The following is a 60,948-nucleotide window of genomic DNA, read 5'->3' on the forward strand; positions in this document are numbered from 1 at the left end:
AAGGAAATCTGCTTTTTACAATTACATTCTAATACTGCCGTGTGTACTGTTATCGTCCTTGACCTTGGTGGTGTTCTGGTTGCCCCCGGAATCTCCCGCTAAAATGGTACTGGGTACGTATTTTTTTATTTCTTTTTTTCTAGATTACAATAACAACCTTTTTCAAATTCTGCATTACTATTAGGACTTTCAATATGTTTGAGATTTATTGCTATATTCGTCGTATACGTGACTGTTCTTGAACTTTAACCATCCCATATAAAGGCTAATATGTCAAGAAATTAAGTATAGAAGTTCCTGGACCCAGTTCTGCAGTTGGTAGATAAAAAAAAATTATATTATGCTTTGGAGTCGATAAGGACTAGATCCTGTAAGTCAAATCAAAATAAGAATATAGGTAAAGACTGTTCATGAATTTTCGTTTTGATTTTAGCTTTCAAAGCGGTCTATGCTAATAGAGCACTTGCTTACGCTGACTCAAGAACAAACATGTTTATCCAAGATTCAATTCATCGACTTTAAGTTGATAATAAAGAATGCATTATCACATTTCGTGGTAACCACTACATATGATTATAAAGGATCTATGGACATGTCGATAATTTTCGATCATGGATATTTGTCGACTTTTCTGACATTTGGATTGATATTTTTGAATTTACATGGAAAACTGTTTTTGATGAATATGAGTTGCGAATGACCATTAGAAGTAAATATTTCTGATACGTCACCATGACCCCCCGTGGGGTGCTGCAAATAGGTGATAAAAATAGAACGCTAATTTAACCTGAGTTAACAGTAATTATCACTATATACATCCAGGTTGTTTATGGGACAGAGCAAAAATTCTTTAAGGCTGTGGACTATGAGATTAGATTGAATCTTGATGGATTTTTGGTTTAGTATTCATATCGATATTGTATTGTAAATTTTTGTGATTCGATTTTCAATGTTTCACCTCGCCCGCAGCCAAAACTTCGACGTGAAAACTTGATCGCAACCGTCCTTTTCGAATCGTCGCATCATCCAACTTTGTCCCACTAAATCACTAAATCGGAAAGGATTTCTTTGGATGATAGGAAAAATATTCCATTTTCAACTATCAAAAAAATTCTACAGAATTCAATTCATTTAACTATTAGATTCATTTTCATGCTCCTGAATTAACCATATAATCCTATTTGGCTATTTCAACCTAGTGTTGTTATCGACGATTCCACTTGTGGCAAGTAGGGTCCACCAGTCGGCAATAGCGTGCAGTAGGACAGCAACGCTGTATTCCATCTCAGATTCAATCAAGATATATAATATGTATAATGCTCGTTTCATCGAGTAATGTCCTACTGTAACCCACGCCATCTGGTGGTATAGCTAGCTAGTATGGCTTAAGTAAGCCACGCCATCTGGCGGCCTTGAAAGAAATTTATCTTACTGTTAGCCACGCAATCTGGTGGCTTTAAGAGAAGTAGGTCCTACTAATAGCAACGCCATCAGCTTACTAGAATATCCTACTGTGAAGGACGCCATCTGGTGGAATAGTTGGTGGCATCGGCCGGGATTGACACAAGCTTTCGTTTGTTATCTAATAGGATATGTATCATTTTAGGCTTTCAGAGTGTTTGCGAGTATATATGATATTGTGTAATTTTCAGGTATGAACATATTTGTGGCATTTTTCGTGCTGTTGCTTCTTTTAGCAGACACGACCCCGCCGGCAGCCAGGAAAATCCCGTTGATAGGTAGGGGACCAGCCGGCCAACATAAACAAATTCTTCGACCCAGTGTACCCATCTATCTATCTCTCCTGGAAATCACTCCGTGGCATGTTTTACCACTGTAGCTTCCGTGATCTGTACGTGACTTCCGGAGAGGTCGCATACAGTCGCGCCATCTATATCTGACCTATATTTATATTATTATATGTATCTGAACTGAGACGACGGACGTTGTTTTTATACATTTCAGGAATGAATATTTTTGTGGCCTTCTTTTTGTTACTACTTTTGTTGGCAGATGTAACTCCGCCCGCTGCGAGTAACGTACCCCGTATAGGTAAAATCCGGCACTTTGCATGGCTCATATCGTCCTGCAATTTTTCAACAGTCTTATATATCATTAGATCGCACCCAACGTACATATACACATTTTCTAAAACGTGATCATTGGACGAACAATTTTGATCAATTTTTCTCAGCTACGATTGCAATTATTCCACCGACGCTTGCAAGGAATTTCGAGCCTTTACACGCTTGAAAACTAACAATGATTAATTCCACGTTTTGTGTTCATTTAAAAAACTAACCTTTTTCAAGACAAAACCCCCCATCAGAACACCACAGGAACCGAACAACAAATGTTAATCAGATCTTCATTCTATTATACAAATTACAAATTATCATGTACGGTAGTATCACCTTTCACAATTTCCTAAACAAACATTAATCCTAAAACAACCCGGCCAAAATTCCTTGCTCGCTTATTTTCATCACATCGCTGTATAAAGAGCTTGCTTCGGGCAGCTGGCAAAGGTATAGACATCTCGAGGTTTAGATATAAGGGGCCGGATGCTGCCAACAAGATCGATGGTTATTTATGTGCAAATCTTTGCTTTTTTCAGTTTCACGATGTAAAAACTATGTATTCACGCAGCCAATATACAGTGTAGTTCGATACGACACTAAATCATCACTATACCTTTGCCTACTTAACACGAGCCCCTGATTATTTCGGGGCTTTGTCGTCATTTCAAAATTTTTCAATGTTGTTCCCTTTGTGATTTAAATTCTCGCATCTCAGTTGGTTAGACACATTGTTTGATAAATAGTAAAATGTAGTTCATCTCAGTCAAGCATCAAAAACATAGCATAGATATTCGATTCATTGTGCGATGCATTGTACCAATTCCTGAAAATGAACCACCTTTCTGCTTTTATTTTCATGAATTGCTATTAATATGATTTCTTGTAATAAATATGTTACCGCAAAATGTCTACGTATCTCATTTCAAATGAACGGTCGTCGGATGCAAGCACACTGTCAATTAGGAAGTAAATGCCTGGAATAGGTCTGAACGCACGGACAGTTCAACAAAACAACCATCGATTTCCAATCACATTTTACACTGTTTTGATGAAATTGGCGAAAAGAAATCTTGTTGTTTTACGTGGGTTCACAGATAATTTCTAGCACTTTGAAACTTTGCCTTCAAACGGGACCAAAACATCGAAATGATCAAGGTTTTTAGGCAGGATCGTTAACGTGTTTGAAAAAAATCCGAAGAAATTTTACAAAATGCTGGGGATTTTCTGTGATACCATCCAATGCAATAAGGTATTTATCGATTTCTTATCAGTTAAACACCTATTAGGTATATATCCCCGTTATAAAAAGAGAAATGGCACTAAACCGACCGTGCATTTGAAATGAAATGTAAATTAGTTAGAGCTTGATCAGTTGATCCAATGAAATACGTCATCGCGTCCTTTCCCAGGACGATACACATTGATCTGTTTACATTGATCTGTTCGCACATAATCTCCCTTCATTTTGCGCACACAATTTTTAGTGTAGTATTTCATTCTAATGTGGAGTGGTTGTTGTCATCAGTTTGTTTTAGTGATACCGCGTGACTCGTAGAAGCACGTGACGTCACAATGAGTTGTAGAACTTCGTGGCTGCGAATGAGACGTAAGAATCGGAAATGAGCTCATCACGTATGACGCGATTCACCTGAGGCCGGTTATATAGACTAGCCAGTTAACTGCCATTTTGCCCGGTTTTAAGTTAATACTGGTCTATATAACTGGCCCGGAAGACGGTCAGTATTCGAGCAATTACAACATAAATACTGACCGCCAGAATGTAATGATAAACTAAAGTTCGTAATCTTTAAAATTCTATCCGTCCGCTTTCAGCTCTCTTACTAAATGCACGTGTGATTTCACTTTGAATTTAATATTATATTTATTAAAATTCAATCATATCAAATCATCATCCTGGGACCAGTTTCATTATTTCTCAGTTAGAACTTGACTCCAGATGTCAAAGCGTTGGAAGTGAACTGATTTGAATCGGCGATGGATTTGATTCAGTAAATCGCCCACTTAGAAAAGAAAATGTTTACAGTAGTCAGGAAATGTTTCCTTTAGTAAATGCCTTATTTTCGACTCCTGGAGATGACTATCAATATAGTCAACTTTATCCCAATAGTCATCTTCAGTAGTATAACCGCAGACCAATCAGATTAGTTCCATTGGTCTGCCGTACGAGAACCGGGTTCGAACCCCGGTGAGTGCCCGTAATTTGAACACTGTTTATTCCCCGATCGTTACGAAACACCAAAATTAGGAAACCTTTTCGGAATCGTTTTACTTTTTCAAAGTTTGGCATTTGCTGTATCATCTTCACAACACTTGCGGCGGGTTTATCAAATGGTTATCCTATGGAGTCAAAACTAACCATGGAAACTGTGTGGAACTGGAACCTTCGCTATTTATTATTCAATTGTTATTGCGTTCGTCACACGCAGCGGTCGCAGTGAGACCTTTATTGGTTCAATCGGGCCACAAACGATTTGTCAACAAATCATCCGAAATAATCCTTTCGGCCGAAACAATGATGATCATTCCTTAAAAGAGGGGAATTACTTATTACAAATATATAAATGATTATTAAGATATATCAACTAAGAAATTATAATCCTCTAATACATATCAATTTCAATTTATAATCTATCACTGATATTAATTCTATCTGTTTTATTACATCATTCACATTATATTGTAGTATTTTTACAGTAGATTCCATTAGAAAGTCGGATCTGCCAAACACCGGAGAAATGCACATAACCACTTAACTGAAATTGTATTTTATGGCTTTCCACGTGAAGTAGATATTCAATCAACTGAGGATATAATCGCTCAAATCGGACACATTTCCACGGTCCAAAAAGATCCGACTTCAGTAGAATTTACTGTATCGATCATGACGAATTTCACGATTGAATATCTCACAGTTTCCCTCATGTTTCCTTGCAGGTGCGTACTATTGCTTAAACATGATTCTCATTACACTGTCAACGTTCTTGTCCGTTATAGTCATAAACCTATACTTCCGTGGTGATAGAAAAAACCGTGTACCAAGATGGCTAAAACTGGTACGTACCGTATTACAACAATGTATTACAAAGTATTACAGGTCATTGGGGCACCGACATCCTCCCCCGGCAGGGATTCGAACCTGATGGCATCGAGATTGCCACGGCACGAAACCCTGCCATTATCGACCGTGTGCGCAGATACATGCGCAGTTCAGATGATGTGATTTTTAGCCAATCAGAAATCCCGTTTTATTTTAGCCCGGGGTTTCCCATTTATAGTTCTTCCTTGAAATTTGCCTCAACGATTATACAACGAGCAATCTGATTGGTGCCGCCAGTTTTCGTTCGGAAAGCTGCGCATGTACCTGCGCACCCGGTCTACTGATGCAGGGGTTCGTGCCGTGGCTGAGTGTAGAGATGCCATCAGGTTCGAGTCCCTGCAGAGGGAGGATGGGGCACCGACGGCACGCACTAGATGGCGCACCATGTTTTATATCGTTAATATATATTGACTTACCATACGATACGCGCGCCATCTAGTGGGATAAGCACGTGGTTGTTATTATTATTGATCGGTTTTAATTGTCGTTTCGAACTCATTATCTTCAACCTCTCATTTTGTGTCGTAGGTGATGGTGGATTTCCTCGCGTGTTTGATGTGTTTGCGCGGAGAAATCATTCCCGAAGAACAAAAACGTTTAGAAACTGTCAAAACCGACGGTAAAACGAAAGACAAGAAGAAAATCAAATGCCCAGAGTTAAAATATAACAAATTCCAAATGTCAGACGTCTACCGAGACGGGAATCACGCCCGCAACCACGCCGAGTCGACCTCACCGGACAAATCTCCGATTCATCTAAGTCATTCTCTTGAATCAGACGTCAGAGAAATAAGGCGCCAAATACGAACTATTATGCACCGAATAACGGACAAAGAGGCGCAGGCCAAAGTGAATCTGGAATGGCGAATTGTGGCGCTCGTTTTAGACCGGTTGTTTTTCTTCATTTATCTAACTACGATCATTGTGTCGCTAGCGACCATATTCCCCAGAACGCAAAACATATCCGACGTCACAGAGACGACCACGCCCGGCACGTCCTGAGATGAGAATCGGTCGTATACAGAGGGATACTTCGTCGACGATAAAATGCTGTTATTCCAACTAGACAATGAAAGTACAGTAGTTCTTACTACAACATAAACTCGAACTAACGCGTTCAAAACGAATATGACGAATGATAAGGTTTCTCTTGCATCAACAACGTTAGAAATACAGTCAACACCCGATATACCGCCTACATCGGTGCAGAACGATTTCGGCGGTATAGAGAGTATGGCGGTATATCGGGAGTGTTTTACTATCTATTTGTATAGAGATAAATTGAGAAAACCTGGCGGTAGGCGGGGTGGCGATATATAGGAGGGCGGTATATCAGGGGTTGACTGTATAGCAATTTGAGAAAGAGGTATAGAGCGAGGGTTTTTTCATCAGAGATAACCTTACATTACCTCTGCGAAAATCAATCCCTAGCCATCTTTGCTTCCATTTTCAATTGGAATTCTTCCTAATTTTAATTGAACGAGAGCCACGATCTTGCCAGGTTAAAATGATGTCAGTTTTGTTTTTTTGTTAGCACGAATGTTCATAGTTTACTGGCGCCAGTTTTTATAGACAATATTCAACTCAATCGCTTATCCTGCGGAGTTAAGCCCAACGCCCACGGCACCGAAAAAACGTTTTTTCCTCGTGAAAAATACGTTTTCGATGGTTTTTTGTAATGCCGTGTGCGAGGGAGGCAAAACACAAAACGCCGAACTGAAAAACGTTTTTCACGAGCAAAAACGTTTTCTGAAAAACATGTTTTCTGTTTCGGCGAAACAAATATTTTGCCGTGTGCGTTGGTCACGAGAACGTTGTGTTAATAAGTATTCAATGAAAAAGCCAATGTGTTAAGAGATTTAAACCAATGCGCTAACACTCGCCACGTGTAGTTTTTCCAATGTGACCCATTCGAATCCTGGCGTATTTCGTAATAATTTGCTAAGGATAAACTGATTTTTTACGATGAACCTATATGAACAGTATGCGTATGATTCTTCATTGGCTACTTTAATGTACTAATCGGTATCTGGCATGAGTACACGGACACAAACACACAAGACTTAAGTCATTTTTCTACACGAGTGCTTCCATTTGAATTATCATTATTTCTTATTGCGACGAGCAATAATTGCTAGAAAGTCAACGCAAAAATCCTCAGGCTGCGTGTGTTTCGTCACCGTTGAAAATGTAGATTTCGCGAGGCCTCTTCTTGTCCTGGATCTGACAAACTGAAAATGCGCAAATTTGATAATTCTCAAATGCCAAGATAATTCTCGTTTGTTAATCAAGTTTGATTTTTCTAGGTTTATTTTGATAAAAAGCGACAATGCTGATGATACATCTTGTTTCCACATTCTTCGGGCGGCTGGCGGCGTTTTGAAAAAAAATGCATTTTTTATAACTTGTTATCGATGAAACTTGATGGTTCTAATCAAACGAACGTCGTGATGATTCTGCTGGCATTGATATCGAACCAAGCGGCTCGCACACGCTATACAGATCCAGCGAGGCACACCGATTTCGGCGTGCGCGCGACCGGTTACGATCGCTATTTTCTCATCTTGATTTCAAAATACGATGCAAGATGTGAAATCTGACTTTTGTAAGACTGTATTATTTAATTCTTCTCGGAGTACTCATAATGCCGTTTGATAATTCAATCCGCGGATAACACACATTATATATAATGATATGAATTCGAACATGTTAATATATACATATGGATTATCTATATTATGACACAGTGGTTGAAAACACTGCTTTATAAAAGAGCTGTAGATATCAACTCTGCAGACGACTTCAGACAGCGGCCGATGATAAAATCAGAAAAAGAATGATATTTAAAGTTGAAATCAAAGATCTTATATAGACACTAGACCTTCCAGAATATGATAGCCGCTCCCCGAATTCACCCATGACAATATTTTAGTATAGTGTCGTACGGTAAAACAGTATGTTTTTATGTGGCCCTACATCAGTCAGACGCCAATATATCACTACCGTTGTTGCATTCCTTTAAAGCTTTTGTTTTTTTTTCTTAACTAGCGAAAGCTGATTTGACCGGTTTTAATTCCGAAGCCTAAGATTTTGTTAGTCAGTTGAGTTGGTTTAAAGAAGAACTGACAAGACAAACCACCGGTGCCAGTTTTGACCTCGGATGTTAGATAATTCGAAATGAAAGAATTTCAACTTGAACTGTCACAGAAACCAGTTCCGCGGTTCTCTGGTCTCCGGACTCAAGAGTCAGATTATGACCGAGAGCTCAAAAACCGGGTCTGCGTTTTAAGTAGTTACGTAGTCAGATCACGAGGCAGTTGTCCTTTCTGGAAGCGTCGTGAAACGTGAATAATAAAATTCGAAAAAAGCATCGATTTAATTCTTCTGAAGGCTGCTGTCTGTAGTAGGTTATGAGAGGGTTATAGTAGCCCACTGAATTAGCTGCTACAAGGTGAAAATATATCCTACTATATTATCACGAATAAAATACCAAATTGTTCGTCTATTTAGATGTGTTGTATCACATTTCATGACGTTGTTTAATATTTAAAATGAAGAAAAACGCTTTAAAGTACTCTAGATGTGATGTGCGCGCGACGCTCACAAACCTGCTTTTTATGGACAAAAATATAGATTAGAAACGAAGGCACCGACTGTATCTACGTTTTTACCACTTTCACTCACACAATATACGCACTGTGCAATCAAGGCATGACAAAATAAAGGGCAAGAGTTTTGGCCGTTATTTTATTGCAGAAATCTATATGAATTCCCCTTTGCGCCAAATAGAACGATAATCGCGTCGCAGATTTCCGGGCAGACCTCGCACGGAGACGATTTGGCGCCGGCCAAACTGGCCCGAAACCAGACCCCAGTCACATTTGGCGCGTGCATAATTAGAGAGCGATTTCACACTAAAAATCACTAACAATGTCCTGTGATCGCGGCTTAACGATTTATTCTTCAAAATTCTAAAAAATTCTTAATGTTCGTAGTCAAACAGAATTCGGATTAATTGTGGTATAGAACCTGGTACACGTGCTTGTCGTCGGTGAGTTTTATATAGCTCTGAATCCAATGCGACGGATCTATCATTTCATACGAGGTGCATTATCTATAAGTAATTCGTATCTGATATTCCCCTCGAGGTTTCTTCTTTTCATAAATTGTTTGCTGTTATGTTTTGTGTTGATTTTTGTGTTTTGGTTTGAAATTTTAGTCTCGTGCGTGCAGAGTTATCTAATGACAAGTTTTGTATCGTAATCGCGTTACTTGAATCTAAAGAAATTCTTGAATCGGATTTAAATCATTTCATCTTTTGTTATGTAGTTTTTTCTTTTTTACTATGGAAAGTTAAGACTGCGATACGTGACCGGGTACAAAAATATGACGACGTCTTTATACATGTATTGCGGTTTTGATCAATAAACAAGTGTGTCAAACCTTCCCTTATTTCCTGATTGGTGTGTGGGATTTTTGAGTCAAAATGTGTTTCACTTACTGTAAAGATTCCAGGCTGAAAACTGAATTACTTTCAATTTTGTATAACATTTAGCACCCTTGATTGACCAGTTATTGTTCCTTGGATACTGTACTGTTTATGATGGCGTTACCAAGATTTAACAAATTCCAGTTTAATTCAATGATTGTGTGAATCTCATGGATGCATTTAATTGTATATTATATAGAGTATAGACTTAAGGGAGAGAGAGAGAGAGAGAGAGAGAGAGAGAGAGAGAGAGAGAGAGAGAGAGAGGAGGGGGTGAGGAAGAAAAGGGGATGGGATGGGGTATAAAAGATAGTAAGACAGTGAGTTAAAGTGGGTGAGATAAGGAGAGAGTGAGGCGGAGAGAGGATAGGGATATTCGATATATAGTAGCACTTTTGCAATATGTCTAATTATGATTAAGGGACATCAGTTGCACGGAGTGTGCGATGTTTCTGAGAATGGATGAAAGAGTATTAGATTGCTATGATGTCGACATCTCAACAGGAAATATTCGAGAAAAGAATTTGATGAAAAACATCGATACTATGTAACGTTCATCCTGAAGTAACGAAGTTAAGTCATTCACTAATAGCAAGTACGCAAAACCTGAGTACGCGCCGAGTTGGTTATTGGATTATGACAAAGCTTGTAAATTTTGAGTAAAAGTGTTTGAATGATAGAGAGAGAGAGAGAGAGAGAGAGAGAGAGAGAGAGAGAGAGAGAGGGAGAGAGAGGGAGAGAGAGGGAGAAAGAGAGAGAGAGAGAGAGAGAGAGAGAGAGAGAGAGAGAGAGAGAGAGAGAGAGAGAGAGAGAGAGAGAGAGAGAGAGAGAGAGAGAGAGAGAGAGAGAGAGAGAGAGAGAGATGGGTGAGAAGGTGTGTGAGAGAGATGGGTGAGAGGTGAGGGAGGTGGGTGAGAGGGAGAAGGGAGAGAGGGAGGTGGTAGGGGACAGGGCAGATGCAGTGTGTGTTGGTATCTTTCAGATTACATTCTGTACGTCGTGAATCTTCTTTTTTTAGAAATAAACACGCAACATATACATATGTTTTATGTTGCTACCAAGTGGGAATTGTACGGGTAATTTTGATTACGCTACTATTGTGTGTAAATTTGAATGTGGTCGTGATGTGATGATGGCGGTTTTATTTTCGAAAAAAAAGAGAAAAAATAAAAGAACGTATATAGAAACATCAATTGAATTTTTGTACTTGTTAGATTAATAGTTAATAGATTGTTGAGATATATTTTTATTAGTTGGCTATCGAATGTATGTTGTACACCGTCTTCATTGTTTTAATCGTTTCTGTCTTAAGGTGAAGAATGCTTTTTTAGAATGATTGTTGATGGTGTTGATTGGAAGAGTGTTAGTGAGTTTGAACCTGAGTCATTGAGACGTTTCGAGTGTTTATAAGTACGTTTCTGGAGAATCAACTTTTCCGATCGAACTAATTACAGTTTTAACCTATTTTAATGATGTGTCTGGTTTAAGTTTTCACCCAAAATTGTCTAAAATAGAACTAATTTCAACTTGAGCTGAGTCAAATTCAACCAAAAACTTTTATGGAATTGGATCTGGATCTCGGATTCTATAAGCATGTCAGATTTCATCCTGGAATCTTCGGTAGAGCGTTCAAATGGTTGAATAACCATTAAAGAAAACAAACAGTTTTATGCCTTTATCCTTTTGTTTACATCTTTTGTATACACCCAAGACAAATCTATAAACTGGTACTTGAATACGGTACTAATGGATCGTATTATCTTTAGTCAAATTTTATAATTCATTTTACTGTAAAATAGTAAAAAGAATGGTTTTTTTTTCTTCCTGGGATATCAAGACGGGCTTATGTCGACTCACGACCTGAGGTGGTCGGTCACAAACGGTCACAGCGACTCATCGCAGGCCGACCTGAGTCCGCCTTTAGGATATCAAAAATAGACAGTGTCTACTCAGGGTCATTTTCTTTCTTTTGTTAATCGTTTATTATCAAAATTTGTTTGGAAACTCTCTCTCTCCCTCGCTTACTATTTCGATAGATTACATATGATGGATGTTACCGTGTTTCTGTTCATGTTTTAAGGCGCGCCGCTATCCTCACCCCTGAATTTAAGTGTTGTTAAAACTAACTTGTGCGCCTCAATGAATGTCACACACACGCCGCAATCTATACACACGTCGCATGTCATAACTCTAAATAATACACGTTGACATTGTACAGTGTATTGAACAATAACATTGTATTATAATCATTCAATAAAAAACGGTTTCAAATTTTGAAAATATATTCGTCGAATTGGTTTTCTTTTTAATCGTAATCGACGTCGGATACGTCATCGGAAATTTGGGTTCGAATCCTGGTGGTGAACGATTCTGAACGAGTCCGGGCGCGCTTTTTCAATTCTCGGTTGTGTTTTGTGTCTGTAAGGTTCTACGTTTCAGGAACTAATTGTAACTCTTAGTCAAACTAGACCGACAAAAAGAAATGAAAAGAGGAAAAACTACATATACGAATAGACTGAGTAGTGAAAACCGGTTCATTTTCCATGACATTTGAAATAGATTATTAGGCTGCCAAATCCAAATTATCAAACAAGTCATCGGATAGATATAAGATTTCACCGGCAGGCTACGCATTTAACCGAAAATTGATTTACTTATGAGAAAAGTTGATTCTAATTTATTTGAAATGTAGAAGGAAATTGAAGCGCGGTTACTCAGTGCCACTAACGATCCCAGCGCGCGTACTATCGTTAAATCATCGCTTTGCCGGTATCCAATTAGAGTTTAAAGTGTTTTCTCGAAAACAAACATATACACTTGTTCAGTTTTTGACATCTTTATCTAACTTATTTTGGACCGTAGGATTTTGGTTGAACTTTTTCTTTGAATTGTGTTTTGAAAATGTGGAATATCAATATCGATTTCGTAGAGGAAAGTTCTGCTACCGTTCGCTGCCAATGGAGGTAAATTGTGATAATTTGAGACCTTCTTCCCTCTCTTCTTCGCCTCCTAGAAGCTTAATCAGATTTCGGGAAATAGATGGCCATAACACTTTTCGTGAAATATACTCGAAATATACTCGAAGTTTAGGTGAAGCGCAGTTAGTATCGACGGTTCATTGGTTCAAGTCATGGTGATAGCTGAGTTAATCGATCGACTCTCATCTGACCTATCCGTCATAAAAGATTCCAAACCTATAACCTAACAAGACCTAAATCTTAAAAGAGTTCACATTTCGCCTGAAAAGAGCCGTTACACAGAGCATCGATATTTGCGGGCAAGATCCAATTCCACAGGTTGCGGTTAAAAGATGGCTAAAATCTGATGTTGAAAATAACGAATTTTAAGATTCGTCAAACGAAACCGAAAACTGCCTGGCCCCGCCGCTTCTACCCCCAAATTGGATAGAATTTTGGAAGACTGCAAACAAAATAATTAAATCAACTCGAAATTACACTACGAAACATATATTTTTGAAACTATTAAACTCAATCTTAACAACATCGGTCGAGAGCATTGTACACATTTTGAAAAGTTGGATCAGTTTTTTTTTCACGGAACAGACACAAAACCGTCGTTTTTCGCATAAAAACACAAAACATGAAGAGGACAATTCATAAATAAGTACAAAATCTCTGCGAGGGATTCTTCCTCATTCTTCTGGCTTTCATCTTTTGTAAATAGCTCATTCCAAGCTCGGACTGCATCGCTTCTTTGCGGCGATGGCCGGAGACTATCAACTCTCCGGACGGTATCACACGCATAAATGAGTTCATTATTCCGATGTTCAGTCGGGCCGATGTTCTGATGAATTCATAGCCCCAGTCTTTCACTACGATTGACTCCTCGGCGTAGGCGTTTTCCAATGAACTGTCCACTTTATTACAGAGTACAAATATGCGGATTGACTTTTCATCCCGCATCGACAGAATTTCTTGCCTCACGCGACAAACGTGCTCGAACGACGATGGATCGGTGATCGAATAGACGAGAAAAAAAACGTTCCCTTTCTCGATCGCCAACGTCTTCATAGCCGGTAAAACGTACGCGCCGCTTGTGTCCAAAATATCGAGTTTATAAGCATTGCCGTTCTTAGAGTTGAACCGGTAGAAATAGTTGAGGAAATACTCGTCTTCGACTTGCATCAGCTTGTGGAGTTTTTCGGGCACCTCTCTCTCGGTGAACCGTCGGATAATGCACGTCTTGCCCACACCAGCCGCGCCGAATACCACGACTCGAACTTTCTGAGTTTTCATCGTGGCCGAATGGAAAAGAGCAATGATGCCGACAAACAAGCCTCGGTCACTTTTATACGTACACTATAGGCGTCACTTGTCAATCTTAATTTACAACTTTAGAAACCGTTGCGGAGAGATCTTAGCGAATCGGTTTCATCGCCTTTTACGTATGTAATTAGTTTTAACATGTTATCACTGCAGGGGTAAGAAAATGAATCCACCAATGAACGCGGAGATTTCACCGGTGAACACCTACGGTTTTTTCTAAAAAAAACCTCCTTAAACAACACATGCGGGTGTAACGACAGGATCCAGTTCCACACTTATGAGTTGGAGTTAACTCAGAGTTTAAAACAGTTCATTCTCAATGTTTTAACTCCAGGGTCAAATCTTAAGTCACAACTGTGGAACTGGATCCCGATGTCTCATAATGCAACATAAATAATGAATATTCTGAAGAGGCAGAATCGATTCTGGGTCTTTGCGCGTTGAAATTTCGACTGAATATTTATTTTGCAAAATAGATTGTTACTTTTACTTACCAGATTAAGATTGCTATTAGTCTTGGTACTATATTGCCATTACGATACCTCTCTTTTGGTTGTAAACCGTTACAAAATGTTTAATATTGCTAATAGTTGTGCACTACGTCATCGGGATTGGGGCTATACTGGGTTGCCGGTCTCTATTTTCAGTTTTTGCCAGCATTCGAGAACACCGGCCCGCGTAATAGACACTGGGGTATTATTTCAGTTCAATTAAGATTTTCCTAGCGAAATGATAATGCTTTTCTTTCGATTCTATTTCAATCAATGAACGTTATCTATTTAAGTGTGACGGGTCAGAGTTTGATAAAGAACCGGTCCTGTAAACCAGCGCTGATATACGTATGTACGCCTGATCACAAGCCGACGCATACGAGTGTATACTAATCATACGCGGAGTTTTATTTAAAAAATTCGCTGATGAACTGTGTAAATTGTCGGTGGCTATGTGCGTAGTTGTTTCATTTGCGTTAAGTTTTGATAATTAGAGAAATATGTCGAATAACTTGGTGTATTTTGAAGCGTTGTGTGGTAAGGATTCGATCGAATGGGCGTATTGGGTATGTATATTTCAACGTTTCATTTTGTTACTATTCGCCAATCCGCTGGTTTCTTATTCAGAACAAAATCCGGGTCAACGAATTTGGCAAACACTATTTTTACTCGGAAATCAGTTATTTTTGTCGCAGGAGCATTAACAAAGTAAATAGATCATACGCGTTCAAATAAGGACTCGACGATCGATTGTGAAATCGAGGATTCCGCTTATGGCAAGCGTCGATCCATTGGGTTCGCTAGTGCGGATTCGGACAGCGATGCCGTATTTCTTATCAGATTCAATAAAAATCTTTCAATAATTTCTCAGATTCTACTAATTATGCTTTAACCAATGTGCTTTGTTAGACGGGAGGGTAAAAATCTAGATGAAAGTTTATTGAATAACTGAATTCACTAAATTCCTTCGTTGTCCTAGTGTTGGTAGCCGATGGAGACCGGTTCATTACTCTTGTGCTAGAAATACCAAATTGAGGATGAATATCATACGCTACAACTGTAATGTATGCGACAAGAAATGTTCCCCCCCCCCCAAACAGAATCCCTTCCTATTCAAATTCATAGATTTACTGAGCACTAGCCCCCACTACCTCATTTGGATGTTTAGCGCAAGGAGAGGTAGTTTCTCGTTCACGAGCAACCGATACATTTAATTTTAACACTGTATCATCTAATGATCTACCTTATTAACACCATAAAAGGTATACGAATGATTGTAATATTTTGATGAATAATGCAATAACATAATATTTATTTCATCATCAATCGTAAGGAATACAAAATTACAGAAGGAATACAAGGAGCGTGACAGAATTAGTAGAATTATGATAAGGGCCTGAAAACTGAGCAGTTTACAAAACATCAAATGGATTTATCATAAAATACATATATCATATCGTTACGCACGCTATCTAGTAAGCTGGTGGTACGGGGTCCTTACTGAATAAGCTTTTTTCTAAATGAAATTGATTATTGCCGATATCAACATTGTGTGTTTCGTTTCAGAATGACAATTTGACGATATACACCGAAAATCCGGATCTCACAAAATGTTTCCAACGAACGGCTCTTCCTCTGATACCGTGTGGATTTCTGATATTGGCCCTCGCGCCTTACACTTATTATCTCATCAAAAACCACATCACGTTGCACAGATGCGGAGACGCCGGAAAACTCAATTTCTTCAAATTGGTACGATTAAAAAACGCTGGTTTAGAGACCATCAATTGTTTCTAAGGGAACGCGTATAATCTAAGACCTGGGCCCAGTTTCACAAGAGTTTAACTCAAATTTTTGGTGTAATTGCTATTGGTTACTTCATGTTTTCAATGAGGACAACAATTCAAACTTAACCGGTTTAGGCTTAAACTTTTTCGTGAAACTGGGCCCTGGTTACAATAAACACATGAATGATTTATTTTCTTACGATACGTATGCACAATATTATAAACATAATTTCTTCTAGATATAATTTCATTAATTAAAGGTACATAGATCGATAGATTCATAGGTTTTGACCACGTTATACAGTCACCTTAAAGTCGACCCGTAGCAGCCTTAAGGATCCGCGCGAACCCCTAGAATTTTCAACGTGCCTTTTTCAAAAGGGACAGACAAAAGAGAGCGGCCTAGCGTCTTATCGACAGAGCACAAAATATGCAGTTCTCAGATCAAGAAGGGCGGCGCTCATGCATTGAAAACTTTTTTGCCTTGTCTTGTTCTTATTCGGAACGTGTGGAATACCTTTTTGACTACAGGGTCAAACCGTAAACAACAAACAGGTTCAAACAAATTTGCTAGATCCTGGCTTCCGGGTCGATATGACTCTGTGATTCGATTTTCTCATTATTAAGATATATAAGTGTTTGCCATATGAAACACGCTCAAGTCCTATGTACCTATACAAACTTACAGAGTCTGCATAACAAATAACGTAAAAAAAATTGCATTTTACAACAAGAAATATAAACGGACTCAGATTTCTGGATATCTTTTTTGTATTAGATTTTAGGGGTGTTCTTGATATTTACGGCGTTGTTGGATCTATTTCGCTCAGTTGGTGAAGAAAGCAACGGCGTAAAAGTAAGACTGGTCTATTTCGTTTTACCGGCGCTTTATTCTCTCACTTTTGTAAGTATAGATAGTTTCGTTATCTTTAAATCGATCGATAATCAGTACTGCAAAACCAGTTTAAGATATAGCTCCATTCGATATGTACTATAGTTCAATTTCTAGGTCGGTACCTTCATTGTATTGAGGTCCCGTGATTAACCCAATCTAAACTCGGTGAAATCAAGTATTCGAGCTGAATGCTGTATATTAATCATAATGTAAAGCTTCAAACTGCTTCAATTGAATTTTTTTTGAGTGTTCTGGCTGATAAGAACTAAGCAGGAAGAAGGACGTTCACAGCCTAACGTGAATCATGGCTGCAAACTACTCGAATTGACATTTTTTAGATTAACTTATAAAAATATTGAGTTCAACTTCTTATTTACTGAAACCAAAGGCGTATTGCAAATTGAAGCTCGAGACTACTAGATATATACAATATATAACAAATTGAGAAATTAAGCCAAAGGTTCATAGACGATAGCTGAGTTCTATCTCCAACCTCACAATTTAAGAACAGTCTAAAGCCATTGGTACTATAGCTAATCCAACAGATCGCGACCCCATTTTGGTCCTCAATGTTCGTGCCGGTCTAAACGTATCTGGTTCTTTATAGCCAGTCTTACAACTAAAGACCCGTCTAAGCTTGTGTTGATTAACCTACTTGGTCACAAGACTGTTGACCGTTTTTGTACCTTAATTGCGCAACTGGATCCAGTTATTACGCGTGATCGTATATTATGATCTGAAGGTTTCACTGAAGAACCCTCGCATTTTTCAAAATATTAAATATTTTCAGGCGATCGCAACTCATTTAATACATTACGAATATAGAAAAGGAATTCATTCGTCCGGCGTTTTATTCATATTCTGGTTATTATTCATGTTGATCGATATCATCACAGCGCGATCTCTCATCATCGAAGCGCAACAAAAGGTAAAAATCCCTAGAATCGAAATCTCGAGCAAGACAAAAAATACCAAACGCCAGTTTCGGGTGCGCGGCAACAACATCCAGTTCCACAGTTCTCGGTAACGATTTGACTCTTGATAATCAAAGACTCTTTCACCGAGAATCTCGTGGAACCGCATTTCATATCATTATATCATTTATGGTCGACAATTTTCAAGGCATCAGTAAATGTTCAAAAGTTAGTTTTCTTGTTTATTTCAGGGAGAGATAGTCGATGTGTACAGGTTCTCGATATTCTTCGTGCATTTCGGTTTAGTTATACTACAATTCGTGCTCGTATTGGTCGTCGATCCGGGCGCCAATCGAGCTCAGATGGGATACTACACAAACCGAACCGGCGAAAGGCAACCCCTTCTCAGTCAGACTACCGATAGAAAGATCACAGTAAGCACATTGGAAGTACGGCCTCGCTTGCCAGGGTTTGATTGCCTCTCGCCGAAGCTCACACCAACACAACCCCTAGCTGCGGACCCTTCATTAGTCTGTTACATTGACCAAGATTTCTTGAGCAGACAGGTTGCCACTCACCGGTCACCAGTATATATATCTAGCCAATTTGGTGCGTTGTATCAAAAATTCATATTTTTGGTTGTATTGATAGAGCGAATCTGTCGCTGAAAAACAACGCATCTGATTGGCTTAATACGTAGACTGGTAGCCGTTGAGACCAATGAAGGGTGTGCGGCCAGGGGTTGTGTTTGTGTGAGCTTCGGCGGGAGGCAATCAAACCCTGGCAAGCAAGGATGATAGAAGTACCGCGACGTTTCGACAATATCCTTCGATTGGCGTCATCTTCAGGAATATTGAATTCGAAGTCCTTTAGTATTTCTGATGATGACTACTTAAGATATAATCGAAAATTCGAATGAATAGCTTAGGGGAACTTTCGGACCCGGGGGATGTGTAACATGTCACCGTCCCAGCTGCTTCGGTTATACATGTACTGAACATCAATTAACGCGTCGATTATTGTGATAATGGTTCCACTATAAGTAAACCCCGATGTATCCTGTGTGAAAATCTATACATTTCAGAAACCGTGCCCAGAATTGACGGCGTCTTTCCTATCCAAAATTACATTCACTTGGATAACTGGGTAGGTAAAAACGAAGGAACTAAACTCTATCCAGGTCTCTGTGACTTGAAAAGGGAAATGACGCGTGTTAAGCAAATCTTTCGAATTCACTGAATTCGAATATTGCATCGAATATCGGAAACCTTTGGTTTAGCATTAACCATTAACGAGTGCTTAGTTTCCTGACACTGACGATTAATTTCGCGCCTCGATGCAAAGAGAGTCGAACAATGATAACGAAAAAACAATCTGAAAATGTCACTGGAGCAAGTAGTTAATTCGACGTTCTATGTTCTAATAGCAGGGACGGATCCATTGCTATATTCCACTGTTCCAGAATATAGTCAGAAAAATGTGAATGACATACTTTTTAGAGGAACCTAATCTGACAGGTCCAGAATGCCTTTAGATACAGGGAAAATGAGTGATTTTTCAAATAATGAGCTTCGTCACCGGCAGATAATATTGAGCAGTAATTTTCAGGGATATAGTCAAATCTACCGGCTGGATCTGCCCCTGAATAATCATTCATCTTCAGGAATACTGGAATCTCCCGAACTGTTTTTCGTTATTATTGCCGGATTCTCTCTACATTATCGTCCACAACACGGATCCATTGTGTTTTATCAATCGTGATCACATTACATATCTTAGGTTGATGATTAAAGGCTATCGAAAATCTTTAATGTTCGCTGATCTATGGGCGCTGCGGCCGTCTGACCAGACGAAAAACATTTACCGCAGATTCGAACAGGACTGGAATAGAGAAAAACAAAAATATTCGAAAGTGTAAGATTCCATTCAGTTCAGCTTAGCGTAGCTTAGTTTAGCCTAGTTTAGTTTAGTTTAGTTTTGTTTAGGGAAACTATGTACATTTTTTCTCGTTTTTTTTTACAAAGGGCTCCGACGTACAGATTCAAGCCTACGCAGGTAATGGCAAATGGATCGGAACAGTATACATCGTACAGCAAAATGGAAACGGCCGGGACCAGAATTTACAAAACCGGAACTCCGTCATTATTCAAGACGTATTCACGCGTTTTCGGCGCGAAGTTTTACACTGCTGGCATTTTCAAACTCGTTTTTGACGCCATCAATTTGATTCAACCTCAGGTTCTTAGGTAAATATAAAGAAGAACAAATTATTTCAGCAAATTTCTATTAGTCTGAAGTAGCGTAATTTCTTATTCTATAAAAACAGAGCCTCCGGTTGATAAAACAATCGATTGGGCTTCTGCATTATGATAGCTTCACAAAGACACATTTTGGAAGAAAATATAAAATGCGAATGAACCATCATAGAAACAATCGACACGATATGTCAATGCAATGTAACCTGGGAACATGAGGATTGTTCTATAAATGTGATTTATTTCTCATATTCAGTGCCGTGATAACCTTCGTCGACAAAGACGATAACTCGTATATGTGGCAGGGTTATGTTCTTGCTGTTGCGATGTTTCTTCTGGCGTGCGTGAAAACTATATTCGGCCAATTACATTTCGATGGTTGTTACGTAACCGGAATGCGTCTACGCGGATCCATCATCGCGGCTGTCTATAGAAAAGTACGTTTCTCGTAGACCTATCCCCCCAGGACGCACCCTCATTGGTCCAGTAACTGATCGATATTCTTTGCGTGCGGTTTTTCTAGGCGTTGATATTGAGTAATTCTGCCAAAAAGACCTCGACTCAAGGTGAAATCGTGAATCTTATGGCTGTTGATTCACAAAAGCTGCAGGATATACCGAACTATCTCCACTTGGTTTGGTCGGCACCTTTAACAGTCGTCGTAGCGCTTGTTTTACTATACCAGGAATTGGGAGCGTCGGCTTTCGCCGGTTTGGGTGTTATAGTTCTTCTGATTCCAATCAACGCGTACATTGCGTCTAAAGCCAGAAAGCTTCAAGTAAGAAACTCATCTAGAAAGTTACAGTTTGCTCTCCATTATTTCTAGAAAAGAAGATGCGTCGCGAATTGAAAACTCAATTGAAAATGAATTGATTTAGTCCCCAGGTTAAAGTTGATGCCAGTCGATGAAACTGAGCCCAGAGTATTTTGGATTCTCTCAAGTTGGCAATGTTGAATCTGAGGCGCATTATGAAAGCACTTACATAAAAAAGATTTATCTAGAACTTTCTAACGCAGGATGTATGATTAGCAACGCGATAATCAGGGAAGGTTTTGAATTAAGTGAACTTGATATCTTCTAGGTCGGCCAAATGATTCATAAAGATTCAAGATTAAAAACGATGAACGAAGTTCTGAACGGCATGAAGGTAATTCGATGATAATGACTCCCCATGCAGTTTTCATAATTCAACTGGACAATTTTCAAACGGTTTGAATCTTTGTAGATATTGAAGTTGTACGCCTGGGAACCGTCGTTCGATGAGAAAATCAGCGGAATTCGAGACCGGGAAATCAAAATGTTGCGAGCGGCCGCCTACCTCAACGCATTCAGCTCCATCACTTGGTTCATCGCACCGTATTTGGTAAATTAGATTTTCAGCCATTGATAAATCAAAGAAAAAAATTAAATCTTGAAACTCAGGGTACCATAAGTCCAGGGTGGATACAAGGTTAGGGGTACCACAAGGCCGGGGATTATCGAAAGATAAATCGATAGCGCTTCGCTTCAACGAGGACGCTCCCAGTTCGAAGATCCTAGCCAAAGCGAACCGCAGAGGTGTGAAGCCAAAGAGGGTCGACATTTTTTTGAATCACATGACCATACTAGAGTTCATTGAGGCTATCTGAGTTACTCTGAAAGAATCACTGTATCCGCACCAAGCTAGCGGTGAAGCTAATAATTTCTGTGATTATATATACTTGCAATTCATTTGCGAGCCAACTCGATATTCTTAGATACGCCAAGACCCTTTCTTGTACCCATTGCCATCTGCTGAATAAGATATAATGAATGTTGAATACTAAGCTTCTTGTCCGTCCTGAAGCGGTAAAACTTGTTGTAAATGTGTAAATTGCCTTCTACTTGTTACCACCTTTGTAAGGAATGTTGAATTCTAAGCCTCTTTAATTTGATATTTTGTGGTTTGTGATGGAGGCTACATGATAATGGTTATCGCTCTATTTGCTAAAAATCTGCTGTGAATATCATTAATTCGTGGTATATTGATTTAAATACATTATGAAATGAAGATTGATTACTGTTGCAGGTGGCTTTGGCGTCGTTTGCGGTGTTTACTATGTCGAGTCCTGAAAATATACTGACGCCCAACAAAGCGTTTGTGTCGCTATCGTATTTCAACGTGATGAACTATCCGATGACTCTGTTACCGATGTCGATAGCTATGCTCGTTCAGGTAAACCATCGTTGTTGGGGGATCTTCAATCCTTCAAAATCCGGCCCCCGCAGCCAGGATTCTTCAAGGGTGGGCCTAAACTTGGCTCAAAGCGCATGGATAAGAAAAAAAAGGCAAAATTTAAATTCTATAGTGAATTTCGTAGCTTGGTTCAGGTTAGCGCACGTTTTTAGGCCTACCCTTTTCAAAAAGAAGCGAGAGGTCATTTTCTGAAGTTTTCCCCATTCCTGCCTCAGAGAGAGAGAGAGAGAGAGAGAGAGAGAGAGAGAGAGAGAGAGAGAGAGAGAGAGAGAGAGAGAGAGAGAGAGAGAGAGAGAGAGAGAGAGAGAGAGAGAGAGAGAGAGAGAGAGAGAGCGAGGTCTATTCATAGAAAATTGTACGGCCGAATTTTACACATATAAATATCATCATGAAATTCTAACTGTTTCCTGTTTCCTGAGTGGTCAACATATTGTTTTGTAATTTTGTTTTTGTTTTTTCAGGCTAACGTATCAATAAATCGTGTACATAAATTCCTGACTGCAGACGAACTCGACGAGAATACCGTTTGCCATGATAAATCCGCCAGTAAGAGAACCCTCTCGAAGCGAGAGCGAAATTTGAAAACTATCAAATAAATCGTTTTCCTCAGAATATAATCTGGCAACTTGTTTCATTGCCCCCATTGTTAATGATCGTTTTTTTTTTTACTTGACTACATTGCCGTATTTCAAATTCCAGAGCACCCGATTTCAGTAAAAGACGGATATTTCAGTTGGGATAAAGATGAACCGGACAATCTTCGCAAGTAAGTTAACTTCAAGGACGGATTTAGATAATGTCCAAATGGGGCCAGGCTCCCTTGATCTGTACAAAATGTCAACCTGGAGCATTCCTCATCTGCCTTTTCCGATGAAAATACTGTATTTGAGAATGTATTTGAAGTTTTGATAAACTTTCGGAATTGTAGCTTGAATTATATCTTAAACGATTTTTAGTGTGGCACGTCTTATCTACACACTAGGTGAATTACAACACGAACACAAAATGCGATAATGGGATATTTCTTTAAACTTTATTTTTCAGTATCAATATCGATATAGAAGATGGCAGTTTAGTAGCGGTTGTTGGTACGGTTGGTTGCGGAAAATCTTCGTTGATATCCGCATTCTTAGGAGACATGTATAAAACCGCCGGTTCAGTTAATGTTCGGGTGAGTAATTTTTATTTCATAGTTTTGATATTTTTTTGAGATTGCTTTAAAACGTCCTCGTATACATAAGAGAGGCACGGCACGGCACGGCACGGCACGGCACGGCACGGTTCGGTACGGTACGGCACGGTACGGTACGGATAGACCCATTTTTCTGATCATTAAACTGATACTGATCTATCTATTTGTTCGTTATTATAGGGATCCATTGCCTACGTACCGCAACAGGCCTGGTTACTAAACGCCACCCTCGAAAACAACATCCTATTCAGCAAAGACATGAACCGGACTAAATACGAAAACGTAATACACGCGTGCGCATTGACGCCCGATCTGAAAATCTTGCCCGGGGGAGACCAGACTGAGATTGGGGATAAGGTAACAGAAAACAGTTAATTTTGATATTTCACATTTCATCTTCAACGATTTCAATGTCACATTCAATGTCACAATCTTTTGGAGCGGGAATGATCATGCGCCTTTTGACTATTTAAAGTCGAACAGGATTTTTTAGAAATATATATCGTTTTTTAGGGTATAAATTTAAGCGGAGGTCAAAAACAACGAGTTAGTTTAGCTCGAGCAGTTTATCAGTCGTCAGAGATCTATCTACTAGACGATCCATTGAGCGCTGTCGATTCGCACGTTGGTAAACATATATTCGAAAAGGTCATTTCAAACGATGGACTCCTAGCCGGCAAAGTAGGTCAATCAAGAAATCATATTTTTTACGATCTATTCGTTGTATTTGAAATGATAAAGAAAATAAGAAGATATACAAATATACAAAACTAAAATATATGAACGACTTATATCAAAAAAGACCCTCAGAGAATGTTCCATAGCTCCGTTCGAAGTCGGTGTAGGGAGCTAATTTTCTAGGAGATTGCAGACGGGGATGTTGGGTAGCTACCCACAGAAAATAATACATGTGCAGCCATTAGAGAGAAACAGAGCATGGCTGAATTCTAACAAATTTCTGCTTGCGCAAAACTGACCACAAAATTATAAAAGAAGAATTTACAGAATTCCTTGTCAATTTTTACCTTACAAAAGTGCTTACTTTTGTCTCAGTCTTATTCTATAAGACCGGATCATTACTATATGAACCCCGCCGAGACCATTGTTGAACTTGAAGATATAACTGAAACTGAGAATGAATTCAATATCTTTTCATTTGTCAGACTCGAATATTAGTGACGCACGGTTTGAGCTATCTGCCACGGGTTGATCAGATTATCGTTTTGAAAGACGGAGAAGTGTCCGAATACGGAACATACCAAGAGTTACTCGGTCATGATGGCGCGTTCGCCGAATTCGTTAAAACGTTTCTTCAACAGCAGGACGAGGAAGGAGAAAGCGATTCCGATCCGGAGGGTAACTGATTCTTAGGATCTTAATCATTAATCACTCGTGCGTTATGGTGGCTGATTGGGCACACCATGCATTATTTTTTCTAGCCAATTCTTGACCAAAAATTGAATGTTTAAAATACGATTGTTTTAAGCTACGTATAAACTGAAAAGTGAAAAGTAAAGATCCTTTTTTTCATTTTTTCATAGGTTTTTTACACATTGTTTATCTTTTTTTAATCTACGTAATTTTACGCTACTTAAAACCATCCGATTGTTTTAACGTAGAATTCACGCGGCGTAAAAACAATCGTATTTTGAGAATACAATTTTTGTCAAGATTCAGCGACGAGAAAAATAATGCAGCCGATGTCGCTAATCAGCCGGCGTATAGGTACAGCGTGTTAAACGAAGAACAAAACAACTTTGAATTGCGAAATAGGTCAAGTTTTACTTTATTACATTTTTTTCATGAAGATGTGGAGATCAAGCGGGATTTACGTCGTCGAATTTCTCACATATCCGGAGGGGAAAGTGGATTGGAAAGCGCCAGTGATATAGGAGCGGCAAGCGCCTCTAACATTTCTGGCACCGAGGACGGTAGAGTGCGACGCAGGTAACTTACAACCGGTATAAGTCATAACATTAGGACTAAGATCCGTGATTAGTTTAGGGACTGATATTAATCCCAGTATTACAGAGTTCATGAGCAAAGCCTACAGTTCATGATGGAACAGATCAAGTTTTGACGAAAAGAGAAAATGAAAAATGAAACCAAAAAACATGATAATCAAAACTTCGAAACTGTAAAGAGTATCAACTGTGGGCTTTGCTCAGCTTTGCTCATCAGACTATTGATCCATTTCTCAATGGATGCGACCATGGTCCTTATGGTCTCGATGGATGAGGCTTGATTTTCTGAGATTAGTTCTGCGTCCCCAAAAATCGCACCATGCTTTTGTTGTTGAGACTCCTCGTGAGGCCGGCATGTTGATAATGTTTTCTTAGTCGAGAATAAGCATCTGACGAAAGATTGAAAATGTTAACCACGAATCTTATAGCTTATATGATAAATGAGCAATGCAAAATATGTGTTAATTGATTTCGGAGATATTACATGAATCATACTTGATAAGTACGTTAACCCACGATTCGGGGAATTTTATTTACACGTCGAGCTCACACGTTTTCTCATCACGTTCAGAACATTAAGAACCGAAAATTTGTGTATGCAAAATATGTGTAAATTGATTTCGCAGATAACATGAATCATACTATATAAGTACATTAACCCACGATTCGGGGAATATTTAATTTACACGTCGAGCTCACACGTTTTCTCATCACGTTCAGAACATATATTTGAAGAACCGAAAATATGTTTGAGAGAAGAAACGTATTGAGGTTACATGTTTGTGTTATTCAGGCGTCGACGCACGAAGAAAGATCGAGATGCGGCAAGTGAAGATACCGTTAAACCGATCAAAAACACCAGGTTGACGGTTGATGAAACTGAGGAAACTGGACAGGTGAACATAGCGAATAAGTATCCCTAAAGCCCGACGCACACGATGCACAGAAACACGTAAACAAGAACAGAAACATGTTTACGAGCGTTTCCCTGGGTCAGGGTTCTTACGAAGTTTGGAAAGTATTGGAAAGTTATTGAAAATTGTAATTGTTTTCGAGGCCCTTGAAAAAAGCTATGGAAATTTTGTTTTTTCTGTATGGCTGTGGAAAACGTATGGGAAATCAGAAAATAATCTCAATATGAAACTTCTATTTTGAGGCTATTTGGGGCTATATGCCTAAATGTCTTACTACGGTGGCGATAACACACTTTATGAGAACACTATGTCGATGGAATTGATAATCCGCACTTTTTTACTTAGTGGGCCTACGTACATAACCTGTTCCAGGTTGGCGATATGTAACTTGGGGTACGGATATAATCTGGGTATGTAAAAGGTATGGAAAAGCGATACGGTTTCGAGAACTTCTGTGTTTCTGTGTTTCCTTGCGTCCTGTGCGTTAGGCTTGATCGAGGTCCTGCAGCGATGTGCTCTTCCGACTTGACTGCGCTTTATTTTTCAGGTGAAGGGAGCTATATATTTAGCTTACATCCGATCAATGGGAATGATGGTGTTCGTATGTTTGATAATCACGTATTTGCTGTATATCGCCGGTAACATCGGTACAAACATCTGGCTAGCTTACTGGAGTAACGATGCTTTGGATAAGAATTCCACCGACGAAGAACGCGATCAGTTGTTGGACCTGAGATTAGGGGTTTACGGCGCATTCGGAGTAGCAAACGGTAACGAGCATCCACGGCGCCCCATATAGTTTGTCTTTCGTGATAAAGGGCGTTTCCGGAATGTCTTAAAGCGAGTCGTTATATATAACTATCTAGTTGGGAAAAGGTGACTTTGAGTGACCTCCCCCTAAAAACTTTCTTAAATAGGGATGCCTTTCTGGACGCAAAATGAGCGCACTGGACAAGAGTTTTTTCTTATCAAATGCGCAGTGATATTGAACACGAGCGCTTCTTATTTTCAAAATGGGGCGATAAGCCCCCAGCAAACCCCTAGTACCGAAAACTAGTACTGCAAAGTATAAATTTTCTATTTTATGCCAAATCTTCTGAGGCCGAGTGACTTCATTCAGCAATTATGTTGAAATCATCCCCCAGGCATAACTCCACAGTTCTTTAGGAGGCAGTCGAAAAAGATGATTGTATTCATCGATGATTATTCTATGGTCTAATTAAGGATGTTGATATGCTAATGTCTGAACCTTCTTTGAAAAAAAAAACTCATCGGAACTTTTCAGAAAGTTCTGTTGCGTGTTCTCTAAAAGTTGCATATTTCCGTCCAACGTTCAACATCTCTCTAACTTCATCGTTCTCTCGTTTTTCGTTTCAGCTCTGTTCATTTTCATGCAGTCGTTATCGATCGCTGTAGGAAGCATCAGCGCGTCTGTGTATTTGCATAAACGTATTCTGCAACGATTGTTAAAAGCCCCGATGTCGTTTTACGACACTACTCCGCTCGGTCGAATTCTCAATCGCGTCTCGAAAGATATCGATATCGTCGATATAAACATTCCGTTGATGTTTCGTATATTCCTGGCCACTCTAGCGCAGGTTATAAGCACGCTGGTCATCATTATGATATCTACCTGGCAGTTCGTTATCGCGTTAGTGCCTTTGATTATCCTCTACTATTTTGCACAGGTGAGATACGATCACCACTGGAGATCCAGGACCCACTTTCCCCACAAGATGGCGGGATTTCCCTTTTTTCTATGAAAGAGAGAATATCGGGACGGCTGCCTTCCATGGGAGTCGGGATTACCTTGTTGCAAAAACCGCAAATCAAATCAATCATTAGAATAAAGTTTTAGGTCGGAAAATTGATATTTTTAATATCTAATTCTTCAGAGATTTTATATTCGAACTTCGCGTCAGTTGAAGAGAATTGATTCGGTGAGAAGGTCGCCTATCTATAGCCACTTCGGTACGACATTAGCCGGTGTAAGCAGTATCAGAGCTTATAACCAGGATGAAAGATTCATCAAAATGTCAGATGAACTGGTCGACGAAAACCAGATGGCCTGGTATCCGAATATCGTATCAAACAGGTGAAATACCATCCTCCCTCTGCAGGGACTCGAACCTGATGGCATCGCTACACTCAGCCACGGCACGAAACCCTGCATCAGTAGACCGGGTGCGCAGGTACATGCGCAGCTTTCCGAACGAAAACTGGCGGCACCAATCAGATTGCTCGTTGTATAATCGTTGAGGCAAATTTCAAGGAAGAACTATAAATGGGAAAACCCGGGCTAAAATAAAACTGGATTTCTGATTGGCTAAAAATCACATCATCTGAACTGCGCATGTATCTGCGCACACGGTCGATAATGGCAGGGTTTCGTGCCGTGGCAATCTCGATGCCATCAGGTTCGAATCCCTGCCGGGGGAGGATGGTGAAATACCAAATAATCTCGATTAGACATGTCCCGATGAAGGGCATGCGAGCTGTGTGGACGATCAGTCCTTGTAAATGTGATGAAATGTATAATAGTGTTTGTGTAGATCATTATACAAATTTCGGGCAATAAGAAATTTGAAGTATAGCGATAAAATAGAGAATATCTTAAGACTACCGATTGATACCCTCAAATTGATACCTCAATTCTGTAACAGCGCGTTGTAACCGTGAACTGAAAGGTTTCATATATTTTCAGGTGGCTTGGTATTTGTTTAGAAAGTGTAGGCAATTTAGTTATACTATTCGCTGCCGTTTTTGCCGTGTTGAGTAAAGGATCTCAGATTTCGGGTCTCCTCGGACTTTCTGTAACGTACGCCCTGCAGGTAACCTTTTTTCAAAGCAATCTTAACAGAATCCTTTTCATCGGTTAGATCGCTATCAAAATATTCTCAAAATGTGAAGTGGTAGAAATTCGCAATACCATTCCGCTACCCATACCCATGTTTGGGTAGCTAATGATAATGGATTTGATACGATCATTCTGAAATAGTTTTTCCGTCTAACAGCGTTACCCGACATTATATCGTTGGTTCGGGTCAAATGCCCTCTAAATCTTTCGGTTTTTTTTTTCTATTTTCGATATAGGTGACAGGATCATTGAATTTCATGGTTCGTTGTTTCTGTGATTTGGAGACGTACACGGTGTCAGTGGAGCGTATTATAGAATATACACGCATTCGATCAGAGGTAAAACAGAAATAAACGAATAAAAAGGAAAATAGAAATTCATTATGTCAATGATGAATTATGACGTAAATAATATGATATCAAGAATGATCAATTTAATGATTCTGAATTTGTCTCCATCTCTACGCTTTACAATGTGGAAGTTCTTCAACTTTTATGTGATAAATGTAGTGATGAGTGTATCATTGAATTTTACTTGTCGGTAAAGAAATGCACTAAATAATTGTGAAACAATAATTACGATAACAATATATCGACTATTGAATTGCAATCAGCCTAATGCCGATATTGATGACGTGGTGCACATGAACTCAAAAGATATCCTAAATTGTCGTTAAAATTCATCATTCAAAAAAAGACATGAAACAGAAATGGAAAATGACAGTCATGAAATATGACGCGGTGACGTGTGTCGAAGAAAAATAGAAACCGCAAAAAGATCCGTGGAAAGACCAACGTGCCCGTCTAGTACAACTGGACTGACTTCACGATCCCAATCATGTGATCTTTCTTCCAATAGTTGTGTAGTAATTACAATAGTCGTTACAAGAGACGGAAATTCATTGCTAGTATAGAATATTATATATAGTTCAAGTCGGTGCGTATGGAAAGTGCAGCTAGGATAGACGTCAGTCTTTCTAAGCCGTGTCACACAGCAACCACGCCACACTCCTTGCGCTCACGCAACATTCGCACAAAATGTAATGAGTACATAACTTAAAAACTTAACATCAAGGACCAATCACAAAAGAATCCCCCGATGCCCCCAGGACTCTTTTCTGTGGATTCGCAAAACTCCTGTCTTTTCTGCTTACGTTTTTGGGTAAAATCATATTATTTTCCTGAATAGCGCCAGTTCGTTTCTTGAATTTACCGAATCATTTTGACAGGCGGATTGGGTTAAACCTTACAGAAGAACTCCCGATAGTTGGCCCGAACAGGGAAGAGTTGAATTCAAAGACTACAGCGTCCGGTACCGTCCAGGGCTGGATCTAGTGTTGAAAGATGTCAACGCGATCGTCGAACCCGGAGAAAAGGTGATTCTATAATTCTGATAGAAGAATTCATAAATTCAAAAGATTAAAAATGAAATTTATCAATCAAGATTAAAAGTCAAAGTTAAAAGACACGACGTTTCGGACTTTCTTCCCTGGCGATGGTCCAGAAAGCGTACGAAACGTTCTATCTCATGAATTATAATCTTGGTAAATAGATTTCGATTTTAATCTCATAAATCAGTTTGATATTTCGTCTCTGCTGTTACGTTCATTTTTTCTGATTCGATTTCTGATCCATTAAAGATGCGCCCGTCGTTAACAAATATTCAAACCTTTTAACGATATTTTACTTCTCGTAACCATTTCAGGTTGGAATAGTGGGTAGAACAGGCGCTGGTAAATCCTCGCTTACCCTGGGACTGTTTCGTATAATTGAAGCGGCGGGAGGTTCAATAATCATAGACGGCCAGACTATTTCGCGTTTAGGACTCCACGACCTTAGAAACGGCTTGACCATTATACCACAGGTAATGAGCTCGATCCTAGATCTAAGTAATAATTACCCTTTTCACACGTCGAATGCTTTATCAGTGCCTTAATCAGATACACTTATAATGATTAGGTGTTGATACATTCATGAGTTAGAAATTAATTCAGGATGTCCAAAATCTAAAGATTAATCCAAAACGTCATCCTGGATGTCCGAAATCTACTATTCTGAGATAATGGCTTTATTGCTAATGATTGCTAAACTTAAAATTGCAACGTTCATAATTGGGTTTTTCAACTCATCGGTTCCTTACGGCAGTATCCCGACGACGGTTAAATTCGTCTTGTGTTGTAGTTCCCATGAACAAATTAATCTTAATGGAACTTGCACAAATAAACAAATAGACAAATTATTTCTAAATAATGGCTATTTTTCTGCGCGAAAAATTGGTATGATTGTCATCGGGATCCAGTCCCACACTTTTGAGTTATCTCTTAGCTTTAGAACTAGTTCATTTTCAATGAGTTAAGCCTGAGTCAAATTTTAACTCACAACTGTGGATACTGCCGGAATTCCGTGATAGATCGAGATCGCCTCGCATCTGAGCTGGTTAGATTGGACGTATTCGTAGGTTGTAAGTAAGCTAGCTGAACGATTTCTCTTCTCAGGAACCGGTGCTCTTTTCGGGCTCTTTAAGAAGTAACTTGGATCCGTTTGACAGATACGGTGACGATCAACTGTGGAAAGCGTTGGAAATGTCTCACCTACGATCGTTTGTGAAAGGTTCGACCGGTCAGTTAGAGTATATTTGCAGCGAAGGCGGAGAAAATCTTAGGTAATTACGCTATAGTTGAATAAAATGATATCCTGCTATAACGATGAAGAAAACTGACATTTCAACTTAGTTCTATGAGCCATTTCTGATAATATGTTACTGTTGTTACGTTATTGCATGCGGTCATGTTATATTATGTTATGTTATGTTATGACATAAACAGTCTGTGGCTATGGAAACCAATTAGCGCGTCCTCTAAAAATGTTGTTCGACATTCAGATCCTGGTTCGGTTTAACAACCTTGGATTGCTACATGAGTGATGTAAATTGGGAAACTTTGGTTGAGAAAATTCTTGAAATAAATATACGATACGCGCTTAGCCTTAGCCTGATCGGGTTGCGGTCCCATCAACGAAGTCCACCAAACGTGCTTTACACAAACACTCCAATGTTAATGTTTTTGTGTTTCAGTGTTGGGCAGAGACAGCTTCTCTGTTTGGCTCGTGCTTTGTTGCGTAAAAGCAAAATACTCGTATTGGACGAGGCAACTGCGGCAGTCGACCTCGAAACGGACGACCTGATTCAGACGACCATACGTAAAATTTTTGATGACTGTACCGTGTTAACTATCGCTCATAGACTGAATACCATCATGGATTATGACAAGTAAGCTTATTTTTTCATGTGCTTATTTTGTATTTTATATGTACAAGACTTCGCCATGACGGTTCCGGCATCGCTACTTACTGCGACTAGCGACGATTCCGCATTAAGGAGTGCCACAGTAGCGATTACTCGGGGACTGCTTCCCTTCATATAAATTCGAATCAACTTTTCTCATTAGTAAATCAATTTTCATCGATTTTCATATTTAAACGAGTTATCACCAATACTCATCGATATCCTGTATTTCCCGATAGTTTCGCACCTTCACTTACACTGGCAGGCGAGTTTTTCGGTCACGCTTGTATATCGGAAAGGGGGAATCCAATGAAACCGCGGGGAGTCTAGTGAAGGTTCGAAATCGTCGCAGGGAACACAGAATTCTAATCGTTTTTTTTTTCGTTTTGGGAAAACGTTAGATAATTCTCTAATGTAACTATTATGATTGATAAGTACGTATTAAAGCGTTGTTTAATTGATGTTTCGTTCGCAGGGTTATGGTACTCGATAAAGGGCGGATTAAAGAATTCGACGAACCGAAGAACTTATTAAACGATAAACGAACTATTTTTTACGGAATGGCGCGAGATGCTGGCCTCGTATGAGAAACGATCGATTCCACTTATAAGCAGAGCTAGGACTGGTTCCGGGTCCAGACCCTCCTAAGACTGAGATCGCCAAAACCAGCAAATTTGACGTTCATTCTTTCTCGGAAATTGTTTCTTTCCTGATGTACTCACTGAGACCATTTTAACAACGAACGTGGTCCGTCGCTTACGACCTTGAGCGCCGTAGCTGCTTCATCCGAGGAACGCGCTCACATTTCTTCAAGACCCCAGCCTTCCTACTTTACAAGATCTGCCCCGTCCACGCCTACCGCAGTTCGAGTTAAAGCCTGTCTCTCTTGCATGAGTATATTTAAGTAATGGCATACATACCTAAATGTTGTATCAATTTGTATATTGAGGAAACTCATATGAAATTACGAGATAGTTACGTAGCACAACGCATTATAGAAAATAATATCATGAAACATAGAAATTTAATAACTTGTTTTTTCCTTTCTACTGACGGTGTCGTGGTTTCGAAATGTTATTTTACGTGTTCTCCGTGTTTCGCTGATAACAATAAATTCATATTGTTCGAAGGGATGATATCTTCCTTACAATAAAAATCGTATCGTTTAACAGTCCCTGGGATATTTCCTAAATCTCATTGTCATAGTGATAATATACTGAATCGATAAGATGCTGTTTCTATAACTATGTGAAGCTTCTTAGCGAAATGCTGATTGAGCGCCGAAAACTTAAAGATCGCGATGCAGAGGCGAATGAAAAATAGATGATGATTTCGCCCGAGTCAGACGAATTTGACTCCACTCCAAACTTGTTAGTATAATGCTAGCAAAACGATGATGATGACAAAACAGGTGAGCCACTTCTAGAAACAGTTTGCACGGAATTATTTGAACCGTACTGAAATTTGGCCGGGGCCTGGTCGCCGCGACGATTTGTAACGTTAGCCGGGTCTATTCTGACTGAGGTCACATTATGTGTCGGGTCAAAAGCGATAACCGCTTCTGGGAGCAACCAAGCGTTGGTGGAGACGTCAGATTCAATGTTTGCGACACATCTGAAAGAAATCATATTTCTATTTCTTCGGAGTAATCCTAGCGGGCAGGATAGTTACCTGTTCTGATAATACAGTGTCTATTTTGCGAAGGCTAGCGTCACTTGATTTGTTGATGGGATTTGGTCAAAATACTGAAACTGTAGATATTAAGTTCCCCATCTTAGTGGGATACTAATTATTCCAAACTAAGGATATACAGTTACAATTCCCGAGAACATGATGAAGGTTTGGAACTTGAGCGCTAAGGAAATCTCATTCACTATGGTGCAGTTAAGATTGAGGAATGGAAATGTAAGAACGACGTTACCATGGGTGAGAGGGCCCATGAAAATTATATTTGCAAAACGTATTAGGACACTTTGCCTAAATATATGGCAATATTTATCAAATGATTACACGGCAAGGTTCGATCTGAGTGAATGGAGTAGACCCTGATGTTCCCCTGCATTGGCGGAAGTAACCAAGCCCTGGCAAGCGAGAATGCAATGAGGCCTACGGATGATTTTCGGAGCCATCCTTCAATGACAAGTCACCACCACCTTAGAAACGCGATATCAGTACGCGCAAGCTATGTTTTGATAAATCAAGTTAAAACACCCAGAAAACGATGGTAGAAAGTACTATTTGACTTGTTATTTTACATACCAAACAAACAAAAACAAAGTGAACCAGTAAAACTCGGTTTACATTTTGCTTTATTTCGTCGCGTAATAACTTGAAAGTATTTTTTGCTGTTGTTCGGCTCAGCTGTCAAAAATGATCTAATTCTGGAGTTGGAAATAAATATTAGAGGTTTTTCCGCGCTAATTTAGGAGAGGACAGCAGCTTCTACGATGGAAATTGTAAATTCGAGGATACTTCGTTGATTCGGTCGTATTTAATTGAACTGACAACCGATAATTATGGTTTTAACGAACGATAAAACGAAGACCGGCCATCATCACCATCGTGATGTCCAAAATTCAGATGTATTTCCACTAACGGCGCAGGAACCGGCTACTGTTCCGCGAATTCCAGCTCACGGAAGCCAATCCGTATTTCAACGTACTCGTCCGAATACATCATTTCCATCTCGGAAACTGAAAAACGTCGGTCAAGGCCGCGGTACGATCGGCATTCTATCAAACCTCGGCGATACTTTTATCACAGCGACAAAGCCGGATGGCCATCGAAGACCGGTTACCTGTCCATCGACGTGGCGTACGATGGCCGGCAGTCGGTTGAATGACGTCCGTCCAATCGGGAAAGGGGCTCGCCCGATGCACCTCGTAACGCATCTGATTAACGAACCCAGTGAACCCGACTACATCAGCTCCACAAAACAGGTGCGAATAATTAAAGGCTGATTCCCGAGTCATGGCTTAGATTTTAACAAGACCATGATAGTTTTATAGCCAATCTAAAAACTTTTCGAACGATCTTGAGATTTATGACTCAAGTATGCATTCAAGTCTGAAACTGGCCCCAGGCAAGCTTTGGTCCCAGTCAAAAGTAAATTCAAGTCAAAAATTGAACTCAATGAGTAGCGCCCTATACAGGTATTAAACCGCTATCTGGACCCCCTGATATTGATAAGCCCATTCAACTATTCCAATTTTTGATTTGGCATTTTAATCGAAAATGAACTGCAAATCTCAAACATGAGACATTTTTTCAGTCACTTTATATGTGTTCAGAAATTCACATGAGACTTGAATTGAATTTGATTGAAAATGAACAACAAACACGGTACATTATTTCAGGACACTTTCAAAAACTGATCGTCCACACTTCACACTAAAATGGTGAATGTCTGTAGGGGTTGCTTCATTCAACAAATGATTCTTTAGTTTCTGCACTTTCAATCGAGTTTATTTAGTTGATATTCGATTGTCTTGTGATTATTTCTAGGCATTTAGCGGCAGAAAAGATTTAAAGGCGACCGAAAAACCGAACTTATGTCGATCGATGCACAGTTCACAGATTCGATTCAGTAATGATAACAGTACATGGCAGGAAGGCAGTAAATATTACAACGACTATCAACGCAAACAATCGATGCCGGTAAAAATTATTTGATTTTTTCTAGATTCTAGAATTGAAATTCGATTACCGAAGCAAAAGGAAAAATTTGTTCTGAAAATTCCTAAAGCTTAGCATGGAACAGCTGAAAATTGATGAAGACATTGTTAATGTCCGTTTTGTAGGCTTCTAACTTGGAACTAGAAAATACATATTTTATGAATATGTATTAGACCGAATGATCCGTTTGTAGATCTTGTTATCGTCGGTTTTATTCAGCTCAAGAAAACACCCGACTTGCTGTTAATGTTCCTAAACGTGTTTGTGGCTCTAGGGCTTTTTATGTTAAATGCGCCCTAACCTCTCTTTTTAAATTGACTTATTTTAGTCTATTTTTGTCGATTGTGTGGTTTGTTTTAAAATTTCTTTATCTCATGTGATGCGAGGGGATTATTTTTATAGTTCCTGGCTATACGCGAATAAATTATCCAGGCGCGGATCTAGGGGCCCCCTCCCTCCTTTAGGTGAAGACCCTCCTTTTTTTTCGACCGACCTCCCGCCACTCGCTTAATATATAAGCTTATAGAAATAGTTTTGATCAGTTTTAAATGAAAATTAATCCTTTAGTTTTAGTTTATCAGCAGCAGCAAAGGGGAAAGTATTTGTCATGAATTCTTGCCTCAGAATGCAGGAAATGGCCCCAAAACAGAGTTAAATTTAAAAAATTGAAGGGGCTTCACTTCACGCCTGCGGCTCGAAGCGTAGAAACGTCTCGGGCCTACGCCGCTCGGTGTCAATACTGTATCATCATAGCTACATTTATTAGGTGGCCCCCCCTAAATTGGGCGCTAGATCCGTCCCTGTTATCATTAGATTATTGTCAAAATCTAGAATATAACCTAGAACAATCGTCTCATCCATTGTAGGCGAATCAACTACACGAATCATCGCTCGTAAATCGGATTAATATGGTCGAAGGAGACGGTTTCCGGAATGCGGTGAATTACCAGACGTGGAAGCCAAACTATTGGACTGAATATTCGCGGATACACAACACGTTAGGATTCATGCGAGGTACAGGTGCACCGAGACCGTTAGCCGAGCGTAGGCATTATAACATCATTAACGGTACGTATTCCTTCGTTCTACTATTTTCATGTAATGTTTCTACTGTCATATCAATAATGTACAGGCTTTATCTCCCTTGTACCTGAACCCTCAAACCATTAGTCAAAACCACTTCAAGTTGGTGTCGTGGGAATCAACCAACGGTTTTCATGTGATGTTTTCACTTAATTCTGCAAGAGCTATAGTTCTCTTCGCTATCAGGCTGTAAGTTGTTGTCAGCATCACTTGAATTTGGTGTCATTTGATTCAGATAATTCATGCTTCCTGGCTTATGTTTAGCCTTTTTGATATGTGACTATCCCGCGTGGTGATAATACTGAAATCCTCATACTAAACTTTTCGATGAATTCTTATTAATCACTGGATTTACCTTTAATTCGACGAATTTCTTATCATTTCAGGGCAGGAAACGCCTTATATGAAGATGGGAAATCACAGATTACAAGGTTTAGTCATCACATAAACTTCTCTGATTCAAACATAGGCGATAATTACTGCTTATAGTAGAAATGGAAATAATATATTAAGAGAATAATTAGTCAATCCGCATAATATTTTGCTTTATGTACAAAGCCATGATATAGGCCTAAATGATACACTTCTGTAACCTGCTTAGTACAGTTCTTTTGGGACCGAAGGGAAACTCAACAGGTTCATGAGATACAAATGTTCCAACGATTAAAATCCAGAATTAATTATAAAGTGGTTTGTAGTATTGAGCAGGTTTGACTGTAATTAAGGTTCTTACAGATCAGTGAACTCAAAATCCCCTGATATTTTACCATTTTCTCCAATCGTTGATCAAAAATGGCCCGATTAAAGAGTTGTGTTGTGCCACTTGTCACAAGCGAGAACAAGACACCAAAAATTCGAATTCCCTGACCCATCAAGAATAGTGCAAAGTCTGTAAGAACCCTGTGTAATAAATAATATGACTAGATGTTTAAGATCAAAGTTGTGATTTTAAAAGCTGATCTGATCAAGGTTTCCTTTTTAAAGCCCTGGAAATGATATATTTTATGATGTTTTTGCTGCTGTCTCGCAGTTTAATTTTGAAGATATTTATTCAACTGAATTGTTTCCAATTTTGGTTCCTGAGGAGTGATATGTATATTGTGATCTGCTGCTGTGTCTCTTTGTTACTGCGATGAAATTTATATTTTATATTTTTTCTGATATATATTATGAGCTAACTGTTTTGATTGCGAGAGAATGATTCATCAATAAATCAATTAATATGATATGCATTATCTTTACATCATCCCCTAACTATAATGGTTCAGTTAAGCTCAGTGGTTGGGAAATAGTCAAGGGAAAAAGCAAGCCAAAGAAGTATCCAGCCTGATTTGTTGTAGAGAATCTGACTGGTATGCACCAGTCGTCTGGTTATTATGGAAAACACGCCACGAACCCACTACTAACAATGCCCTGCCTCAAGTGGATAGAACCAGCAGATACATCCCGAGCGTCAATTGAAAATCTTTGCAGTATTCAATTCCTGAACTTTATCTCTATGAAAATCAACCCAAAACGAAAGATAACAAATAACTACTCAAATAGATAGAAAGAAATGTATTTTTTTTCGATGATATGACTGAAATGATAGTCTCTCTCCTAAATATCTCCTTGTTACCAATTATTGTCCGCCTTGACACATGTATAAATACAAACTTTATAGAAAAATATATTATTGTTCAGAACACATTAAACATTCAGAATATATGATCCAAGAAGCATCCACTTATTTCATCCACAAATTATCATTTATTCCCCTTAGAGCTAATGGGCTGCTGTAACCGTCTGTAGGTGGAGGTCATTTCAAAGTCAACTTTTTAAGGAATTGAGGTTTCATAGGGACCCTGTGACTACTGGTAATGAAACTTAAGTCGTTCTGTGAAATAGCCCCCAGAACTTTTCAGGACTTAAAAATCCATTTTGATTAGGGGAGGTCGACAAGCCAGCAGATTGATGGTTACAAACGTAACTTATTTCATGCACGAAGTAAATGGCTACGAGTATCAGGGGCGGATCTAGAGGGGATTGACCCCTGCTGTCCCAATGAGGTTGCCCTGTTTTTCAAAATAATCCAAGGTGTAACTGCTTAGTTCAAAGAAATTACTTTCTTTTGATTTCAAACTGTCAATTTTCCTAGATCCACCCCTACTATCCTTCACTCTTCATAAGATGCATAGTTCATAATAAATTAATAGATTATTCGTTTTAAGAGTTCAGCACATCTGTACACCATAAGCACCTTATACACACACATGAACAGTCACAGACAGCGAGTAAAGCCTTCTCCACCAGTCAACAGGCAGTTTAATGATTGTGGCACTCAATGATTGTTGAAGTCGCTTTGTTTACATTCTAAAAGAACAATTCCTGCAATTGTTTCTTCGTATCGGCCGGACTGGTAACCGTGTGACCGATGACTCGATTGTCGACGAAGATTTCGTAATCGTTGCCACCCTGAAATTAGATTCGAGAAATTGCAGCCAACCTCACCTAACTCGGGACAAACATTCCACTTAGTCGTACAGAAACCAAACCAGGGTAGACACTTATTTGACTCGCTTTTCCCCGACATGCAAATTGTTTTCCCTGACTTGATCTGCTAAGAACCCAATCAATTAATACAGTCAAAGACATACAGAAACTGTTTGACTGTACATGAACTCGCAAACTAGCTCTTCATATATTTCCCCGATTTTTAGAACCAAAATTAGAAACAAAATTCCTCGACTTTTTTGAAGAGAAGACAATTCCTTGACTAATGAAGTGGCCACCCTATAAATGATTTTCTGGACTTCCTAACATAAACCAATTTTGCAGATGTCATCGAAAAAAGGAGATACAGTCAATTTATATTCATAGATTTAAAAATCAATTTCAATTATTTATATCACATTCATAAATCTGTTTTCTCTTACTTGACTCGTTTTATCGCCGAAGAAATGAATCGTCTTGAAATCATTTTCGAGGAATCGTAAACAATAGGTTTTATCCCAGCCGATCGGAAACACATCGAAACTAATTTGACCACCTGTAACAAAAAACAACATCGCACGATCTTATCATTCCTACAGATCCCTACCGATCGGTCTTTACTGGATATAAGGAGTTTGAAGGGAAAATTTCGAGGAAGTGTCTTCATCACTTTTCATATCCCAATTACTGTAAACTCCTCCTAAATCAGTACTGTTTATATTTGTAAACCGGTAATTCAGTGGTTTTGTAAACAAATTTTTATCCTTCATACTACTTAACTCGATTTCTAATTCGGTAACCGCCTAATTAGATAGAAGAAAATCCAGGCGATGACTGCATTGATTTAGGGGTGTCTACTGTACTAACAAAAAACAAAACTAGACAAACAAATCTTTTAATTGCCTAGCTCTCAAAATAGAAGGAGTTTTGGACATTACCTTCAAGTATTTTCCATTTTGAAGGAGTATTTAAGAAATCAAGGAGGCATAGGGGCCCTGTCCTAAGGTGTGGTTGCTGGGCCTAAAACATTGAATGGAATCAAGGCATACAAACCTATGGAATATTTCAGACCCATATCAGCGAATTCTTTCTCTAAAGCCGCTACGAATTTTTCTCGTATATGGTGTTCCTGAAAATGGGAAAAAAATAATCAAATTATCTCTTTGAAGCCGTACATAGTAGAAATTAGTAAACAAAGAAATCAGACTGACGAACCTTATCATACGTGTTAAACTGTTCACGTTCTGCCTGAGAACAACTCCGACCGACTGGACAAATATTTATCAAACCGTCACGAAATTCTACAAAAGTTCCCCTAAAATCCAGAAGAGATAGGAATGGCTAATTATAGATTTTTGCAGTTCATTTTCGATCAAAGATCTCAGGTGAAGACCTGAACATACCGGTATGTAAAAGTGAAATGTGGATAAACAAAAATTAGAAGAATGATGATAAAGAATCATATACATGACCGGATACAGAGACCTGAAAATCTTAAAATCAACTTAGCACCATCTGCGTTGTGAATTTTGAAAAATAATCAATTAGCTTCATGTAAGTTCTTACCTTTTAACAGGCAGAGATAGGTCGGACATATACTTCAACGCGAAATTGATGAATTTTTGTAGTTTCTCTTCGCCCATTTCGTCTTGGATTTTCTGTATTAAGAAAACAAACATGTTCACATCAACTCCAAGCGAATAACAAAATAACATAAAATTTGGCTAATCACTTAGCTCAAAATTCGCTTATCACTTAGATCTCTTGTCTGACTGCCCACATTAGCAAATTATTAGAAATGTAAAAACAGCACAGGTTTATACAGAGGTGCGGTCATCAAGAGGTTAACGCACTCACCCGTTTGGCGACCAGTTTTCCATCTTTGTGAAACACTAAGCCATTTTCTGAGAACACGTAGTCGTACATTTTTGTGGCTGTCGTAGAAAAATTAATAAATGCATTTCAAATCGCTGAATATTCAAACAAGTTGTTTCCTTCAAAGGGCAGCCCATTTACAGATCCCCCTGTTCAGTTTTCCCTGATTTTTCCACGTGTTTTCACAAAATTCATTGCAGGCATTACGGTACTTACTTTCTTCACCAACCATTTGTTCAGAGATTTTCTTCAAATCAGATCCACCGACTAGAGCTACAGGCACTTTCTTTCTTAATTCTTGTAAGAAATCTTTCATCTCAGAAGTTATTTTCTGGAGAAACAAAGTAGTGGTTTAACTGCAGTTTAGTAGATAAACCGATTATTAACGATATTATGGGCCAAAACGTCGCACGGAGAGCAGGTGTGACAGACAGACGTTTGTGGAACGATGGTTAGTAGGCCTAACCATTAGGGACACCGAAACTGTAGTCGCTCCCAAGTAGTTTTTTGTAGAAAATTGGCTTCCTTTCTATTCATTTATCTTAGTTTCATGAAGGGAAAATTTAGTTTAAAAAAAACCTGGGGTTCGAACCCATTACGTTCCCGGTCAAAAAATGGTGAATGTCATCCACAATAATCGCCAGGATTTTAAGTATAACTTCATATTTAACATGGATTACTCCCTGTTTATCCCGAATTCGTGGTCGGATAATGTCAAACTTAGATCGTTCGCAGTTTCGATTGATATTTACCAGTCTAGGGGCCGTTAGAGTGCCATCAACATCGAATAAACACAACACGGAAGACGTAGCGTCTCCAGCAGCCGCCATCTTGCTTCAGCTAACCACCGACATAAACCGATTTAGTCAGTAACCTGTCACGATCGGATATTTTTTACAAACCATGACGAGGCGAATTCCGCATCGGCCGAGAAAAAGAGGCCAAAAAGAGTAGTGGGTGGGTTTTTCTAAGGCCCTTTTAATTTTTGGCTCCCCTGTTGTACTTAGAAACAGCCACAGTAGATCGGGTACCAAGGGTATTGCACCCGACCCTGTATGAAATTTAGCAAATTCATTAAGTTGGGCGCTTCACTGTCCGAGATGGACTCACTGATTTGGATATTATTGGAGACACCCTTCATTCGACCATCTTGAATACGTTCTTCGCCTTACGCGTTCAAATAGACCATTACGATACTCATGTTAAAATTGATTTTTCCGTGATTGAGCGACTCAGATGCAAAAATAGGTGAATATTTATAAAATTTTGAATCTATAATGTTATTTGTTTCGTTTAAAGTTGTTTAATGTAATGACGTAAGTGATATATTTCTACGCCGGACTATATTTTTGGGGTAATCCTATTTTGAATTATTTCCGGGTCACAGTTTTGACGTCTCCCTTCCCGTTTTGCGCCTGTAATTACATCAATTACGATTTCTACGGATAAACAATCGTGATTTTATGGTGTGGGCGTAACGTAAGTCGATATCGTATTTTGATTTAGATTTATATCTGGCTGATATTGGCAATTATCCCATCGATTTACGTCCTCAGACCCAAACCCTCCTCACTTGCCAGGGCATATTTGGAATAAGCATTTGAATAACTAAACTAAAATCCTTTAACTGCCTGAAGTCAAACTATGAGCACTTATTCAACTCACAGACAGTTACTGACTGAACCACTGGGAGTCTTGTCACTGAATAAAAACTGCAGTCCCTTGTACGTATAGGCCTGACTTACTGACCTGTTTAAAACTGCTGCACTGCACATGGACCTGTGCTGGTTACTGTCCAAACTGCAGTCCTGTTACTGGCTTAACTGCCACAGGCTGCTGGACGCTGACTAAACTGCAGTTATCAACTTTACTGCCAGCACAGTCCGCACTGACTTACCCACTGTCAGTCTGTCTGGGGCTAGTTGCCCTTAAAGTTGTTGAGTTAGCCTAACCAATGGTTGCATGGATAGTTGACAGTGATGATTAAAAGTTCATTGTTACTAAAGTATTTATCCGCTGGTTATCTTTAACCAGCTTTTGAGTAACTGGCCTCTGGTTACTAACTAAACTGCATGCAGTCCAGTTACTTACTGACTTTCAGCTTCATTGCAGTTACTGACTAAGCCTAAACCGCAGTCTATAGAGTTACCAAAGGGTAGTCTGGTTAGTGACTAAACTGCAGTCCGATTTACTGACTGAATCATAATCCGTTAGCCTAACTGAACCACAATCTGTTTACTGACTGAACCACAATCCGTTTAATGACAGAACCACAATCCAGTTACTGAGTGAAACGTAACATCATTGTATACCCACATACTGTATTTGATTTCAGCGTGTTGAGAGTACACATCATCAGTCAGTCCGTTTTAGATGGATCTTAGTAAAACGTTCAGCAATCCTCAAGAGGAAATCAAGTACTGGAAAACATTCGCGATCGAATACAAACGAGGGTAAGTAAACTTGATATGCCGGTTTTATGTGAGAATAGATCAGGTAATAGACAGAAGAATTTCTAAATAATTCGAAGATTTGAGAATATTATCTCGAATCTACTGTCTGTCACGCGTATGTTCTTCGTGAATGTAAAATCCTTATTGAACAAAACGATGTATTAATAGTCCTAAAGGCAGATCAACTGATTACTAAATCTTAAATTTCTTTCAATTCTGAATGGTAGGCTCGATGAAGCCCACGAAGAGTTGGACGAATTCCAGGTATCGAGCAGAGACCTGGAAGCCGAACTGGAAACACAATTGGAGCAGGTCGAAAAGAAAAATAAAGAACTGACTTCTACAAACGGCAGATTGCAAATGGAACTTGAATCAATTCAGGTACAGCCTCCTATTACGTTCTCGGCCATTTCGGTCTAGACGACGAATACAGTGAAATCTGGACAACTTAATCCGCATCGTTTCATCCCAATGAAATTTGTTCGCGGTTTATGAAAGGAACTTAAAAGTCTGCTATGTGGGGAATCTGTGGTCAACGTAGTGAAGTTTGCTCGGTCTGGATTATAGGTGACGTGTATAGTGTAAAATCCTATCGGTGCATTCATTGTTTAGTGTATGACATCATGGCTGCTGAAATAGCGAGGCTTTAGATCATCCAACAAACACAGAAACTTGAGCCTAATTTTGATGTAATCTTCTATTTCTGGTTGGGGCAGCAGATATTTTGTAAGGGGTGGCTGATTTTCGGAGGGATGGATTTGAAAATGAAAGGGGTGGCTGCCTCTCTAAAACCTATCGCGGAGAATGCTGACTGTTACTGGTGGTCCCTGTTTTCTATGTCGGTAAGCTCGTGACTGGTCTTATCATTTTCTTATTTTTTTTTCATCGTATCAGGAGAAATTAGAGCAGCAACATCAGACGACTTTCACGCAGATATCTGACTTACAAAACGAACTCGCTCAAGTGAAAGGATATCGCGATGAACTGCAACGATATATCCGAGAATTAGAACAAGCCAACGATGATTTAGAACGCGCTAAAAGGTAAATTCGTATCGAGCGACGGATGAAGGTGAAGAAAAAAAATGTTTTTAAAAAAATTTCGAAAAATTAATTTCTATCGAACAAATTTTAAAAAATGTTTGAAAAAATTTGAAAATCTGTGGAAAATATTGTACTTAGGAAAATGAGGCTCCTCCTCAAAACCCCCAGAAGGGTGATAGGCCTTTATCGGGTCTTTCTTTTTTCTAACCATCTGTTCATCTGATTTTTCAGAGCCACTGTGGTATCGTTAGAAGATTTTGAATTACGTCTGAATCAAGTAAGTTAGTTATTAATTCGAATATCTGTTAAATGCTACGCCGGTTGAACTTCGGTTTACCTAGCCCGTCGACAAAGATTGGAGCTAATAACTGAACGCGCTATAGTTCGGTCGTTACATTCATTTCACATTGTCGGCCATCTTGGATATAGGTCCGATCGACGATGCTCAATCCCGTGGTCGACTATTTCCGGAGTATAGTTCCGGACTAAATCAAATTCGGTTTCCTTCAGTCCTACTATGGTCGACTAATTACAGTAAGTTCATCCTTTGTGGAACGAACGTGTTTCTATTTGTGTGTATTTTTTGCAGGCGATTGAACGAAATGCATTTTTAGAAAGCGAGTTGGATGAGAAAGAGTTACTACAAACGACAATTCAACGATTGAAAGATGAATCTCGAGGTAATCTCGCTATAAACGCCTGTCTATTTCTGGTAGGAACAGTGTTTCTGATTCTGTTGTTGTTTATACCTCTGGGTAAACGCAAAAACACAATTACGTATCGTAGACGTTTTTTCGTCGCTCGATTCGCCGAGCGACACTCGGGGCATTTTAAACTCCTAACGGCCTTAGTTGTTACTGTCCGGGGTACAACTACAGTAAACCTACCTCAAATCGGGGTGAAAGAATTTATTTTGGAAAAACCGTCCATTTTCCCCCATTCGCCCCATCAAACAATCCTAAATGCGCCCTTGTATTTATCCAGCAGTTTAGAAACAGTAACTTGAAGTTATAGTCGATTATAAAACACCCCTCAAATTATCGAATTATCGGTGATTATACCTTCAAAGCCCCAGTTATAAATATGTTTATTAAACTTGTATTACTTATATGTATATGGACATTATCAGTATTTAACTATCTACATCATAATTAAAGTTTGGAGGTAATTTGGAGGCTGACTAGATATCTAATCTGAATGTTGTTGTATTATTTCATCTACTAATGGGCCACTTAGTGTCACAAGTCTCTCAGCAGCCATATTTTATAGAAAACTAGTCAACTGGCACTATTGTTGGATCGACGAAGCCACCTCTATAATAAAGCGCTGGTGTATTTCGATTTTTTTTTCGTGACAGATTTGAAACAGGAGCTGGCGATTACGAAAGTCGACAGCGACGAGGAGCTGCACGAACCGGAGAATCATATTCAGAAAATCGGCGTCGAAAATGCTAAAGACCTCGTCGAAAACGAAAAAGACGTCTGCGACACGTCGAATTCGACGGCGGAAATAATCGATTCGAATAAAGTGGTCGATTCGCTCGTGGCGCAATCGCCGCCTAAAACACCAACGACACCTACGAATAAAGGTAAGAGCCTCCTTGAAAAACTCCTCTGATTGGATAGTGCTATAAAAGGCGCTGCTCGAAACTCCTTTAATTCGAACAAAATGCCTGAAACTCCTTTAAAACTGAAGAATGAAGTTGAGAAATAAGCGATTAGAAATTTTTGTCTAGTTTGTAGTTGTACAGTGGACTACCAGTAGGCCTACCCCTAAACCGTTACAGTTGGGACCTGGGGTTTTTCTTACCTTAGTAGGCGGTTACCAAAATCGAAACAGAGTAAAGGATAAAAATTTGCTTACAAAACCACAATTACCGGTTTACTGAGATAAACTGAGTACTAAAATTGGGATATAAAAGTGATGGAGACACTTCGTCGAAATATGTAATTTTCTCCTTGAAAACTCCTTATATTTAGAAATAACTGATCGGTAGGCGGCCTGTGGATGTACAGGCGGTCTGTAGGGCCTGTTAACTTGCTCTTGATTAGTAATTACCAACATCAAGATGCATAACTCCGTAAAACCTTTGAAAATTTTCTTTTCCAGGTTTTCCTCCATACACACCAGGTGGCAGCACGCCGCTGTCGACGTCGTCCCGAATTTCGGCGTTGAACATCGTCGGTGATTTACTACGGAAAGTCGGAGTAAGTCTCTGTCACGAGAGCCGATTGTGAAAATTCCCGAGTTCGCTAATCTGACCCTTGAGATCTTCGTTATTTCAGGCGCTCGAATCTAAATTAGCCGCTTGTCGAAACTTCATGAAAGACCAACCGCAAAACATACGTCGCACAAATACGCCGAGTCCTTTGAATTCTCCGAGGTGAGTTCTTTTTGAGTTTAATCGCGGCTTTATTTCGTTTGTCGTATAATTGTTTTCTCGATTGATCGTAAAGGTTTCACAGAACGACTTCATGGTAATTATCAGCGTGGCCACAGACCTTGAAAACCTGGAAAAAGAAATCCGGGAAAACATGCAAATTTGGCAGCAAATTTAACCAAAAATCTGTAGACGACAGGGAATTCGTTAACGTTATTGACCACGTGTTTCTTTATCGAAACGTGGTTCAACGAAAAGTAAATGAATTGTAACATTTTGAATCTCAAAATTTCTCTGATTCACTCGGGGAATTTTGAGTAATTACATGGAAATATCTGGGAAAACTCGGGGGATTAATGAATAGGCGGAAAGTGGCGCCACCATTGTGATCGATCTGATAAAGGGTTCCTACGCTCCATGAAGTCGTTGTAGTCTTCGAATTTGTCTCTCGAATCGAAGTCTCGAAATCCTCGTAATTCGCAACTTTTACTTGTGCGAAAAGTCCTCGAAAAACTACTATTCGCAGTCGTAGCATCGTAATCAATTATACTACTCGGTTGAACGGTCCTCGAAAAATTTCGAACGAAGATTTTTGAATCGCGCTCGTTGAATTTAATCTAAATGGAAGCGTTTGAATCCCGTGATGAAACTTGTTCTGTGAAGTGAAGCTGCCCACAGGACTCGGTTCGCACGGTTTTTAAAGGAGGGCAAAGTCTATTTTAGAGTAAGAAATGGCTCAATTTCTGATGTCTTGTCCTAAGAGTTGAATTTAAATCTGTGATTTGCGAAACCGGGTCTTGCAGTACCTGTAATCTAAAGTGTATGTGTATGAAAATCTGTTGTCCGCTGTGAAATATGATTTAAACACTTTATTCGTGTATTGAATGTTAAGTTTGAGCGCTTCGTTTGAGTTGAGAAATCATAGTTATGAATACAAGAAACCATCGTCGTTAGTTGTTCTCGTAATCCGATTAATTTGAATATACGATCACTGATTACAGATATGTGGTTGTTTATACAACGAATTGGTTAGTCCAACTGTATTATTATTATTATTATTATTATTAATATCATCATTATTAACTGCTATTATTCGCAGATCATCACCATAAAATACATAGTATACATATGTATATTATTTATCTATACGTGTATATTATAACGCAGTAAAACCTCTTAACAGTGTACGCAGTAACTCATTAACTTGCTGTCTAATGTAAATAATGTCAAATTATCCGTTAATAGATATATGACCTTTCCATAATGGTCGATTCTTAATTCTGTGAATGCATATCACACAACAGTGAAGGCCACTAAAGGATTGGTCATTTGTCGGTGTCATTAGTAGGGACTGGCACTACCGACTGGAACTACTGACTATGAGCCCATTTTTACCAAGAGGCCATGATAGGTGTTCACTGTTTAGAGGTGTTCCGTGTAAGGTCAAGGCACTTGGTGTTCACGCTTCACATTGTTCATTTCTATGGTATTACATGTTTATAGATAGGTGTTCGTTATTAAGGCAAAAGGTGTTCACTATTCATACAATAAAGGTGTAATACCTTTTGGTTTGCGAGTTGCCTGTTGCACTACATCATATTATGTGCACTGAATTGCCTATGTGAATTCTAGTTATTTAAGGTGTGTCTCTTAATAGGAGTGCGTCATGGCTCATACCCTGGGTTGGGTGATCAGGCTGCAAGGTGCCAGTGTCAGACATTATTGAAAGGTTCCCTATAGAAGTGGATGTGATCAGGCAGCTTGGTTTCAGTGAAGGTTCGCGCTCACTGTTCGCTGGTTTTACTGTATTATGATAGATAGATACGAACTCGGTACATTACAAACACGCATTGCTATTTTGCTGTGCAGTTCTTTTCCCGCTCTGTCTTTCTTCACAGCAATAACCGTCATGCAGAGCTGCCAATCATCCCAGATCCCAAGAGAGTCCCTGAATGAAAAAGATCAGTCGGTTATCCCTGAATACGGCTTAGCCGAATCGACCTCCAGATCTGAATGTATCCCTGTTCAGAATAGCTCAAAATCTTTACGTGGTCCTGAAAATTTCCCCAATCTCGCAAACTGGCAGCTCTGGAGAGAACCCGTTTTGCCCCGTTTTGATAATAACCCGATTAATCCAGTCGCTACAGTCGTCGGTATTTTCAGAACAGTTCGTCGTCCGTGAAATGTAAAAATCGACCCGTCTAAAAATACAAATCCGCAAAAATAGACGCTGCTCGTTTAAAGTACATACACGTAGTATTTCATATTCTCTCTGTTTGCCTCAGTTCGAGATTTTTATGCACCTTACGTAGATTATTCATTATGTTTGTTGATTAGTCTGGTTTCGTAAAACCTGCAATATTGATGTCGGCCGCCCTTCCGAAGACTAAAACCTTCCTTGCGCAACAAATATGACTTGAGTTTCTGGCGACTATTGGTTCAGGGTCCTTTATGACTCTTTGATCGCTTAAATTCTCCTAAACAGAAAATGCTTTTCAAAGGTGCTTGAAACTCCTTTAATTTGAACAAAACTTCTTCAATTCTAAGTAATAGGCAATGATAAATTGGGGAAAAAAGTCTAGTTACAACCTGGATCGACCCGGATCCGTCCCAGCCTTTTCCACTACAACTCTGTTTCCTTCAACCTTCATAATCATCGGTCAAAAATCCTGCGGTTTTGCGAAGGCGTTCTAAACAAATTTAATACTGTTTTGGAGAGTAACACGCATGTTCGTTTGATTTGAAAGTCGTTGATGTTTGTTGTTTGATTTTCACCTCTTTCACAGAGTTTCAAACTTATAGTTTTCATTACAACGTTGGGGACTCTTTCTCTCTCCTCTCTCTCTCCTCTCTTTCTCTCTCCTCTCTATATCGAGTTAGCAAATATGCACTTCTTTCGTTCGTAAATGTGACATATCCAAACACACATCATGCATCACATCGAAATCTGATTAGGAAAAATTCAGGGAAAAGAGAAGAAACATTTCAGATATATGAACCAAGGGGGGGGGGGTGTTTCTTGAAAACCGGAATTGCCCTGTTCTGATAATCCTAGCAATATGAAGACATTTTGTTATCGAGAACAGGTTGGCAACGGACCTGGAAAACCTGGAATACTCGAGGAATCAGAAAAATCAGGGGCAACTCGATTAAACCAAATATCTGGAAAACTCTGGGAATTTGGATAATGTTATCGACCACGTGTTTCTTAATCTGTACATGATTCAATGAAGAATCTTCACTCACAACTGTGGAACCGGGTCCTGGAAACCTCAGAGCAATTCGGATAATGCTGTTTACCGTGTGTTTCTTTATCAGTACATGATTCACTGAAAAATGAATGAATTGTAACATTTTAAACCTAGAGAATTCTCTGATTCACTCGAGGAATGTCGTGTAATCGTATGGAAAAATCAAAGAAAACTCAAGGGATTTGTAAATGGGCAGAAAGTGGCCACCCTGAAGAATAAAGATTAAAAAATTCAAGAAAATTGATTAAAATTTTTGATGAATAGATTTTGTTTTAAATCTTATTTATTAGACTGCTAGGTTAACCAGGACAGGGCTTGTTATGAAACTGAAAATCATCTTAGACTGAATTTTCAAAAAAGGTTAAAATAAGTTTTAAGATATGCTGAAATTTATCATTCATAGCAAATTGCCTTCGATTCAAGGTTCGAATGTTTTACGTATTTTGCATTTTCGCGCGAAAAACACGGAATGTGAAAGAAAGCGTCTCTCGATTGTAAACACGATCTATTTCTCGCTAGTATTAGAGTGACAAATATCTATTCATCGCTTCGAATTTAGCAGTGGGTGAACGTCATCAAACAGGTGCGTTGGAAGCAATGTTTTATCGCTGCGGCCAAAATGCCGATTTTGGACAGATTCTTAATATTGCCGCGGCGAATTGACTTAATTTCTTCAAAAACGTGGTATTCATAGAAAAAAAACATCATTCAGTAAATTATTCAGTCGCTGCACTTCCAACGCCACTGTCAAATACTTATCAGTCGTACTCTATGGTTGAAACATACCTAGTAAGTAGTAAAGAAATGTGACTACATCTGTGCGAACAGGACTTAGATATCCATACAAATAGGATAGAAGATGTCCATGCACGCGGACAAAAAATGTCGATGCAGTTAAGACGACGTCCTCCTCTTGCCTGTAGTATATTCCTTCACTACATGTATGTATGTAAAAACCAACTATGGAAATTTTGATAGCGATAGAAATTAAGGTTTTGTGTAATATGCCGTTCAGCCACTGTGAAACTGTTCGTTTTCGTTACAACTGCATCTGCAGCATTTTTGAGTTTGAATGTGTATGATGATGATGATGATGATGATATGAAATATGTTTTGTCCGTTAGTTTTGTGTTTTGCTGACAATGTCTTGTTGTAATGTAAGTAAATTCTCCGCGAGGAATGCTGCACTCACTACTATAGCCTGTTCAGTCTCTTCCGACGCCGCCGCCGAATAACGCCTGTTTTATTATTTTTGACCGGGATCCAGTTCTAGGTTGAGACCATGTCCATGTAATCCGTATATTCAAATTTAAACAAAGAACTGTAAAGCTGGGTCTAGAAAAATATAAGCCGCGATCACACGGAGACGATTTGGCCCGGGCCAAATTGGCACGGATCAGGCTCGGGCCAAATTTTGCCCGTGCCTAATTAGAGAGCGCGTTCACACGCAAACCATTCACTCGATACTAAACAATGCTTAAACAAAGGAAGTGGATCATTTCCGGTGGCAGTTGCAATTCAAACGCAATCATTTGTCTGGTGCTAAAATTAGGCTCAGGCCTGGTCCGACGTTTGGCACAGGCCAAATTTGGCCCGGGCCAAAAATGCTCGTGTGATCGCGGCTATACAGGACTCCCAGTTGCTGCGCTTGCCTTAAGATCTCTTACCTGTGACCATTTTGGTTCTATAGCCATTCTAACAACTTAAGACCAGTCTAAGCTCATTTTGGTTCTATAAACAATCAACCAAGTTAAGAATACTAAGCTCATTTTGGTTTTGTTGCCAAACATTTTCAAACTTGAGTCTTGCGAAATTGGGTAGTTAACTTAACTCACTAGAACTGGATCTGTCGAAAAAACAAAAGCTTTCTTTATTTTGAATATCTCGAATGGAATTATGGTGCATGTACACTGGTTATTATTTTTTATTATGGTAAAATTCGCTTTGATGTCATTTTTAAACACGACGCATTTTGTCATTTCGATTACTGTATGTAGCAGATGAAAATTACAACCACAGAAACCGACGTTGATCCCAGAGAACTAAAACGAAACACGCTTCTTTTACGTACAAGGATATCGAGATACAGCTTCCTATTAACATCAGTTATTGCCATAATCGATGAAAAACCCACAATTCCAACAAACCAAATTTTCAAAGAAAATCGTTTTTGTATCAAAATGCAGAGCTGTCGACTTTTTCCTGTTTTTCAGTATAATTTTTACTATTTGTTCCTGAGAAATACCGATGTGATTAGTTTGAACTGAAATATGGAAGATGTTTACTGAGGGTCTCACTGTCGATTACTGATTAAGTAATGATGATAGTAAGGTTAGAGGTTAATAAATTGAGAGTTTTCTTTCATATTTCAATGAAATATTATTTAATTATCACTCGTTTCTGAGATACCACTTGAAAGTTGGCAGCACTGAAAATAAATCTCAATAGGTTTTCTTTTAATTTGTGGGTTTTTCGTCAATTGTAGTACAGACACTCGATCGACTGCGTATAAAAACCACTACTGCTCTAATGCTGCTTGCGTTTGAATTTGTTTGAATTTGTCGTATGTTTTTGACAGCTTCGTTTGCTCGCTCGTTTATACCATGCGTATATATTATTTCTTCTCTATATTTGTTATATTAACCGCAGGTCTGACTTGGTAAAACATGGACGACAAAGCAGGTGCTGTTTATAAATATCGTCTCCCTCGAAACGTCCTCATTTTCCGGGCTTTTAACTTGCACGTAACCCGCCCTGGCAAGTGAGGATGGTATAGTGTCGTCGATGTCGTCACTGTTGAGTGTATTTACGAAATAGATCCCGTATCTTGTTTTGTTCTGCTCCCGCCCGTAGTGAGAAAATAGGGGGAATCATTGAATTGACATTCATAGGGCAGCTAGGGTTAGCATTCGTCCTGTTCTTTATGAACTTAGAGCCTCAAAAGATCCCCTAGTTTGTATCATTAGCTTAATTAGTCTCTTTGTTCTGGACTGAGGATATATAGCCACGATCACACGGAGATGACTAGGCCAGGGCCAAATTGGCACGGATCAACCCTGAGTCTAATGTTGGCCACATCTTAGAGAGCGTGTTCACACACATGTATACTCAATCGATACTAAACAATGTGAAGGGAAGTTATTCATTTCCGTAAGCAGTTGCAATTCACACGCAATAATTCGACCCGTTGGGCCCCCTGGCAAACAGTTGCTCCAGGCCAAAAATGCTTGTGTGATCACGGCTTAATATGTCATAATTTTATTAGCAAATTCCTGAAAATGAAAGAAGTGATCCTTTAGGCAGACCTGGATCAGTCTTTTTGGTCGGTCGAAATTGGTTCGTTCTAAAATGGAATCGACCAATTTTAGACCATTCTAGATAACATAGTATGTCACAATGCATATTATGTGGGAGTAGTCTAATAGAATCTTCTCTTTAATTCAGTAAATTTTCCTACTGTCATTTTACTAGAAGTATTTTTTAATAGCTTCGTTATAGCACGGCCCTATAGTCGCTCCACGTCCTACAGTCCATCCACGGCCTATAGTTCGACCACGGCCCTAGAGTCGATTCACGACCCCAGAGTCTGACCACGGCCCTAGAGTCGATCCATGCCCTAGAGTCCAACCAAGGCCCTAGAGTCCATCCACGCCCTAGAGTCCGACCACGGCCCTAGAGTCCAACCACGATCCCTGCAATCTAGCCAAGCAAGAGATGAAAAGCCATGTGAAATCCTTAGACCTATTTCAAAATTTAGCGACCAACCAAATCCTCCCCGCACAAAAATATTTCATTGCTAATGTCGCTCGATTTGTCGCTTAATTCCTGTTTTGTTTGTGTTCTATTAGAGACTCTAATTATGACGTTACCAGTAACCGTTCTTCAGTTCATCGAAACAACTTAAAATAGAATATAAAATGCAGTTTGTTTGTTTTTTTTTTTTTTAATAAACTTTACACGATTATTGTGCTGTTTTTGCTTTCTTCGACCGTACCTTCCTCTTGCCTACCATAGTTTTTTTCGTGTGTCTTTAACAAAATAAATGAATGAAAAATCACTGATGGTCACTCGCACTGATGCACCGTTTGTTAATTTCTAGCATGTTCCAGCATCTCCATTCAAGCTTTAAATCGATTTTTTTTTTCATTTTTTTAGTTTGTTTATTTTACAATCAAATTCGCTTCGAGTTGTCACATTGGTCAGGCCATCTCTATGTTCATCCTAATGACTGAGGATCGAATACTGTACCGGCTATCCCACCCGATGGCGTCCTAAAAATAGGACAACTCGATCTAATCATGTAGATTTCTAGCCTCCCACATTAAAACCCTTGCAGTGCTGACTAATTGATACCCGAAAGTGCTGGAGTTATTAAGTCAAAAATATTTGAAATTCCACCCAGAATGATTGGCATACTGCGTTAGTGCATCTACACCTTGGTGCGGTGTATCATTAGTTACTAATATTGCACTGTGTTTGACAGATGCGGAATCCTGGACCGCTTCTACGGTCGTTTATATTTCCAGTACAATTTAATCTTGAGCCATCATTCGAATAAGTCATTGACTTAATGACTGACGACTGAAGAAGCGAGTTTGACTATGTGCTTTAAGTTTTTAAACATGTATGATTTCGATAATCGATGAATTACGTATTTAGAATAATGTTCCAATGTTTCACGTAGTGTAATAACGACGAGGAACTGCTTATAACTGTTTCATAACGTTTTTGTTTTTTTTAATCTCTTGCAGAGCAAAGCGTTTAAATCGAGGTGCTACGTCGGGCAGCAGTAATAATACCCAGTCGGGACTAGTCAAGGTCGCTCTTTAGAAGAATATCAGATGAAGACGTGTATTAGGTGAAATTATAAGCCATGTTCACGCTGGCGCTAGTTAGTCCGTTCTCATTCGGCCGAAAACCAGAAAAAGACTGGAATAGACTTATCTCTGGTCCATTCTTGGAAGAAAACAATAGGGTCCCTACGACTCCTTCATTCCTTAAAAATTCCTTTAAAATGGAAAATACTTTGAAAGGTACTTGAAACAACTTTGATTTGAACAAAATGCCTGAAACTCCTTTAGTTTCAGAGAAAAAAGCAATTAGAAATTTGGTCTAGTTTATAGTTGTACAGTAGACTAACCCGAAATGGATACATTTGGGACCTGGATTTAGAAACCAAGTTTAGGTAGTGAAAAGTTAGCTTACAAAACCACCGAAATAATGGTTTTAACAGCATTGATCTCGGAGGAGTCTACAGTAATTGGGATATGAAAATGATGGAGACACGACTTCTCGATATTTGAAATTTTCTCCTTTAGAACTCTATGTATCCGGGAATGACTGATCTGTAGGGATTCTGAATGAGATCCTTGGAACGTTCTAGATAGCGTCATCGTGTGGACACAGCTATATATATATATCTCTACTGTTATGAATGGTGTTCGAAGGGGAAGCATTTTGCTTTCGATGTTGTCTGCAATGGTACAAAAAACCTCGGCTGTTTAATCGGTGCTACGTACATGATGTGATGACTTCGTAGAGATTTTCCACAGCGCGATCGACGACAGCTGAATTCATCAAAAAATCATTTGCGTTATTTTTTTTTCGGTCGAAAAAGCTTTAAAAGCTGTACAGCAGCAGGGGTGAGATTGATGTAAGAAATTTCATGATATTTTCGTTTATTAGAAAGGGTTGATGCACTTTTCTGGAGAATGTTCGATCTTTCTGTTTAACCTTTAGAACTGCACTTCTTTCAGGCCTTTGTTTAGTACTATATGTAAAGAATATTCATATTTTGAAAATCTTAAATGTGAAAAAAAATCTTTAAAAAATACCGTGTATTTTTACAATGTAATAATGTGAAAAAAAGTAATAAAAAATGAAGATTCCATTGTGCACCAATCTCATTCCTGGTACAGTATGATAATGGTATGAGAATTACATGGCTGGAGAATGTTTTAAATTGATGTTGAAATATATTTACTGAAGAAATCTGGTGAGAAAAGTGTGTTTGAGCATGTGAAATGTTTGTAGGCTCAACCGATAATCTAATACATGTAATACCAGTAAACCATTAGACGAAAGCTCACATGTAAAATATAACATATGATCTACATGCCGGTACGAATGATGGTTTTGTTATGGAAAACATTTTGGGAGTTATTACAAAATTCTAAATTTCTCTTGAGCTTCTCTTAAAAGCTGTCATCTTATATCAATATACTGTGATGCAGTGTACTACTAGCAAATTCCATCACTAATTTATACACCACACTGCGTTGTAGACTCACTGAAAGGGTTAACTCTGAATCATTTATTTTTTTTGATTGATTCAGTCTATCCTATAATCAATTTAGGCGTTAATCCTTTTTTTAAAATTGTGCCTCGGTCAAATTTCGGTAATTCTCGCGATATTTCAACGATATTTAAATTCGCTCTGCTATAGAGTTTGAAGAGTCTCTGGTTGAGATGGTGTCGTTCGTTACCGGTGGAATGGACAGACGTACGCGTTTTCCGATGTTTATTTTTAACGATAATGTATGAGTGTATATTTTTGCGGTGCGTTGGTTATCTTCAAACTAACCTCTACCGGATAATTGTGAATATTTATGAAATGATGCCATTCTTTTAACCGATGTTTTTTTGATATTATAACGTTGTTGATGAGGTTTTCACAGAATTATGGTTACGGTTCCTCTCTTTATCAGTGTGAATAATTGCATTGTTTTTCTAATCCGATCAGCCATATTCACACTTCACTATTTAGAGCGTTCTAAATTTAGTTCATTCCGATTTAGAACGCACCGAACGTTCACACCAGCCATGGAGTCCATTTTAAATCGTTACATTCTGATTTGGACCAACTAGACCGATCCAAGTATGTGTTCTAAATTTTGGAGCGGACCATTTCTCTGTGTGTGAAAAGAAACTATGCTTTTAATCACCTGTCAATCACAACATTGCATCTAGCTGGACCAGTGATAGAAAGTGAGTTAACATCGTGATTTTGGTTCGAGCCAAACTAGAACGGACTAATTAGCGATAGTGTGAATATGGCTGTAGTATTAATGATTTGCTACGTTTGGGGCATTCTTCAATCAGGGAAGTTCTCTCCCACTTCCGGTGTGACTGCGCAATGGATGATGGATGGCGGTCACATTCTTATAATAATTTCCGCGTAGGCGACTTCATGAATTTGCCTACAATTTTTTGTGGTCGACGGCAATCTACCTGCCCCACTAGAAAATGTTTAACATTTCAAAGTTTTATGATATTTCCTGCGTTCCATTTCAATTAACACAAATCATTTGCCGTGAGTTTTTTTCTTGAAAGTCAAGTTGCGACGCAAGATAAGAGATTTCGTGTCTTAAAACAAACAGATCTGATAACTACTGGTCATAATTTGGGATTCTGTGCAAAAGGCCAATTAGTGGTATCTAAATTTAACGAGTGAACTTGTTTTCAAGAAAATTTGGATTAAAAATCAGCTTGGATCGAGCCTCCTATACAAATGATCGGCTACTATGATATAACAGGGTCAGATTGGTGTGAAAAGGGGATCTTTCGGCTTAAAAAGTTGTCGAAAATTATTTTTGTGAAAATCTGGAAATCAGTGAAAAAATCATGAAAACATGTGAGAAATTCAAGTTAAGTTTTGTCAGAATATTTTAATCCCTCTTTGTGCCATACACTGTTGAGCTCAGAATTTATAAGTGAATATGAAAAATCTTGGAAAAAACTGAAAAATCCTGGTATTTTGTTGTGAAAACATATAAAAAGAGGCCAATTGATAGGATGTGATGAAATACGAAAATTCTAGAGTTCATCAATCCATGGACGTATAAACTAGATTAGATGATCTAGTTTATACGTCCATGATCAATCTGATCCCTGATATTATTTGGGTATTTTCGATTACTTCTTGCCCCAATATGGATTCAAACGTAACCATTTTGAGCTAAAACTTGTCATAAATTGGGGCCTGCTGCTGAAATTCATTAGCATGTGATTAAATATTTAAATAGTATAGAAATTATTGTATTACATGTGTAGATATTTTGTACAGTTCCTGAAGAAAGTGTGTAAATAAAATATGTTTATATTTAAACACATATAGTCGATCTTGTTTCTAGAAGGGTTTTTTCTTGGCGGTTCAAATTAGAAAATGAGAGAGATGACAGGGATTTCATTCTGGGGGTCAAAAATCAAAGGTCTCAATATAAACAATATAAAGGAATGAAGCTCTCGAGCACAAATGGTTAATGACAAATCAAAAAGATGAAATAGGTCAAGGAGGTGCTGCCGTCTATGTGAACTTCGAGTAAACAAAATGGTGCAAGAGAAAGATGAAGTTTTCATTTGACGTGTGTTGGAACTCGTAATTCATGGTTAGACGGCTGGTCTGTGATACCTTGAATATGGAACCGTCGAAAACACAATCTGCAACATGCCTAGGATGCACTTAAAGGTATTGACAAGTTTTGATTTTCAAATTACAAGCGCATTTTGAATGAACATCACTCGAATTGTGCATGCAGATGCATTGCAGCATCTTGATCTTGACAAGACAGACAATGGAGTAGTAATGTCGGGGAACATGTTCCTGCCAGGTGCTGGGCTGGGTAATCCTGTAGACTTAATTGATGATGTAAAACTTTAATAATTGGAAAGGCTTTAATAACTCTGGCAAATTTTATTTTAGAAATATCCAACTATGCAACTTGATTGCGGTTGCGCAGTTGGGCAATTGACTTGAGGCGTTTTTATTTTTAAGCAACTCGTATCAAATGCTTAACTCTGTCGATTATTATCAACTGGAACAAATCTAATCGCCCTGAAATGACCCCACTCTCTAGAACTAGAACTTGGATTTGCTGCGATTGAAAAGGTCGCCATTTTGATTTATCGCTGAACTCTACTGTGGTTGGCGCCTTCTAGCGCCTTCTAGCGTCTCGAGGAATATTTTGGTCATGCTGGGTATTCGCGTTGGGTACTCGCGTTGGTGCATGTGCCCAGTCCGTGGAATGAATGTGATAAGCTCGGCTAAGTCTTTGTTTGTGACAATAAATGTAGACAAGCCTATTACAGGAAGACTCATGTCACATCGTGAGGTCGAGTCACAGATTCAGCCAAGACTCACCTGAGATCTATGATCATTTTGAACTGAACTCTTTAGTCATGTGTACATTGATGTTCATTGGCTGCGACCTTAAAACCGGACTTAAGTACACTCATGTCATAAAAATTTCCCTGCTGATTCCTAAAAATCTGACGATTAGGTCGGATCTTGAGGCTTTTGGCATCCAGTGTGAGCAGTCGACCCAGGTATAATCAGGCACTGCCATATCTGGCTCGGATCAAGAACTCTTGTGCGATCGCGGTTAAACCCTTTCAGTGCTCTGACTAATTAATCCTCAGGATCCAATTGTGAGTTAGAGTTAACTCTGAGTTAAAGTTAGTTCATTTTCGATGAGTTAACTCAGGGTCAAATTTTAACTCAGAACTATGGAATTGGACCCTGAAGTGCTGGAGATAATTTGAAAGTTTTAAAAAATTCCACCCCAGTGTGTTGCGAATAACGGACTTACTGCAATAGTGCGTCTACACCGCGGTGCGGTGTATCGTTAGTTACTAATATTCTAGTATTAGTTACTATTATTTCACACCAGGTGCTGCCATCTTTCAATACAGATAAAAACTAATCACGTTAACACTGATACGCGATGATGTGGTGTATTAGCGAAGTCCATCACTAATTTACACACCGCACTGAAAGGGTTATGTCTATGGCTGTACGTAAAAGGCTTTAGCTGAATGAGAGAAAAGTTCTGAAAACTGTCCCGATTTCGACCAATGTCGTCGTCTGCTCTTTATGAGTTTTTTTTTCTAGTCATTAAGGACACCTCGCGTAATTAGGAAACATCATCGACGCCTACTTGCGATGGACGAGGCGTCAACACCTGCAGAAGGTTACCG

At 39.0% G+C, this 60,948-nt stretch overlaps 5 protein-coding genes across 8 annotated transcripts; 3 read left to right on the forward strand and 2 right to left on the reverse strand.

Moving 5' to 3' along the window:
* Positions 1 to 13,302: 13,302 nt before the first annotated feature.
* Positions 13,303 to 13,944, reverse strand: LOC141904502 (GTP-binding protein Di-Ras2-like). Its single transcript, XM_074793092.1, has one exon. It carries the CDS (start codon positions 13,942 to 13,944, stop codon positions 13,303 to 13,305), a length of 642 nt encoding a protein of 213 aa, XP_074649193.1.
* Positions 13,945 to 14,838: 894 nt separating this feature from the next.
* On the forward strand, positions 14,839 to 33,793 carry LOC141904176 (multidrug resistance-associated protein 1-like). 2 transcript variants are annotated; one of them, XM_074792720.1, is made up of 31 exons: positions 14,839 to 15,031; positions 16,032 to 16,217; positions 17,031 to 17,156; positions 17,938 to 18,075; positions 18,313 to 18,495; positions 19,146 to 19,207; positions 19,841 to 19,975; positions 20,086 to 20,307; positions 20,573 to 20,753; positions 20,840 to 21,094; positions 21,399 to 21,464; positions 21,543 to 21,680; positions 22,365 to 22,511; positions 22,994 to 23,078; positions 23,232 to 23,298; positions 23,577 to 23,703; positions 23,905 to 24,081; positions 24,238 to 24,405; positions 24,888 to 25,080; positions 25,533 to 25,671; positions 26,482 to 26,584; positions 27,150 to 27,372; positions 27,980 to 28,290; positions 28,498 to 28,697; positions 29,307 to 29,433; positions 29,696 to 29,797; positions 30,688 to 30,834; positions 31,164 to 31,322; positions 31,954 to 32,120; positions 32,532 to 32,726; positions 33,217 to 33,793. In XM_074792720.1, the coding sequence occupies exons 1-31, from the start codon at positions 14,966 to 14,968 to the stop codon at positions 33,326 to 33,328; spliced, it is 4,707 nt and encodes a 1,568-aa protein (XP_074648821.1). In that variant the 5' UTR covers positions 14,839 to 14,965; the 3' UTR covers positions 33,329 to 33,793. The 2 variants fall into 2 exon arrangements, with proteins under 2 accessions (XP_074648821.1, XP_074648822.1); XM_074792721.1 differs by lacking the exons at positions 14,839 to 15,031; positions 16,032 to 16,217 and adding an exon at positions 16,702 to 16,807 and having other exon boundaries at positions 33,217 to 33,792.
* A 1,278-nt stretch (positions 33,794 to 35,071) lies between these two features.
* Positions 35,072 to 38,930, forward strand: LOC141903689 (uncharacterized). Its single transcript, XM_074791920.1, has 4 exons — positions 35,072 to 35,680; positions 36,246 to 36,398; positions 37,283 to 37,484; positions 37,886 to 38,930. Exons 1-4 carry the CDS (start codon positions 35,258 to 35,260, stop codon positions 37,945 to 37,947), a joined length of 840 nt encoding a protein of 279 aa, XP_074648021.1. The 5' UTR covers positions 35,072 to 35,257; the 3' UTR covers positions 37,948 to 38,930.
* Positions 38,931 to 39,083: 153 nt separating this feature from the next.
* LOC141903239 (uncharacterized) lies at positions 39,084 to 42,689 on the reverse strand. The gene is made up of 8 exons (XM_074791322.1): positions 42,599 to 42,689; positions 42,063 to 42,177; positions 41,829 to 41,905; positions 41,538 to 41,629; positions 41,187 to 41,286; positions 41,025 to 41,100; positions 40,415 to 40,527; positions 39,084 to 39,953 (listed from the first exon to the last, which is right to left on the reverse strand). The coding sequence occupies exons 1-8, from the start codon at positions 42,674 to 42,676 to the stop codon at positions 39,852 to 39,854; spliced, it is 753 nt and encodes a 250-aa protein (XP_074647423.1). The 5' UTR covers positions 42,677 to 42,689; the 3' UTR covers positions 39,084 to 39,851.
* Positions 42,690 to 43,213: 524 nt separating this feature from the next.
* LOC141903529 (nuclear distribution protein nudE homolog 1-like) lies at positions 43,214 to 59,050 on the forward strand. 3 transcript variants are annotated; one of them, XM_074791659.1, is made up of 11 exons: positions 43,214 to 43,325; positions 44,182 to 44,299; positions 44,527 to 44,680; positions 45,194 to 45,342; positions 45,574 to 45,619; positions 45,932 to 46,022; positions 46,700 to 46,930; positions 47,452 to 47,549; positions 47,628 to 47,725; positions 53,623 to 53,655; positions 55,725 to 59,050. In XM_074791659.1, exons 2-11 carry the CDS (start codon positions 44,220 to 44,222, stop codon positions 55,801 to 55,803), a joined length of 1,059 nt encoding a protein of 352 aa, XP_074647760.1. In that variant the 5' UTR covers positions 43,214 to 43,325; positions 44,182 to 44,219; the 3' UTR covers positions 55,804 to 59,050. The 3 variants fall into 3 exon arrangements, with proteins under 3 accessions (XP_074647760.1, XP_074647761.1, XP_074647762.1); XM_074791660.1 differs by lacking the exon at positions 53,623 to 53,655; XM_074791661.1 differs by lacking the exons at positions 53,623 to 53,655; positions 55,725 to 59,050 and adding an exon at positions 47,799 to 48,091.
* Positions 59,051 to 60,948: the final 1,898 nt, after the last annotated feature.

Source organism: Tubulanus polymorphus, chromosome 4 (genome assembly GCF_964204645.1).
Source record: "Tubulanus polymorphus chromosome 4, tnTubPoly1.2, whole genome shotgun sequence".
Taxonomy (NCBI): Eukaryota; Metazoa; Nemertea; class Palaeonemertea; order Tubulaniformes; family Tubulanidae; genus Tubulanus; species Tubulanus polymorphus.

Excerpts from the sequence above, each read along its gene's own strand:
- LOC141903689 (XM_074791920.1), top strand. The coding sequence starts at position 35,258 with ATGGTTTTAACGAACGATAAAACGAAGACCGGCCATCATCACCATCGT. Across the intron at positions 35,681-36,245 it reads ACATCAGCTCCACAAAACAG|GCATTTAGCGGCAGAAAAGA; the intron begins GTGCGAATAATT and ends GATTATTTCTAG. Across the intron at positions 37,485-37,885 it reads GCATTATAACATCATTAACG|GGCAGGAAACGCCTTATATG; the intron begins GTACGTATTCCT and ends TTATCATTTCAG.
- LOC141903529 (XM_074791659.1), top strand. The coding sequence starts at position 44,220 with ATGGATCTTAGTAAAACGTTCAGCAATCCTCAAGAGGAAATCAAGTAC. Across the intron at positions 45,343-45,573 it reads GATTTAGAACGCGCTAAAAG|AGCCACTGTGGTATCGTTAG; the intron begins GTAAATTCGTAT and ends CTGATTTTTCAG. Across the intron at positions 47,726-53,622 it reads AGTCCTTTGAATTCTCCGAG|GTCTGACTTGGTAAAACATG; the intron begins GTGAGTTCTTTT and ends TATTAACCGCAG.
- LOC141903239 (XM_074791322.1), bottom strand. The coding sequence starts at position 42,676 with ATGGCGGCTGCTGGAGACGCTACGTCTTCCGTGTTGTGTTTATTCGAT. Across the intron at positions 42,178-42,598 it reads CTCTAACGGCCCCTAGACTG|AAAATAACTTCTGAGATGAA; the intron begins GTAAATATCAAT and ends TTGTTTCTCCAG. Across the intron at positions 41,906-42,062 it reads ACAAATGGTTGGTGAAGAAA|CCACAAAAATGTACGACTAC; the intron begins GTAAGTACCGTA and ends TTTCTACGACAG.
- LOC141904176 (XM_074792720.1), top strand. The coding sequence starts at position 14,966 with ATGTCGAATAACTTGGTGTATTTTGAAGCGTTGTGTGGTAAGGATTCG. Across the intron at positions 23,299-23,576 it reads GAACCGGACAATCTTCGCAA|TATCAATATCGATATAGAAG; the intron begins GTAAGTTAACTT and ends TTTATTTTTCAG. Across the intron at positions 23,704-23,904 it reads CCGGTTCAGTTAATGTTCGG|GGATCCATTGCCTACGTACC; the intron begins GTGAGTAATTTT and ends TCGTTATTATAG.
- LOC141904502 (XM_074793092.1), bottom strand. The coding sequence starts at position 13,944 with ATGAAAACTCAGAAAGTTCGAGTCGTGGTATTCGGCGCGGCTGGTGTG.